Below are 69543 nucleotides of genomic sequence, written 5' to 3'. Positions count from 1 at the left end.
TCTTCTCCGAAGTCAAGACAATCTTCAACTTCCGGAACCATTCCGTATAGTTTGCGCCAGTCAACTTGTTTTGTTCGAGGATCGAGAATAATGGATTACGCGAATTCATTGTATGAAATACTGAAAAGAAAAACAGACATATATCAATGATTGTTTAAGCAATTTACTAAGACATAAAATAGGCGAATTTAATTTTATGAATCTCACTCCCCTATTTTTAACGATTTCACTACCCTCTAGTGAAAACGGAAACTTTTTCCTTAGTGAGAACATGGAGTCCAATTGACAAACTTATGGTCCCGAATAATATCACCAACCATAATTCTCAAAAGGTAGAGCCCAATTGCTTCCAAAGCAACCCCCAAGTATTTACCTCATGTCCAATAAGGGCCCAATAATATGACGCCGTTTATAGTGACATGTCAAGATGACCCATCAATATTAATTGTGATGGCCGGTCCGCCATGTGGATCCCCCAATAATATGAGCCGATCCCATGGGAGTTCCACCCAACTTACAACATGTGTCGATCCAATGTACAGCTTTCCGACGGACGGGCCCCCCAATATAAGCCGGACCGTATCCGCGGGTAGCATCACATACATTGACCGTTGATGGAAGGTAGGAACATTTAAACAAATTTAAATTTCCTTTATTTATCTTGATATCAATTTTAAATCATATTTAAAATGAGAGATTTTTAATTATGAAAATTTATCTCATCATTTTTCAATTTATTGTATGCTTGCCGGATTCATACAATTATGTCTAAAACATGCATACAATCATAATATCATATATTATATATAGGATGATCGATTCCATTTTTAATTGACTCGTGGTTGCCAATCACGAGTCTTAGTCCAATCCTAGGTAATATGCAGTATGCAATGCAATCCTATTACATTAGCTTCCAATTTACATTTCTTTGTCTTTATTGTCTGCTGGGCCCACCATCTTCAAATCTTGATCTCCCACTAAATCTAATGTATTTACAATAAATAGCAATGACAAGTAGGGGATACATTTTAGGGGTGGGAACGGGCCATAAACCAAGCCCACTTTTATTACATATGACATTCTTATTGGGCCATAACCAGGCCCATTAATAAAACCAACAACAATAAAACAAATGTAAATTCCTAACATACACCTACAAAATTGGTCATGGCAATCGATCATCCTTATCCAATAACATTTAATTCAAAATTAATTTATTGGATATCATGCATATTGCAATTTAAATTTAAACAGGATAAAATCATATTTTATATATAAAATCATATTTTACATATAAAATCATATTTTACCTTTTATTAAATAAAATCATATTTTATCTACAGAATCTAATTTTATAGATAAAATCATATTTTACTTTATATCATACATAAGATCAAATCTTATCATCAATTGTACCAAAAATAATTGATTTCAAAATTCAATTTAAGGATAAAATATTAAAATTTTCCAAAAATTCAAATTTATCCAAAAATCAATTTTAAAATTTTCGGACTCGAACAATTCGATCCGATGCCTCGTGAACCAATCAAAAACAATTTTTGACCGGACCAAAAATAAATTTTTAACACATTAAAATTAATTTAAATAAAAAAATAATTTTTCCCGCGGGCCGCCCGGGACACTCCCGGGCCGGCCCGCACCCGTGGACGCGGGCCGGGGCAGCCCGGCTGCCCCTTTAGGGCAGCGACAATCGCTCGGCGCTGCCCAGGGCGGCGCTGTGCGCCCCCTTTGGGCGGCGCCATGCGCCGCCCGGGGCAGCGACCGTCGCTGCCCCACCGGGCAGCGATCCAATCGCTGCCCGGGTTTTGCCCGAAAAAAAAAAATTTTTTTATTTAAAATATTTATTTTGTTTTAAAAAACCAAGACTCAAAATTTTTTGTACAATCGATTAATTTAATCGTTTGATCTGAGCAACCTGGCTCTGATACCACTGTTGGGTAACTGGCGTTCAGATCAATCACGATTGATACCCGGTGCAGCGGAAGTTTAAAATTTTTAGTATGGAACAATTCCATAGTGTGGGTATCAACCATACGATTAAATTATTTGTGTGTGTAAAATTAAATAACTATTATTAAATTTTACCTTCAATCTCGAAGCGAGATTATTGGACACCACACAGATTTCTCTGCGCTTCTTGTATCTCCCTGGAACTGATGAACAAGCTTTCCTTCAATCAGGTCCACGAATGGAGGTTTAATCCCTCTGATAGATTGCACTAGAAAATCTATCAGAAGTTTTCTGCGAAGAGAATAACGAATTTGATTCGCTAATCCTGTCTGCAATTCAAAATCACAGACCGGAAAATCTCTGACAGAGAGAGGGAGGGGCGGCCGAATTTCTAGAGAGAGCTAGGGTTTTTTTTTTCGAAAACTGTCTCTCAAAATTATGACCAACTGTGTGTAATTTTCTGTACTGCAATAACTTATTTATAATGCAGGCCACTAACACCTTAGGGCCCATTAGTCATAAGTTGAGGCCTCGACCAAGCAAAGTCCGCATGTTCAGAAATTAATATAAAATTCATCGTTGACTCCGATTGATAAACCGATTTAACCAATGTGCACAGAAACCATTTCTGCACATTTTAAAGTCAAGATAAATTTTCCTGAATCCGAATTCAAGTGGTTTCCAAAAATGTACATCCCTATGTCATTTTAGAAAATCCTACTCCTTTACTCTTATTTAAGAAGTCCAAACTTCTTTATTCATTAAATTTAACTCTTTAAATTTAACTATCTCAACGGGGATTAAAACTCCATTACACTGTGTGACCCTCAATGGTTCAGGGATACAGCTAGCCGTGGGCTCACAACTCCTTGTGACTCGGAACAACGATTTCCGACTTGCCCAACGAATCATGGTAAAACGCCTAGCAACATCGCCCCATGATTCCCTAGGTATCACTGATAGTGCCTACAAGAAACCAGTAGATTTTGGTTAGCGTACAGTACGTCCCTTCATCCATATATCCCGATCGAATCAACAACCATTGGTATATCGAGAGTCGCTCAAGATTCGATAACTATGCAATACATCTTGAAGATCAAATTAGTGACATCGCATGTGCTACTAAGAAACCATTTCTTAAATCACATCAAGTACTCTGGCCAGAGATTCGTCACACTAATATCTCCTCAGATCGCATAGGATATCCACACTCGCAAGTATGTGGTGAATCCTTGACAACAATGCATCGACTCCTATATGTGTTGTAACTGTAACCCAATCCGACAACCTGATGACCCCCATAGAGTCGGTAAACGAGTCAAAGCACAGTACTAGCATATAGAGTCTCCATGATGTTTCAAGTAGTAAGGACTAATGGTGTACAACCAAAACCGCGGACTTTATCCACTCGATAAGTGATAACCACTTGGAAAGTCCGGATAGGGTAGTTCGATTATTCATCCTATGAATATCCATTTGCATGCTTCGAACATCTCCATGTTCCCTACCAATGAAACGTGGTACTCCGCATCGCAAAGCTAGTCTCAAACTCGAGCGATCCTTATCCTTATTATCGGACGGCTCAATCGACTAGGAACAGTTTAGAATATACAGTGACTATAAGATGTATTTCATGATAGACATCCCCATGTTCTACCACATCTTACATACACTATAGTATATTCAAGGTCTTTATCAAAACAACAATAGTATATCATAATATAACAATATGAAGAAAGATAAAGTCATTGCCATTAATAAAAGTGTAAATTACATTAAACAAAAGATCGTTTGTACAAAGAGTCATCAAAGCCTATGGCTCACTGGGCACCCACTCTTTCAGATTGTACATCCAGGATATTGTTCGATTGCACGGAGTGCCTGTGAGCATCGTCAGCGATCGAGATCCCAGGTTTACTTCCAGGTTCTGGGGGAGTCTTCAGCGCGCTATGGGTACTACTCTTAGTTTGAGTACAGCATATCACCTAGAGACTGACGGGCAGTCAGAGCGCACGATTCGTACTCTTGAAGACATGTTGCGAGCATGTTCTATGGATTTTGGTCCAGCATGGCAAGATCAGTTGCCATTGATTGAGTTCGCGTACAACAACAGTTACCATCGCAGTATTGGGATGGCTCCGTTTGAGGCGTTGTACGTGCGACGATGTCGTACTCCACTGTTCTGGGAGGAAGTGGGGGAGCGACAGGTTGAGGGACCAGAGTTAGTCCAGCAGACTGTTGATATTGTTGGACAGATCAAGAAGAGAATTAAGGTTGCGCAGGATCGACAAGCTAGTTATGCGAATGTCAAGCGCAGACCTTTACAGTTTGAGGTGGGTGAGAAAGTATTCCTGAAAGTGTAACGCCCCGTTTTTATATTAAATGAGTTTATTTGAGTTAATCGGAGATTTCAGAGTTCACAAGCCGATTTGATTTTGATCAGGGTCCTTTTTGCAAATTTTGGAAATTTCAGGGACTAAAAAGCAAATTTAGAGTTTTATATATTATCTACACTTAGAATTCATTTGACTAAGTCTCTTATCCTTCCTCTCCTTCCCTTCCATCGGCTAAACTCCATTGAAGACGCCTCTTGGAGCTTTTGAGCTTCCAGAATTCAGTCCGAGCTCGATCCGGCCGTTGGAAATTATTTTTGAAGGCAGTTTAGTGATCACGGCTACGAGAGCTTCGTTCTATCGTAAGTTTTTCTACGATCAGATACATTCTAGTTTTTGGATGTTGTTAGAATCGTTCTAGATTCGAGTATGTTGTTCTCTACAGAGTTCTGATCGTTTATTATCTGTCGGTTTTGAATTTGAGCGACGTTCGGAATTGTTACGATTTTTGGAAGCCATTTTCGAAAATTGTGATTTGAGATTTGTTGGGATTGCCTTGTTTTGGTTGTCTTAGCATTGTTATGAGGTTATATCAGTATTGAACTGCTGTTTGCATTTTCGGTTTGTTCAGTTTATAGCCGTTATGCCGTCGGTTTGAGTTTTGGAGATTTGAACCGTTTTTGAAGTTGTTGAACTCGAATTGTAAGTTGATCTTGGTTATTGATCTTGTATTTCATCTGGACAGATTCGTTTGGAGTTTGTCAAGCCAGAGTTAGCAGCGTTTTGTTCGTCAAGAGTTGGACGAAGATCGGTAAAGAGTTTTCTTTGAACCGTCGTTGTTTTTAGGTTGTATAGATGTTGATACAATCTTTTGTTGTAGCGTTTCCAGAGTTGGAGCTACTTACCTTGAAAGTTAAAAGCAGTCATCGTCGCGGGATAGCATACTCGGGACAGTTGGTTCTCGAGTTTTTCCTTTCAAATCACATATTGCATCAATACTTGTTCTAGCATGTGGAACTTGTATTTGTTGGTTGATTGAGTTTTGTTATGTGACTTTTGCTTATATTTATGCTATGCATTCATCTTGAGCCTACTTTGTTTACAGCGGGCAGAACCGCCCTTTTTGTTTTAGATGTTTGGGAACTATGATTGAGTGGCCTAGGTCGTAGTCCTTTCGCCTAGTGCTAGCATACTCATTATGGTTGCTCAAAGTCTAGAGGAGTGGGATACGTGGCACTACCTCGATTGGGATAGTCGGTGAGTTGTTACGTGATCTCATCCTCGGGATCCCAAAAGCACAGCAGCAATCCCTCGTTTATCAGATTTGATAACCCGTTTTAAAGAAATGCATTCATTACGTTAACATTGATTACTTGTTACCTTGAAAGCATGTTTATTGAATTTATTACTTGCTATGTTGCTTTTACTGGGATTATCTTTCTCACCGGTTATCCGGCTGTTGCTTTGTTTTGTATGTGTACTTGGCAACAGGTGGGGCAGGACCAAGTCAGCGTAGGCCTGGCTAGCAGAAAGAGGGAGAGCTAGTAGTGAGACTCGGTTTAGAAAGTCGTGTCAGCATGTCTACCTAATTTTATTGGAACATGTTTAGATATTGAACTTTGTTTTGTTGTTGTATTGATTATGCGAGCTGTGTTTAAAGATTGTCGTTACAATCCATTACTTTTGAGTGGTTGTGTAACCCTAGAACTTCATGTATTAGTTGGAGAACTTGTGATTGCAATGCATGATATTATTTTGCGGGTTTTGGACTCAAGTTTCTAGCATGAATTCTGTTATTTTTGCCCTGTTTCTGTCGCCGCTCGATCGGTAGAATATCACCGATCGAGCGAGGGCAAGCGTTGCAGTTCTCTGTTTTAAATTTTGTGGCTCGCTCGATCCGCAAGATCTTGCGGATCGAGCGAGGGCTGGTTTTCTCGGGCAGAACCTTTTAAGTTTTTGGCTCGCTCGATCGATAAGATCTTACCGATCGAGCGGAGCACTGTTTCAAAAAAAAAAAAATTCTTTTTGCTTTGATTATTGGATATTAGTTTGGACTAATTGTTGTTTAATTACCAAGATTAGATGTTTAGAATCGAGGTCTCACCTTAAGTGGTATCAGAGCATTAAGATTCTTGGTCGAACTAGAGTGAGCGGGGTAGATCGAGTCTGCGTGTATTGGCTCCTCGCATGTGTTTGAATTATTTAAACTGCGTACTTAATTCCATGCGAGCATGCTTTATTGTTGAGAATTATTGAATTACATGGTTTTGTGATTTAAATTTATAAAGCATGATCTACTTGAGATATATCTGTTTCTGTTATCGACTGGTATCCGGTATTCCATGCGGTTGTAAGGGCACTGATTGTAGCGATTGAGATATATCGTGTCCTAACCTTTGATTATCAGATGGGTCCTCGTCGAGTGATAAACAGAAACACACCGCCAGTTATTCCTACGACTGAGTAAGCTAGCACTGAAGTTGATCAGTTGGATGCTTCAGCGACTCCTATGGAAACCTTGCTGAAGAGGTTTCAGTCTTTCAAACCGCCTTTGTTGTTGGGTTCAGAAAATTCAGTTGACTGTGAGAGTTGGTTGGATGATATGGATCAGTTGTTTGATTCCATTGACTACACCGATGACCGCCGAATCAGGTTAGTAATTCATCAGCTGCGTGGTGGTGCTAAGAGCTGGTGGATCATGACAAAGAAAGCAATAGAGAGTAGAGGTACGGAGGTTACTTGGACTCTTTTTAAATCTGAGTTTTATAAGCGGTTTTTCCCTATCTCGTATCGTAAGGATAAGGGAGCAGAGTTTGCAAATCTGAAGCAAGGGAATCTGAACATCGAAGAGTACATTGCCAAGTTTTATAGTCTGTTGCGTTTTGCACCGCTAATTGCCGGAGATAAAGAAGCTAAGGCAGATCAGTTCATAAATGGGTTGAACCCCGACGTCTTCACGTTGGTTAACACCAACAGGCCTAACAACTTTGCGGATGCCATGAATCACGCAAAGGGAGCAGAAGCAGGCTTGTGGAGGCAAAGAGGTAATCAGGTGGCACCTCAGCAACAGAGGCAGTATCAGTACCAACCGTCTCAGTATCAGAATCAACCATCTCAGCATCAGAACCAGTAGCAGAGGTATGAAGGTGGTAGTAGTGGGGGAAACAGAAAGGATCTGTACAAGGCAAGAGGTAAACAGTTCAAAAGGCAGGGGAACAGTTCGTCTAGTTTCAGTGGTTCCCGACAGTTTGGTTCAGGACAGAGCTCTGGATCATCATCCTTGTACTGCAGCAAGTGTGGAGGAAGACACTCACCGGATCAGTGTGTGGGAGTCTTTGGCAATTATAACACCTGTCAGCAACCGGAACACTTCTCTAAGGTATGCCCACAGTGTAACAGAGATAGAGCTCAGAGTGGGAGTTCGTCTAGACCTGCAGCTCAGCCTGAGAGGCAGTCTTCTGCAGTTCACTCTTTCCAACCTCAGCAGCAGCAGAACAAACATGGAGGTAGTACCAGTGCAAATCAGCCTCCGAGACAGCAAGCACGAGTCTTTGCTCTGACAGAGGATCAGGCTCAAGCAGCACCTGACGATGTTATAGCAGGTAACTGTTCGATTTTCGGTTATTCTGATCATGTATTGATAGATACAGGTGCTTTCCATTCCTTTATCTCTGAGAAATTTGTGTTATTGCATGCTTTGCCTACTGAGTTGTTGCCTACAGTAGTAGTTGTTACTTTACCTTTAGGTGGAGGAATTGTTTCTGTCCGATTAGTCAGGAACTGTGAACTGTGTTTTGAAGGAAATTTGTTAGAATTCGACTGTATTGTACTTGGACTGTCAGATTTTGATTGTATTGTCGGTATTGATGCTTTAACCAAGTACAGGGCAACAGTCGATTGTTTTCTGAAAGTTGTCAGGTTCAGACCTGAAATGGCAGACGAGTGGAAATTTTTTGGTAAGGGTTCTCGATCTAGAATTCCTTTGATTTCAGTATTATCTATGACTCGTTTGCTATAGAAAGGTGCAGAAGGATTTTTGGTGTATGCAGTTGATGTACTGAAATCTAGCCCAGCTTTGGTAGACTTACCGGTGGTTTGAGAATTTGCTAATGTGTTTCCGGAAGATGTTCTAGGTTTGCCACCTATTCGAGAGATCGAATTCAGTATTGATTTGGTGCCAGGTACTCGACCTATTTCCAAGGCTCCATATCGTATGACACCTATTGAACTAAGAGAGTTGAAGGAACAGCTCGAGGATTTGATTACCAAGGGATACATCAGACCCAATGTGTCGCCTTGGGGAGCTCCTGTGCTGTTTGTGCGGAAGAATGATGGTTTGATGCGGCTCTGTATCGACTACCGCCAATTGAATCAGGCTACAGTTAAGAACAGGTATCCTTTACCCCGAATAGATGACCTTTTTGATCAGCTGCAGGGTTCTTCTGTCTATTCAAAAATTGATCTGAGGTCAGGTTATCACCAGTTGAGAGTGCGAGAGGAAGACGTTCCTAAGACCGCATTCAGAACGAGGTATGGTCATTTTGAGTTTATAGTCATGCCATTCGGTTTGACTAACGCTCCAGCTGTTTTTATGGGTTTGATGAACCGTATCTTTCAGCGTTATTTAGATGAGTTTGTCATTATCTTTATCGATGATATTCTTATCTACTCGAAGAACCGTACTGACCATGCAGAGCACTTGAGGATCGTATTGCAGATTTTGCGAGTTGAGCAGTTGTTTGCCAAGCTGTCGAAATGTGAATTCTGGTTAGATCGAGTTGTTTTCCTCGGTCATATTATTTCTGAAGATGGGATTTCTGTCGATCCCAGCAATGAATTGGCCTAGACCAACGTCAGTACCTGAGATCCGAAGCTTCATGGGTTTAGCGGGTTATTATCGCAGATTCATCAAGGGTTTCTTATCTATTGCCAAGCCAATTACCCAGCTGACTCAGAAGAATGCGCCTTTTGCCTGGACTTTAGATTGTGAGGCTAGCTTTGTTGATCTGAAGAGGAGACTGACCAGTGCTCCAATTCTTTCTATTTCGAAGGGTACTGGAGGTTTCACAGTCTATTGTGATGCTTCTAACCGAGGCTTAGGTTGCGTTCTTATGCAGCATAAGCATGTGATAGCTTATGCATCGAGGCAGCTGAAACCACACGAGACTCGTTATCCGGTTCATGATCTTGAACTAGCTGCGATTGTATTTGCTCTGAAGATCTGGCGTCACTATCTTTATGGTGAGTCTTTCGAGATCTTTTCTGATCATAAGAGTCTTAAGTACTTGTTTTCACAGGCAGAGCTGAATATGAGACAGAGAAGATGGTTAGATCTGTTGAAGGATTTTGACTGCGAAATCAAGTATTATACGGGAAAGTCAAATGCAGTTGCAGATGCCTTGAGCTGAAAGCTTTGTTCTCTATCTCTTTCGACTATCGGTGTTTCTCAGTTGATCGATGATTGTTGCACTTCTGGTTTAGAGTTTGAAACAGATAGGGAGACTATCAGAGTGTTTGCTATTCAAGCCGAGCCGGAGTTGTTTGTTGCAATCAGAGAAGCACAGAAGTCTGAGCCGAGCATTCAAGTTTCAGTAGAGAAAGTCAGATCGGGACATCAGTCTGAATTCCAGGTTAGAGATGATGTTTTGTTGGTGAATAACCGTATTGTTGTGCCTGATATTCCGGAGTTGAGACAGCGTATTCTCCGAGAGGCTCATTGCAGTCGGTTCAGCGTTCATCCTGGAGGTCGTAAGATGTACAACGATTTGAAGATTCAGTTCTGGTGGAAGAGAATGAAGAGCGACATCGCGAGGTTTGTATCTCGGTGTTTGAACTGTCAGCAAGTGAAAGCAGAGCGGAAACGACCGGGTGGTCTGTTGCACAGCCTATCTGTTCCTGAATGGAAATGAGATCACATTTCTATTAGCTTCGTCACGAAGCTACCTCGATTCGTTCGAGGATGCGATGCCATTTGGGTAGTAATCGACCGATTGACGAAGTTTGCATGTTTTATTCCTTATAGGATGACGTATCGTCACGATCAGATGGCTGAATTGTATGTTAGCAACGTTGTGAGATTGCATGGGATGCCGAAGTCGACCGTTTCAGACAGAGATCCTAGATTCACTTCGCACTTCTGGCATAGTCTTCAGGAGGCACTTGGTACTCGATTGCATCTGAGTATAGCTTATCATCCTCAGACGGATGGATAGTCAGAGCGGACTATTCAGACATTAGAGGATATGCTGCGAGCGGTAGTGCTAGACTTTGGCAATAGTTGGCAAGATTCTTTGCCTCTTGTCGAGTTTTCTTACAACAACAGCTTCCAAGCGAGTATCGGTATGGCGCCTTTTGAGGCTTTGTATGGCAAGAAGTGCCGATCTCCTTTGTTTTGGGATGACTTGTCCGAGTCACCAGATTTGGGACCAGATATGCTTCGAGATATGGCAGAACAGGTTAAGGTCATTCAGTCGAGAATGAGGTCCGCTCAGGATAAACAGGCTAAGTATGTGAACGTCAGGCATAAACCTCTGAGCTTCGAGCAAGGAGACCGTGTTTTCCTTAAGATTTCTCCGTTCAGGGGCACTCTTAGATTTGGGAAGAGAGGTATGTTATCTCCGAGATTCATCGGGCCGTACGAGATTCTCGAGAAGATAGGCGATCTTGCCTACAGACTTGCACTTCCTCTGTCTTTAACTGGTATTCACGACGTTTTTCACATCTCTATGCTGCGGAAGTATCATCCAGATCCTTCTCATATCCTTCAGCCTGACGAAGTCGAGTTAGACGAGACTCTGAGCTATTTTGAACGACCGATTCAGATCCTTGATCGGAAAGAAAAGCAACTCAGAACCAAGTTGATTCCGTTAGTGAAAGTGCAATGGAGCCGTCACGGTGTTGAGGAAGGGACTTGGGAGACAGAATCTGACATGAGACAGCGATTTCCGGAGTTGTTCGGATGACATGACTTCTTCTTACTATCTTTAGTTCTTTATTCTATCTTATGAGTTGTGGTTCTCGTTGATTTCGAGGACGAAATCTCTTCTTAGTTGGGGAAAATTGTAACACCCCGTTTTTATCTTAAATGAGTTTATTTGAGTTAATCGGAGATTTCAGAGTTCACAAGCCGATTTGATTTTGATCAGGGTCTTTTTTGCAAATTTTGGAAATTTCAGGGACTAAAACGCAAATTTAGAGTTTTATATATCATATACACTTAGAATTCATTTGAATAAGTATCTTATCCTTCCTCTCCTTCCCTTCCATCGGCTAAACTCCATTGAAGATGCCTCTTGGAGCTTTTGAGCTTCCAGAATTCAGTCCGAGCTCGATCCGACCGTTGGAAATTATTTCTGAAGGCAGTTTAGCGATCACGGCTGCGAGAGCTTCGTTCTATCGTAAGTTTTTCTACGATCAGATACATTCTAGTTTTTGGATATTGTTAGAATCATTCTAGATTCGAGTATGTTGTTCTCTACAGAGTTCTGATCGTTTATTATCTGTCGGTTTTGAATTTGAGCGACGTTCGGAATTGTTATGATTTTTGGAAGCCATTTTCAAAAATTGTGATTTGAGATTTGTTGGGATTGACTTGTTTTGGTTGTCTTAGCATTGTTATGAGGTTATATCAGTATTGAACTGCTGTCTGCGTTTCCGGTTTGTTCAGTTTATAGCCGTTATGCCGTCGGTTTGAGTTTTGGAGATTTGAACCATTTTTGAAGTTGTTGAACTCGAATTGTAAGTTAATCTTGGTTATTGATCTTGTATTTCATCTGGACAGGTTCGTTTGGAGTTTGTCAAGCCAGAGTTAACAGAGTTTTGTTCGTCAAGAGTTGGACGAAGATCGGTAAAGAGTTTTCTTTGAACCGTCGTTGTTTTTAGGTTGTATATATGTTGATACAATCTTTTGTTGTAGCGTTTCCAGAGTTGGAGCTACTTACCTTGAAAGGTAAAAGCAGTCATCGTCGCGGGATAGCATACTCGAGACAGTTGGTTCTCGAGTTTTCCCTTTCAAATCACATATTGCATCAATACTTGTTCTAGCATGTGGAACTTGTATTTGTTGGTTGATTGAGTTTCGTTATGTGACTTTTGCTTATATTTATGCTATGCATTCATCTTGAGCCTACTTTGTTTACAGCGGGCAGAACCGCCCTTTTCGTTTTAGACGTTTGGGAACTATGATTGAGTGGCCTAGGTCGTAGTCCTTTTGCCTAGTGCTAGTATACTCATTATGGTTGCTCAAAGTCTAGAGGAGTGGGATACGTCGCACCACCTCGATTGGGAGAGTCGGTGAGTTGTTACGTGATCTCATCCTCGGGATCCCAAAAGCACAGCAGCAATCCCTCATTTATCAAATTTGATAACCCGTTTTAAAGACATGCATTCATTACGTTAACATTGATTACTTGTTACCTTGAAAGCATGTTTATTGAATTTATTACTTGCTATGTTGCTTTTACTGGGATTATCTTTCTCACCGGTTATCCGGCTGTTGCTTTGTTTTGTATGTGTACTTGGAAACAGGTGGGGCAGGACCAAGTCAGCGTAGGCCTGGCTAGCAGCAAGAGGGAGAGCTAGTAGTGAGACTCGGTTTAGAAAGTCGTGTCAGCATGTCTACCTAGTTGTATTGGAACATGTTTAGATATTGAACTTCGTTTTGTTGTTGTATTGATTATGCGAGCTGTGTTTAAAGATTGTCGTTACAATCCATTACTTTTGAGTGGTTGTGTAACCCTAGAACTTCATGTATTAGTTGGAGAACTTGTGATTGCAATGCATGATATTATTTTGTGGGTTTTGGACTCAAGTTTCTAGCATGAATTCTGTTTTTTTTTCCCTGTTTCTGTCGCCGCTCGATCGGTAGAATATCACCGATCGAGCGAGGGCAAGCGTTGCAGTTCTCTGTTTTAAATTTTGTGGCTCGCTTGATCCGCAAGATCTTGCGGATCGAGCGAGGGCTGGTTTTCTCGAGCAGAACCTTTTAAGTTTTTGGCTCGCTCGATCGGTAAGATCTTATCGATCGAGCGGAGCACTGTTTCAAAAAAAAAAAATTCTTTTTGCTTTGATTATTGGATATTAGTTTGGACTAATTGTTGTTTAATTACCGAGATTAGATGTTTAGAATCGAGGTCTCACCTTAAGCCATTTCGCAGGATTTTTAGATTCGGTCACAAAGGTAAGCTATCTCCTAAGTTTATTGGTCCATTTGAAATTCTGGAAAGTGTTGGAGATATGGCTTACAGGTTGGCGTTACCACCGTATTTGTCAAAAATCCATGACGTGTTCCATGTTTCACTGTTACGATGGTATGTGGCGGACGAGTCTCATATCTTACAACCGTCTGAGGTACAGTTGAACTCGGATTTGACATACGTGGAGAGACCTTTGCGTATCATAGGTCATAAGGATAAGGTGTTACGCAACAAGACCTTTCCTCTTGTTCTAGTTCAGTGGCAACGTCGAGGCACTGAGGAGGCCACTTGAGAACTTGAGAGTCGTATGCGTAAAGATTATCCAGAGTTATTTTGAATTGTTGTATTTTCAGATTGTAACTTGTAAAATGAATCAGTTTGAATAAAAGATGTTTATTCAGTGTTTTACTGCATTCAGTACTTCAAATTGTTCGAGGATGAAATATCTTAAGTAGGGGGAGAATGTAGTAGTCCGGTTCCGTTTTACAAGATTAAGTGATTTTAAACATGTTAGAACATGACATATAATTTTAAAAGTGTCAAAACATGTTTAAGGAGTCTTTATTTGGTAAAAATAAGTGGAAAATCAGATCCGGAACGTCCGAAAATGGTGGGGTAGGTCCCGGGGGTCTTGGGGGCCCAAAACCAGTTCGGAAACATGAGAAACAGTTCGGAGCTTCCGGGCAGATCGGAGCTTCCAATCCGAGATCGGAGCTTCCGATCTCAACCAGAAACAGGTGTCAAGGAGATTTAAACACGTGGCCAGATGCAGGAGATCGGAGCTTCCGATCTCGGCCGTCCAAAACGTGGCAAACATGAACCGATCGGAGCTTCCGATCAGGTGATCGGAGCTTCCGATCATGGCCTATAAATAAGGGTTCCGAGGGCCACAATTTCACACCAATCTCACATCTTCTCTCTCGGTTTTAGAGTATTCTAGGTGTTTTAGGGGTGATTCTAGCCTTCCTAGGATTGGTCCGGACGTTGGCGAGGCGCTCCAGGGTTACGGTGGAGTGGTGCCCAAGTTCTGGGGCAATCGTCATCAGTGGGCTGACGACGGACGCAGGTATAGCTCTGGCTCCTTATAGTAAATAGGGAGTATGCTATAGCGTAGTTAAGGCTTTTAGAATAAAGTGGTAATGCATGAGTACTTTGCATTGTAGTGCGAACTGTAGGCTTGGACATAGTGCTGGTCTAGCTTGCCTAGTGTATGAGGCACGGAAGTATTATTCGAGATATCCAGATTGAGTATGAATGTATTATGTGTTTGCATGGATTATGTGATTGCATGTTTTATATGCCTTTATATATACAGCATGTCATGACTGTATGTTGCATACATGAGCATATTGAGCTTTTACCTTAGAGGTAGCCTGTAGTAGGACGCTCACCCTACGAGTTTGTGGATGGTTGGATACGTAAGTCTTGTGTCAGTTCACCTTATGGTTGGACACATGTACTAGTATCAGGTCACCATTATCCACTGGGTATATGAGCCACCTCCTGATGCGACGGCGCAGCGTGCTATATACCCTGGGCCCGGTCTATGAGCTTTTTTCTTGACCTGAGAGTCTTGGTACCCAGTTCACTTGCATACATGCACACATAACATCGTATACTCATACTCTCGTACTGAGCTTATCATGCTCAAGTCTCATATTTTGTTGTATCTGGACACCCTATTCCATGGGGCAGGTCTGCGGCTGGACGATGCGGGTGGTTCCAGGAGAGCTTAGGCGATGGAGGACCAGCAGGGTTATTGTCTAAGCTTTTGTTTCAGTTGTATTTGGGTTAATACACTTGTTTTATTCGATATGGTTGTAAACAATATTTTTATTATTGTTTAAGTTTCCGCTGTTATTTCTGATATTTTATTTGATTAAGTTAAATGCATGCTTAAGCTTCTGATTAGTAGGTGATCACGGTGCGGGTCACTACAATAATTATCTTTGTGTTATTTACTTTTACTTCTAGTTAATTATTCTGCTGCATAGTGTTATTGTGAAGTGTTGACAACACTGAAAGATAACACACACTCAAAAAATTTTCTGGTATTTCTGTGATTTCATACTGTCCAAACCTTACATTTGGCGTCAGAGACATTCACTTGAAGATACTAAGTGTGATTCTGTTTTTGTGTTTGACAGGACATCACAATGGAGATACCTTACTCAGGAACTGCTCAACATCCTCCAATCTTGGATGGATCCAACTATTCTAACTGGAAAGTTAGGATGCGTGTCTACATCAAATCGATTGATGAAAAGGCATGGCAGCGTGTGCTACAAGGATGGAATCCACCAAGGAGAACTGATGGAGAATGAGATTTTCTCCTCAAACCAAAAACGGAATGGAATGCCGATGAGACTGCTGCTTCGAATATGAACAACAAAGCTCTTAATGCTATATTTACTTCTCTTGATTCTAATATGTTTTCATTGGTCACTAACTGTGTATGTGCTAAACAGGCTTGGGAAAAACTTCAAATGCACTGTGAAGGATCAGATAGTGTGCGTCGAACCAAAAAAAAGATTCTCACTACTTAGTTTGAAAATCTGAGAATGGAAGAAAGTGAGACAATTGATGATTATGAACGCCGCTTGAGGAAGATCGAGAATGAGACAATTGATCTTGGTGATGCTATTTCAAACGAACGATTAGTAATCAAAGTTTTGAGATCACTGCCTAAAAAATTTCAAATGAAGATTTGTGCAATTGATGAATCTAAAGACACATCAATTCTGGGATTGGATGAATTGATGAGTTCACTTCGAACATATGAGTTAGAGATGAATTTTGGAAAAAAGGACAAATGTAAGTCTATTGCACTTCAAGTTTCTAATGACTCATACAATGATTTTGTTGATCTGACACATGGAGTCAACGAGTCTGACTTAGAAGATGATTCTATTGCCCTACTTACCAAACAATTTGGTAATTATTTGAAGAGAATGAGAGATTATAAGAAACCTGGTCAGAAACCCAAAGTTTTGAATGCTCCTGCTGTCGGAAAACCATTAAGGATTTGCGGACCAGAACAGAATATCATCCATTCAAAGAGTCAAAATCACTTTCAGAAAGAAGGAAAAACAATGTCTATCTCAAAGAAGTTTGAGTCTGTGAAGTGTCATGAGTGCACAGGATTTGGTCACTTTGCTAATGAGTGTCCAACCAGACTTCGCAAAGGGATGTGTGCTTCCCTAAGTGATGATGAAGGTGAGGAAGGAACAGAACAAGGAGAAGAAGAGACTCACAATGCACTTTCAGTTTTGGTGCTGCAGAAGAAACATAGTGTTGTCACAGGTGTCACAATACTTGGTCACAACACTGACCAAAAAGTACTTTGTTTGAATGTATCTATTTCTGGAGACTCAAATCAGGAAGCTGGTGAAGTAGAACTTTCTTGGGATAATGCTCAGAAGATGTATGAAGAATTGTATAATGACTGGATATTAAGGAATAAGACAAATTCTGCTTTAACAAAGAAGAACAGTGATCTGAAAGCTTCAGTGGCTAGACTTGAAGTTGTTCTGAGCAAGAAGGATTTAGAACTAGGCAAGGTCAAAGAAGGGCTTGGAAGAGCCAATGCAACTCTCGCAAAGTATAATTCAAGCAAGACCAAGTTGGATTCAATTCTGATGATGGGAAAAGATGATAGAGCTGGTCTAGGATTTTATAATAGCAAGTTTGAAGTTGGGGAGTCATCAAAAACTATTTTTGTCAAAGAGAACAGTAAATCTGCTAGCGTTCCTATTGCAATTCCAAAGGAAAAACCAATTCCATTGAAGGCACAAGCTCATGTTCAGAAAAAAAAAAATCAAAGGAAGCGTAGGTTTGTTTGTCATTACTGTCACAAGCAAGGTCACATCAAGCCTTACTGTAGTGACCCTGCATGGAATCACCTACTAACTGGCAACTAATAGCATGCATTAAACTTAATACCACAATATATGGAACAGAGTAAAACGTGCGGAAACATAATCCATAATTTACATATCAGTTTAGTAAATAATCCAGGCTTAATACTGTAGTGATACAACCAAATTGAAAACTTAAACATTATACAGCTATATCGAATCCTGTATAATAAAATCCTCAAGGCTCCTGCTCCCTAGTCCTGCTTTGAAATACCAGCTCCGTCCATCTTGCGACCTGCCCCATGAAATAGGGTGTCCAAGATAACAACTAGGACGTGAGCGCTAACGCCCAGTACATAGACATGAGTAAACATATGTATATAATGCATGCAACATGATGACTGGTACAGGGTCATCTGAAAATTCATGCTCAGAACCGGAGCCATATGAGTGCTGCCACCGCACGGATCAACCTCTGGGTGCAACCACACTCGTCTAGTACACCAGAGTAGACAGACATAAATGCCCCCGCCGTCGCGGTACTCTCAGTGACAGACTATCGAGTATAGAGCTGAGCGGCTCTATAATCAGGTATAACAAGGTATAGGCTCAACATGTATATGCACATGACATATGAGTATAGAAAACGGTAAATCATACATCATGCCATATAATAATGCCAAATAAATGCAACATATAAACATGTATACTCGCTGGCAATCTCAGTCAATGTGTACGTACCTCAAGGCTAGTTCAAGTAAAGTAGGATCCTAGGTTCCAAGCCTATATTCAAAAGTTCACCGTATCACTACATAAATTCTATAAGCCTAAGCTAATAAGTACTCCCAAAACTTAAATACATTCCCGAACCATACCTTCGTCCGTAGTTAGCCCTTTGGAGTCGCTAGTCCCGGATGACTATAACCACACCTTGGTTATTCCAGAACCTCTATTATAACCGATAGGGCCCTCAAGTGTATATCTCACACTATATAACTGTAGAAGGAAACTCGGGAATTCGTATTTGAAAATGAACTCTGAAAGGCCCTATTTATAGCCAAATTTCTTGGCCAGGATCGGAATTTCCGATTTCGGAATCGGAGCTTCCGATCCAGCTCATTGCGTGCATGTCTGCCACGCCAGGATCGGAACTTCTGATCTACGATCGGAGCTTCCGATCTGCTCTATGATCGACACTTGTCAAAACTCGCGACTGAGTCATCGATCATTTCTGGCAGCTGGGGATCGGAACTTCCGTTCCAGGATCGGAGCTTCCGTTCCGATCGGAGCTTACTATCCAGGATCAGAGCTTACTATCTGGGATCTGGGATCGGAGCTTACTATCTGGGATCGGAGCTTACTATCCGGCCCAAAATTAAAAAGCCCAAATTTTACTTCTGAAGTCCAATAACACTCCAAAATTGGTTAAATATCAACCCTTAATCATTTTTAACATATTATTATCTTAAAATGGTATCTGGGTTACTACATTCTCCCCACCTTTAGATATTTCGTCCCTGAAATAACATCTAAAGACAATAAAGATAACAATATGAAACATCAAACCATGAATTATTACAACAACTGTAAGTACATCTTACATGGTAATCAAAAATACAAAGCAAACAACTCAGGATATTCTGCTCGCATACGACTCTCAATTTCCCAAGTTGCTTCTTCAACGCCTCGGCGCTGCCACTGTACCATCACAAGTGGTATAGTCTTGTTCCGAAGAACTTTCTCCTTCCTGTCTAGGATACGGATTGGTCGTTCAACAAAAGACAGATCTGGCTCTAGCTGAATATCAGTAGACTGAATCACATGAGATTCATCAGCTATGTACTGTCGAAGTAACGACACATGAAAAACATTGTGTATACTGGAAAGATTTGGCGGTAAAGCCAAACGATATGCAACATCTCCGATCTTCTCCAGTATCTGGAAAGGCCCAATGAAACGAGGAGACAACTTGCCTTTCACGCCGAATCTCATCACCTTTCTGAAAGGTGATACTCGGAGAAATACATATTCACCAGGCTCAAACTGAAGTGGCCTGCGGCGAATATTAGCATAACTGGCTTGTCTATCTTGAGAAACTTTGATCCTATGCTTGTTCAAATCTACCTTGTCTACAATCTGCTGCACCAATTCAGGACCCTCGACTTGTCGTTCCCCGACTTCATCCCAGAATAACGGAGTACGACACCGTCGACCGTACAATGCCTCGAAAGGTGCCATATCAATACTACGATGATAACTGTTATTGTAGGAAAATTCGATCAAGGGTAACTGATCTGCCAAGATAAGCCAAAATCCATGACAGAAGAATGTAGCATATCCTCCAGCGTACGAATCGTCCGCTCTGACTGCCCATCAGTCTCCGGATGATATGCAGTGCTCAAACTCAAAGTGGTACCCAACGCTTCCTGAAAACTACCCCAAAATCGTGAGGTAAATCGCGGGTCTCTATCACTGACTATGCTCACTGGAATCCCATGTAATCGCACTATCTCCTGGATATATAAACGTGCCATGCGATCATAAGAATATTCCCGGTTATAAGGAATAAAGTGTGCTGATTTTGTCAAACGGTCAACGACAACCCAGATAGCATCACACTGATGTGACGTCATAGGCAAGTGGGTAAGTGGGTAACAAAGTCCATAGTCACATGCTCCCACTTCCATTCGGGAATCTCAAGATTCTGCAGTAACCCACCTGGTCGTCGATGTTCAGCCTTGACCTGTTGACAAACCAAACATCTCGAAACAAATTGATACACACTCCTCTTCATCCCTTTCCACCAGAATCTAGTTCGCAAGTCCTTATACATTTTCATACTTCCAGGATGAACTGATAATCGACTCCTGTGAGCTTGAGATAGAATATCATTCCTGAGCTCCGCAACATTAGGTACAACCACTCTATTGGATAGGCAGAATAAACCATCTGCCTGAAAATGGAATCCAGATGTATTAACTCCATTGGCTAGACGTGCCAATCGCTGAGTCTTAACATCAGATATCTGAGCATCTCTGATCCGAGAATACAATGCTGGCTCAGATAGAATAGTATACAAACGAATCCCATTCCTCCCTTTCTTGTGCTTGAGCGTAAAACTCAATGAACAGTACTCTTGAATCATATGAGATATTTCATTAGTCTGAAGTGCAGATAGTCTCACCTGCCGACTCAAGGCATCAGCAGTAAGATTAGCAGAACCTGGATGATATTTTATTTCACAATCATAATCCTTTAGGAGATCCATCCAGCGTCTCTGTCGCATATTCAACTCTTCCTGAGTGAATAAATACTTCAAACTCTTGTGATCCGTAAATATCTCAAATTTCTCGCCATAAAGATAATGTCTCCAAATTTTGAGCGCAAATACAATGGCGGCTAACTCGAGATCATGCACTAGATAGTTATTCTCATGCGTCTTCAACTGTCGAGAAGCATAGGCAATAACATGTCCATGTTGTGTCAACACACATCCCAACCCCTGACCAGAGGCATCAGTATAAACAACATAACCTCCTGATCCAGAAGGTAGAGCTAGCACAGGTGCAGTAGTAAGACGTCTACGCAGCTCGTGAAACGACTCCTCACAATCCGAGGACCAAATGAAGGTAACATCTTTCCGAGTAAGCTGAGTCAAAGGCCTGGCCAACTGTGAAAAATTCTCGATGAACCGACGGTAATATCCCGCTAGACCCAAGAAACTACGAATCTCAGCAACCGTCGTCGGTCGAGACCAGTTCAGCACTGCCTCTATCTTACTAGGATCAACAGATATCCATTCATTAGAAATCACATGACCGAGAAACACTACTCGATCAAGCCAGAATTCACACTTGCTCAATTTCGCATACAGCTGCTTATCTCGTAACGTCTGTAAAACAATCCTTAGATGCTGTGCATGCTCATCCTTGTCATGAGAATAGACAAGAATATCATCAATGAAGACGATGACAAATCTATCCAGATATTCTCGAAATATCCGATTCATCAGATTCATAAAGACTGCCGGTGCATTCATGAAACCGAATGGCATCACCAGAAATTCATAATGCCCGTATCTGGTTCTGAAAGCAGTCGTAGATATATCTGAGTCTCGTACCCGCATCTGGTGGTATCTAGATCTCAGATCTATCTTTGAATAAACAGAAGTACCTTGTAGTTAATCGAACAGATCATCAATCCGCGGCAAAGGATACTTATTCTTGATGGTGACACGATTCAACTGCCTGTAATCAATACATAATCGCATCGATCCATCCTTTTTCTTGACAAACAAAACAGGTGCTCCCCACGGAGAAACACTCGGACGAATATATCCCTTATCAAGCAGATCTTGCAACTGCTGTTTCAATTCCATCATCTCTGACGGTGCCAGACGATAAGGTGCTCGGGATATAGGCGTAGTTCCTGGTACTAGATCAATACCAAATTCAACCTCTCGAACCGGAGGAAAACCAGGAATCTCATCAGGGAATACGTCAGGAAACTCGCTGACAATCGGTAGCTGATCAATACCCGGACTACTCGCAGACATATCAACCGCATAGATGAAGTAGCCCTCCCCACCTGACTCCAAGACATGACATGCCTTCAGAGCCGAAACAAGTGGCATTGGAGGTCGCGCACCCTCACCATAAAAGTACCAGCTATCACCCTCAACGGGATGAAACTGTACCAGACATTGATAACAATCCACAGTAGCGTGATACAAAGTCAGCATATCTATTCCCAAAATACAGTCAAAATCTGCCATCGCTAATATCATCAAATTAGCTATTAACACATTACCCTCAAACTCCAGAAGGCAACCCATCACTAGACGCTTAGTTACTATCTCTTACTCCAACGGAGTAGATACAACTAAATCCATATCTAATGATACATAAGGTAATCTATGTCTCTTAACAAAGCGACTAGAAATAAAGGAATGCGATGCTCCAGTATCAATTAATACAAGTGCAGGAATACCACATAACAAGAAGTTACCTGCCAACATGCGATCGCTTCCCTCAGTAGCCTGCTCCTGAGACAGAGCAAACACCTGCCCTTGAGTCTGGGGACGAAAACCAGAAGAACTCTGTGGTGCTGGCTGCTGACGTGGAAAAGTAGAAGCCTGAGATCCAACCTGGGATCCCGATCCACTAGCAGAACCCATACGCTGAGGACAATCTCTGCTCCTGAGACAGAGCAAACACCTGCCCTTGAGTCTGGGGACGAAAACCAGAAGAACTCTGTGGTGCTGGCTGCTGACGTGGAAAAGTAGAAGCCTGAGATCCAACCTGGGATCCCGATCCACTAGCAGAACCCATACGCTGAGGACAATCTCTCCGCAGATGTCCCTGCTGACCAAAAATATAACACGCCCCAGTAGCTCTCCGACATGAAGCTACAGGATGCTTCCCACCACAGTGGCTACAAAACTCCTCCTTCTTCTTCTTCTTCCCAAAGAGGAATGTACCTCGTGAACCAAGAGAACCAGACGAAGTAGTAGGAGTAGAAGAAGACGTAGGTACAGATGGCACAACAGATTGAGCTCGAGGCTCAACAAATCCACTAGGCTGTGCTGGCATCATCAACTGTCCACGCCTGTTGCTGGTCTCCACAAGACGGCAACGGTTCACCAAAGTCTCATAAGACACCGGGTCATAGAGTAGATATCTTGGTTCAAACCTTGTAGAAAGATATCATACTTCGATGCATCACTCTCATTAATATGAGGACTGAAAGGTAGCAGATCAAGAAATCGTTGCTGATATTGATCAATAGTCATTGATCCTTGCCTCAAAGTAAGCAACTCCATAGATCGTGCTTGGCGAACAGCCGGAGGAAAATATAATTTCTGAAACTCCCGACCCCCAAGTCACCTGTCCTCTCTCAGTACGTGCCTGAGCAGCTTTGGCATCCCACCAAAAACGTGCTCGATCCTCTAGAACGAATTCCAGAACTTCCAATTTATGCTCCTCAATACACTCGAAAGCTCGGAACGTGCTCTCAAGTTTAGACATCCAGCTTCTAGCTTGTTCAGGATTCTCGCCTCCCACTAAGGGTTTCGGTCCTACCTGCATAAACTTATTAATAGTATAGCGACGTCGATCCTCATGAGGACGATGTTGATCATCCTGATGATGATGGCGACGATGGTGATGACCACCTCCCTGGCCAACACTACCGTGACTCTCGTCAGCCATATCCTGAAAAGAATTGCACATTAAAATCCCAAATGCGCAAGAATTACTCAAGACTAAACTAATCCCAAGTACTAATCCCAAAATCTATGCATGCTCTGATACCAAAAATGTAGTGACCCTGCATGGAATCACCTACTAACTGGCAACTAATAACATGCATTAAACTTAATACCACAATATATGGAACAGAGTAAAACGTGCGGAAACATAATCCATAATTTACATATCAGTTTAGTAAATAATCCAGGCTTAATACTGTAGTGATACAACCAAATCGAAAACTTAAACATTATACAGCTATATCGAATCCTGTATAATAAAATCCTCAAGGCTCCTGCTCCCTAGTCCTGCTTTGAACTACCAGCTCCGTCCATCCTGCGACCTGCCCCATGAAATAGTGTGTCCAAGATAACAACTAGGACGTGAGCGCTAACGCCCAGTACATAGACATGAGTAAACATATGTATATAATGCATGCAACATGATGACTGGTACAGGGTCATCTGAAAAGTCATGCTCAGAACCGGCGCCATATGAGTGCTGCCACCGCACGGATCAACCTCTGGGTGCAACCACACTCGTCTAGTACACCATAGTAGACAGACATAAATGCCCCCGCCGTCGCGATACTCTCAGTGATAGACTATCGAGTATAGAGCTGAGCGGCTCTATAATCAGGTATAACAAGGTATAGGCTCAACATGTATATGCACATAACATATGAGTATAGAAAATGGTAAATCATACATCATGCCATATAATAATGCCAAATAAATGCAACATATAAACATGTATACTCGCTGGCAATCTCAGTCAATGTGTACGTACCTCTAGGCTAGTTCAAGTAAAGTAGGAACCTAGGTTCCAAGCCTATATTCAAAAGTTCACCGTATCACTACATAAATTCTATAAGACTTAACTAAGCTAATAAGTACTCCCAAAACTTAAAAACATTCCCGAACCATACCTTCGTCCGTAGTTAGCCCTTTGGAGTCGCTAGTCCCGGATGACTATAACCACACCTTGGTTATTCCAGAACCTCTATTATAACCGATAGGGCCCTCAAGTGTATATCTCACACTATATAACTGTAGAAGGAAACTCGGGAATTCGTATTTGAAAATGAACTCTGAACGGACCTATTTATAGCCAAATTTCTCGGCCAGGATCGAAACTTCCGATTTCGGAATCGGAGCTTCCGATCCAGCTCATTGCGTGCATGTCTGCCACGCCAGGATTGGAACTTCCAATCTACGATCGGAGCTTCCGATCTGCTCTATGATCGACACTTGCCAAAACTCGCGACTGAGTCATCGATCATTTCTGGCAGCTGGGGATCGGAACTTCCGTTCCGATCGGAGCTTACTATCCAGGATCGGAGCTTACTATCTGGGATCGGAGCTTACTATCCGGCCCAAAATTAAAAAGCCCAAATTTTACTTCTGAAGTCCAATAACACTTCGAAATTGGTTAAATATCAACCCTTAATCATGTTTAACATATTATTATCTTAAAATGGTATCTGGGTTACTACACTTACTATTTCAAACTCAGGTATGACTATATGTACTGGAATTCCAGGCAAGAACTGTCATCAGTGTTGCCAACACTGAACCAGAACACTTCTAGGAGGAAAAATACTGAGAAAAAGGTTTGGGTACCAAAAGCTAAATTCAGTTGTAATGTTGTTTATACTTCCTTAAAAACTAATGTTGCAGGTCATTGGTACTTCGACAGTGGCAGTTCACGCCACATGACAGGATTGAAGAAGTATATTTCTGAATATTGTTGAACAGGATAAAGAAAAAGTGACTTATGGAGGAGGAGCCAATGGAAAGATTGTTGGAAAAGGCACTTTGAATGTAGAAGGACTGCCTAAGATTCACAATGTTCTACATGTTGAAGGATTAAATGATAATATTATTAGCATTAGCCAACTCTGTGATGATGATCTTTATGTTAAATTTGATAAGAATGTATGTCAAGTTTTTGATAAAAGTAATTCGTGTGTTTTGACAGGGTCTAGATCATCGGACAACTGTTATCAACTTGGAGAGGAAATTGCTTGCAAATTCACCAAGGTTGATGATTTGAATTTATGGCATCAAAAGTTGGGACATGCCAACTTCAAAGCATTGAAGAAATTGAGCCAGTATGATGTTGTACATGGGATGCCAAATCTAACTTCTGGAGTTCCATATGTGTGTGGAGACTGTCAAAAAGGTAAGCAAACTCGTGTGTCACATCCAGTGCTACAACACTGTGGGACAACACGATGTCTTGAACTCCTACACATGGACTTAATGGGACCTATAGAGGTTGAAAGCTGTGGAGGTAAGAGATATTCATTTGTGTGTGTTGATGACTTTTCAAGGTACTCATGGGTAAGTTTTCTAAGAGAAAAGTCTGAGACATTCGAAGCCTTCAAAAAGTTGATAAAACAGATTACTAACTTGTATTCTTTGAAGGTTATTAGGATTCGAACTGACCATGGGAAGGAATTTGAAAACTCATTGTTTGATCAATTCTGTGAAAAGGAAGGTATATCACATGAATATTCAGCACCTAAGACACCTCAGCAGAATGGCATTGCCGAAAGAAAAAAACAGAACTGTTGCGTGTTTTTCGCTCGCAAGCGCACGATGTCAAGTTATAATATAGGAATTAAGTCCAAGTCGATCCCACGGAGAATGAATAAATGATATTATATCAAATATTTGTAACTAATAAAATCTTAATCCTATGTAGAGCTACGAAATTGATTTGATTTTTATAAAACTAAAATTTTCAAGAACAAAACTAAATAACCACGAGTTCACGAGAGTAAAATTAAATAAGCGATGAATGCTAGAGGTTCGACTTCACTTGACTGTCCACACAATTTATTTCTAATGATTGTTCAATTATTAATTCTTCTAGTTTATTAGCCAAGAATCCCTATTATTTTTTTTTTAATACCTCTCTCGAGTGTCAAGCAGAAATTCGTATTCAATAACAAACTCAATATCTCAATAGCCGTCTTATCCTCTGAAAACTCCCTAAAAACCCTCGTATCCTCAAAATAAGCCTTAAAATCCTTTCTTAAACTCGATCAGAAACTTTCCAAATTTTAGGATTGCGTAGCGCTGGAGCGCTAATCATCGGCGCTAGAGCGCCCGTCATTTTCTTCCAACAGCGCTGGAGCACTGTATATGTAGCGCTGGAGTGCTATTTCCTCGACTTTTCACCCTTCGAAAGAATCCGTGTAGCGCTGGAGCGCTTGTCTTGTAGCGCTGGAGCGCTAATCTGAGAACTTTTATTTCTTTGTTCTTCAACTCTTTTTCACTTCTTTTTCACTTCTTTTGACCAACTAAAATGAATAACACTCAAATTCCTGCAAACAACACAAACAAGAAGAGAAATGCATAATATCGCTCAAAACACAACAAAAGCCAAGCTAATTCATATAAAATATAAGTGTAAAAATTGCACTTATCAAATCCCCCAAACTTGAACTTTTGCTAGTCCCGAGCAAAACAAAACAAAACAAAACAAACAAAATACTAAGACACACAAGGAATTAAAAACACACAAAAAAGCAGTAAAACTAAAATAACCCAACTGACCTCAGATGTTCAGCAATTAATCCATGTGTAGCTAATTTTCTCAAGAGTTCTCTTGTGTGTGTGATTAGCCAATATTGTCTACCCACCTAACTTTCAATCAAATCATGCAATCAGTAAGCCTCAAAGAATCATTAACCCCGCTCTCTAGTTTCAACACACTTTCTACCAAGTTCAACCGTTACTCACAAAGATCAACAGGACTTATCAGGTAGTTCTATTAGGCAATCACTTTTTATAGCAGAGAAGTATCCAGTATAGATATTCAATGTAAGCATATAGGATTCAAGTAAAGGGAATTGGATATTTATAATTTTCTGCGGTATTGAGTAGGCTAGGTTTATCATTTGCAGGGCATTGTCAGACATTTGTCTGACTCCTCTACTCCATACATTCTACACCTTTTTGCATTTTCTTTGGACTCGAATTTCAATCCATTTTCAATGCCTCCCCTCACCTTACATTCTCCATATTTTTCTATCTTTTCTTGCTTTTTTTTTTCTTTCTTTTTCATCCAATTGGATTTTTGGCTTTTCTTTCAGTTTTGGATTTTTATTTTTTTTTTTCCGCAAGGCTACAAATGAAAGACAAACAAATCAAAGGCTTGCAGGCTCAAAAAACAAAGTTGCCTAAATCATTTATCTGTTTGTAAAAATCTACCTCAGTTTCGAGTATGTATCACCAAAGTTAAGAATCAAATCAGCTAATCTTCTCACAAAATTCACACAATTTTCTCTACTTATCAGGAGTATCGACAGTCAAGGCTATAGTGCAGAAAAAGTGAGAACTCAAGATCCAATGTCGCCAATACTAGATTATATTTTCATTTTCTTTTCTTTTTTTTATCAACTTCATCATCATAGGCCATTTTTCTTTTTCTTTTCTCATTTTACACATTTTTGTTTTTGTTTTCTCAAATAAACAACCACACAAACGAACACAGACAACATAAAAAAAATGACAAACTGAACAATAAAACTGACACAAAACAAAACAAGCAAAAACATAATATAAACGAGAAAACTAAAAACACAGATGCAGGAACTAGTGACTAATTTAGCATGCAACAACCCATCAAACTCGCAACTCAACTTCGCTTCAGCTTCAACAACAATCCATTCAACAAACAGCTCATCAAAACTCATCTAAAATAACAAACAACATCCCCCCAAACTCAGATATGTGCATTGTCCTCAATGTGCAATATCAATAAAAACAAGGAACAAACACATACCTACGACAATGACCATCAGTGGTCATCGTCCATGTCGTCATCCCGAGGGGGCCAAGTAGGAGGTGGGTTAAACTGCGGATCCTCACTGGAGCCAGGAAAGCGTTGGGCTAGAGTCGTCGTGAAATCCACCATATAATCCATGAAAATATCAGTCCGACGACAATGAAGGTCTAGCCGCTGCTCCACTTGCGTCAATCGCTCATCAAAATGCTCATACGCTCCAGTAAGTGGTAGTGGTGGTGGCTGGCTGTTACTCGCAGGGCGATCCCGAGGCGCTGCTGCTCGCAGAGGGGGTGGTATATTCTCTCGTGTAGTTCCAGTAATAGGTTTCTGGATCTTAAAAATCTCTTCATCTGCACCCCATGTAACCCCAGCACGTGCACAAAGGGCAGTGATCAATGATGGGTGCGGCAATCCTACAGTGGTAGCGCCCCTAACTGCTGCAAGAATGGATTCCTGAATGATATTTCCCAAGTTATCGTCTTCCTAGTGACGATACAGTAAGTCAGGACAGCCCGTTTCTTCATCACCTCAGAAGTGTGACCATTGGGAAAAACACGAGCAGCCACCAAGAAAAACCAAGACCTCGCCTCTTGCTTCATTTTCCCAGACGGAAAATGCACCACCTTGTCATCTTTCATCTTCCACTGCGCCCCTTCCTCACACAGGGTGGCTAGAATCTCATCATAGTCTACCTCACCGGACTGGAACTCCGAATAGTCATCCATATCAAGAGATGGCATATGGAAGATGGTGTTAATAGAATGTCCATCAAAAGCCACCCTCTTTCCCCGCACTAGAACATGATACTGCTCATGCTTGCGTTTGAGATTGGCATAAAATTCCCAGACTAAAGTAATCACAGCATCACCAGAATGTTGGACAAAACTCGTCCATCTTCGCTCATCAGCTGCATGTCGCACATACCACAATGGTAGATGAGAATTAGGATCAAAACCTCGTTCTCTAACCATGCTCTTGCTCACCATGAGAGGATAATTATTGGCGGCCTCTTCATCCCAAAACCGATGGGCATTGAAAGTACTGGACGAAGATGCACCCTGCTTTTGTTTCTTTCTCGGTGCCATCCAATAGTGCAATTACAACTCCACAAAACAACAGTAAACAACAATGCACCACTTCCAACAATATCATTCAAACCTCAACCAATCGACACAATTCTCGGTTTTATAGAACGAATCCGGAAATTTTAAAACACCAACACGTCACTTTGCCTTGAAATCGAATTTTACCTCTGTGATAGAAAGAAAGTGGGACAACGCACTATCCTCCCGGAGAACCCTAGCTGCCTAATTTCTGGAAATTTCTGTAAATTGCAGGGACGGATCGCGTGGAGGCGGAGAGACGAGGCTGGGGAAAGAAACAAGGGTTCGAATGAATGAATTCTGAGATCCCCTTTTATTTTTCAGATTTTCCGCGATAGCGCTGGAGAGCTATATTAGTGGCACTGGAGCGCCCGATTATTTTCTGAGAGAGCGCTGGAGAGCTATAATTGAAGCACTGGAGCGCTAAACCTTCGACTTTGGAACTCACATACTAGCGCTGGAGCGCTGTATTTCTAGCGCTGGAGCGCTGAACCTTCGACTTTGAACAACAAAAAATAAAATTCCAACTTAAGAACAGCGCTGGAGCGCCTGGAATGTAGCGCTGGAGTGCCTAATCCTCGAATTGCAGACTACAAAATGCGATTTTTGTGAAGAAAAATACCTGCAATAAAACTCTTAATTAGGACTAAAATTAGTAAAATAATTAAAAATACTGAAATTCAATAAAATTAACTAAAATAAAATAAAATAAAAATAAAACAAAATAAAAATTTGGGTTGCCTCCCAAAGAGCTCTTGGTTTAACGTCGTCAGCCCGACATTCCTGGTGTTGTTACGCAGGTTTGATCAAAGCAACTTTCTCCATGTTCCGCACTTCATTACTAAAGTAATGTTTCAACCTCTGCCCATTGACTTGGAATGTCTGACCATCTTGACAGCTCAGTTCAATGGCTCCATATGGATGCACTTTAACCACGGTGAACGGACCAGACCAACGAGATTTCAACTTACCTGGAAATAATCTAAGACGAGAAGTAAACAATAATACACGCTGTCCAGACTCAAATTCTCTTTTTAACAATAGTTTGTCATGCCACTTTTTGGTCTGTTCTTTGTAGATCTTGGCATTTTCGTATGAATGATTACGAAACTCCTCGATCTCATGCAATTGTAACAATCGCTCTTCGCCAGCAGCTTTCATATCAAAATTAATCTTTTTCACCGCCCAATATGCTCGATGCTCTAACTCCACTGGCAGATGGCATGCTTTACCAAAGACCAACCTATATGGAGACATGCCAATAGGAGTTTTGAACGCGGTCCGATATGCCCATAGTGCATCGTCCAACTTGATTGCCCAATCCTTCCGGTTCGTGTTGACCGTCTTTTCCAGAATTTTCTTGATTTTTCGGTTGGATATTTCAGCTTGACCATTTGTTTGCGGATGGTATGCACACGCCACTTTATGCCTAACACCATATTTTGTCAGTAATGAATTAAAGATTTTATTGCAAAAATGTGTACCTTCATCACTGATAATGGCCCTTGGAGTTCCAAACCTCGTGAAAATATTTTTCTGTACAAACTGCACCACTACACGAGCATCATTAGTGGAGGTGGCGATTGCTTCCACCCATTTCGAGACATAATCAACAGCCAATAAAATATAAGATTGCCCAAAAGATATAGGAAATGGTCCCATAAAATCAATACCCCACACATCGAATAATTCAACCTCTAAAATATTTGTGAGAGGTAATTCATGACGCCTAGATATATTTCTCATCCTTTTGAAAGAGTGGGTGCCCGGTGAGCCAACTTGTGGCTAAGGGCTTTTATGACTCTATGTATAAACAATCTTTTGTTTAATATAATTTACACTTTTATAATGGCATTTACTTTATCTTTTATCATATTATTATGTTGTGACATACTATAAGATGTTTAGATGAAGACCTTGAATATACTATAGTATATGTAAGATGTGGTAGCACATGGGAATGGCTATCATGAAACACATCTTATAGTCACTGTATATTCTAAATAGTTCCTAGTCGATTGAGCCGTCCGTTAATAAGGATAAGGATCGCTCGAGATTGAGACTAGCATTTGCGATGCCGAGTACCACGTTTCATTGGTATGAAACATAGAGATGTTCAAAGCATGCAAATGGATATTCATATGATGAATGATCGAACTACCCTATCCGGACTTTCCAAGTGGTTATCACTTATCGAGTGGATAAAGTCCGCGGTTTTGCTTGTACACCATTAGTCCTTACTACTTGAAACATCATTGAGACTCTATATGCTAGTACTGTACTTTGGCTAGTTTACCGACTCTATTGGGGTCATCAGGTGTCGGGATTGGGTACAGTTACAACACGTATAGGAGTCGATGCTTTGTTGTCAAGGATTCACCACATACTTGCGAGTGTGGATATCTTATGCAATCTGAGGAGATATTAGTGTGACGAATCTCTGGCCAGAGTACATGATGTGTTTTAGGTTACTTGGTTTCCTAGTAGCACATGCGATGTCACTATTTGATCTTCAAGATGCATTGCATAGTTATCGAATCTCGAACGACTCTCGAATTACCAATGGTTGTTGATTCGATCGAGATATATGGATGAAGGGACCGTACTGTACGCTAACCAAAATCTATTGGTTCTTGCAGGCACTATCAGTGATACCTAGGGAATCATGGGGCGATGTTGCTAGGCGCTCTTACCATGATTCGATGGGCAAGTCGGAAATTGTTGTTCCGAGTCACAAGGAGTTGTGAGCCCATGGCTAGCTGTATCTCTGAACCATTGAGGGTCACACAAGTAATGGATTTTTAATCCCCGTTGAGATAATTAAATTTAAAGAGTTAAATTTAATGAATAAAGAAGTGGGACTTCTTATTTAAAAGTAAAGGGAGTAAGATTTCCTAAAATGACATAATGATGGATATTTTTGGAAACCACTGAATTCGGATTCAGAAAATTTATCTTGACTTTAAAAGATACAGAAATGGTTTCTGTGCACATTGGTGAAATTGGTTTATCAATCTGAGTCACGATAAATTTTATATTAATTTCTGAACATGCGGGCTTTGCTTGTCAGGCTTGAACTTATGACTAATGGGCCCTAAGCTGTTAGCAGCCCACATTATAAATAAGTTATTGCAGTATAGAAATTACACACAACAAGGTCACAAAATTTTCGAAAACCCTAGTTTTTCTCTCTAGGTGTGGCCGCCCCCTCTCCTCTCTCTGTTCGAAAAATCCAGCCTATGAATTTCGAATTTGCAGTCTGGTTTAACAGATCAAATCTGTTAATTTTCTCTTCGTAGAAACTTCTGATAGACTTTCTAGTGCAGTCTATCAGAGGGATTAAATTTTTGTTCGTGGACCTGATTGAAAAATTGTTCGTTCATCAGTTCCTGGGATATACAACAAGAGCAGATTAATCTGTTGGTGTCCATAATCTCGCTTCGATATTTTAAGGTAAAATTTATATTGTTTAAATTTTATGTTATTAATTCTAATCGTAGGAATTTGATACCCTCGATATGGAATCGTTCCATATAAAAATTTAAAACTTCCGCTGCAAAGGGTATCACTTTCTTTTTCGATCTGAAGAACGACCATGTTTCAACAGTGGTATCAGAGCCAGGTTGTTCTCGGATTTTACGATTAAAATTTTATCGATTGTACAAAGCCTTGATTTTTCAGAAAAATAAAACGGAAAAGAAAAAAAAATTATTTTCGGGGCTGCCCGCTGCCCGAAGGCAGCGAGCAGCGCCGCGCGCAGCCCTGCGCGAGCTAGGGCAAGCGTTGCCCTAGCCCGCGAAGCTGGGCCGCATGGAGCGGCCCAGCGGCTGGGCTTGACGAGTCCAGCCCAGCGACGGGCGGGCAGCCCGAGATTGTCCCGGGCTGCCCAGAAATTTTTTTATTAAAAAATAAATTTTTCCTTGAATTATGAATTCTAGCCCAAAATGGTTTTGGGCCCAGTTCTTGGCCCGATTGAAAATTGTTTCAGTTGGTCCACGAGGCAATGGGTCAAAATTGTTTGAGCCCAAAAATTTTTAAGAAAATTAATTTTTGGATAAATTTTGAATTTTGGAAATTTATAAATTTAATCCAATAAATTAAATCTTTAAATTAATAATTTTGGTACAATTGATAATAAAATATGATTTTATGTATAAAATTGGATTTTATATGTAAAATATGATTTTATGGATAAACTAGATAAAATATGATTTTATATATAAAATAAGATTTTATATATGAAATATGATTTTATCTATTTAAATTTATTGCCATTGCATGATATCCAATGAATTAATTTTGAATTAAATATTATTGGATAAGGATGATCGATTGCCATGACCAATATTATAGGTGTATGTTAGGTTGTTCACATTTGGTTTTAATTATTGTTGTTGGGTTTATTAATGGGCCTGGTTTATGGCCCAATATGAATTGTCATATGTAATAAAAGTGGGCCTGGTTTATGGCCCGTTCCCACCCCTTAAATATGTATCCCCTGCTTGTCATCAAAATTTATTGTAAATTTATTAAACTTAGTGGGAGATAAAGATTTGAAGACAAAGGTGGGCCCAGCAGACAATAAAGACCAAAGAAATGTAAATTGGAAGCTCAATGTAATAGGATTGCATAGCATACTTGCATATTACCTAGGATTGGATTTAGACTCGTGATTGGAAACCACGGGTCGATTAGTAATGGAATCGATCATCCTAAAATAATATATGATATTATTGTAGTATGCATGCTTAGACTAAATTGTATGAATCCCGCAAGCATACAAAATTTTGAATGATGAGACAAACCTTTTCAAAATTAAAATCCCTCATTTTAAATTTTTTAAAAATTGATATCAAGAACAAAAGGGCATTTAAATATTGTTTAAATGTTCCTACCTTCCATCAACGATCAATGTATGAGATGCTACCCGCAGATACGGTCCGGTTCATATTATTGGGGGGGGCCCTTCGTCGAAAAGCTGTACATTGGATCAACACATGTTGTAAGTTGGATGGAACTCCCATGGGATTGGCTCATATTATTGGGGATCCACATGGCGACCGTCCATCACAACTTAATATTAATGGGTCATCTTGACGTATCACAATAAACGGCGTCATATTATTGGGCCCTTATTGGACATTAGGTAAAAACATGGAGGTTGCTTTGGAAGCAATTGGGCTCTACCATTTGAAAATTATGGTTGGCTGATATTATTCGGGACTATAGTTTGTCAATTGGACTCCATGTTCCCACTAAAGAAAATGTTTCTCGTTTTCACTAGAGGGTAGTGAAATCGTTAAAATAGTGGGAGTGAGATTCATAAAATAAATTTCTCCTTATTTTATGTCTTAGTAAATTAATTAAACAATCACTGATTATTGTCTGTTTTTTTTCAGTATTTCATTAAGATGAATTCGCGCAATCCACTATTCTCTATTCTCGAACAAAACAAACTGACTGGCGCAAACTATACGGAATGGTTCCGTAAGTTGAAGATTGTCTTGACCTCGGAGAAGATGTTCTACGTGTTAGAAAAATCTCCTCCGAAGGAAGCACCAGCTGATATAAATCCGGAAGAGTTGGCCAAACTTGATAAATGGTGGGACCATGATATCAAGGCCAAATGCTATATGCAAGCTTCGATGTTTGATGAACTCCAGAGGCGATTTGAGGATACCGTGAATGCTGCTGACATTCACGCACAACTCAAGGAACTTTTTGGGGCTCAATCGAGAGCTGAGAGGTTCGCTACTGTAAAAGAGTTAATGACGTGTCGCATGCGTGAAGGGACTTCGGTCCGTGATCATGGGGTACGCGTGATTTGGCTCATTCAGAAGTTGATAACGCTTGAATTGGTATTGGAGCATGAAGTCAATGTGGACTTATTACTTCTCTCTCTTCCTTCATCGTTTGACGGTTTTGTGGTGAATTTCAATAGGAAAAAGATAGAGGCCTCCCTTGAAGAGATGGTCAATATGCTTGTAACTTATGAAGCCACTTTAAAGAAGGATAAACCGGTTCTCTTGGTGGGCTCCTCTTCTTCTGCTAAGAAGGGGCCAAGTACAAAGGGTAAGAAACGTTCTGCCCCATCCAAGAAAACCGGACCCGAGAAGAAGAACAAGACAAAGGCTTCAAACATGGAAAAATCCAAGGATGTTTGCCATCACTGCAAGAAACCCGGTCATTGGAAACGTAACTGCAAGGAATATCTCGAGCAGTTGCGAACTGCGAAGGGTATGTTTTATATTGAAATAAATGTTTCACTTAATACTACTTCTTGGGTATTGGATACCGGATGTGGATCTCACATTTGCAATGATTTGCAGGTGATGACAAGAAGTCGCAAGCTTTGGATGGGTGAGACCCAGCTGAGGCTCGGAAATGGTTCTCGAGTTGAAGCCAAAGCTGTGGGAGACATTTGTTTAATTTTGCAGAATGATTTTAAGTTATTTTTGAGAGATGTTTTATATGTGCCAGATTTGGTTAAAAACATTATTTCTATTTCTATGCTTGATAGAGATGGTTTTTATTGCAATTTTGTGAATGAGATTTGTAATATTTACAAGAATGAATGTTTAATTGGATGTGGACAACTTGAAAATGATCTATATAACTTAAAATTAAAAGACGTTCCAATTAATTATGTTGATAAACCGGTAACAACAAATAAAAGGAAAATTGATAATAAAAACCCGGCAAACCTTTGGCATGCTAGGCTAGGTCATATTTCTTCAAGGAGGATGAACAAGCTAGTGGGAGAGGGCATGTTTGATATGTCTGATATTAACTCTCTACCTACTTGTGAGTCCTGCCTCAAAGGAAAAATGACTAAATATCCTTTCAAAGGAAAGCCAGAGCGTAGTCAAAATCTATTGGATTTAATCCATACAGATGTTTGCGGACCATTTAGTATTGGTACAAAATTTGGTCACACCTACTTCATTACCTTTACTGATGATTATTCTAGGTATGGGTACTTATATTTGATGAAATATAAGTCTGAATCATTTGAAAAGTTCAAAGAATTCAAGGCTGAAATAGAAAACAAACTAGGTAATAGTATTAAATCACTTCGATCAGATCGAGGTGGAGAATACTTAAGTACCGAGTTCTTGGATTATCTAAAAGAGAATGAGATTCTCTCTCAGTGGACTCCTCCTATGACACCTCAGCTGAATGGTGTTTCGGAGCGTCACAATCGAACCTTGTTGGACATGGTTCGATCTATGATGAGCTTCACTGAGCTCCCACCTTCGTTTTGGGGCTATTCTCTTGAAACGGCGGTATTGTTGTTGAACAACGTCCACACTAAAGCAGTGGACAAAACACCATACGAGTTATGGAATGGCAAAGCTCCTAAGTATTCGTACTTGAGGATTTGGGGATGTCCTGCTTACGTGAAGCAGACAGTGGGAGATAAGTTGGATAGTCGATCCACCTTATGTTATTTTGTAGGGTATCCGAAGAATTCAATCGGATATTATTTCTATCATCCTACTGAAACAAAAGTGTTTGTTTCAAGGAATGCCACCTTCTTGGAGAAGGAGTTCTTATTGGATAAGAAAGGCAAGATGATGGAACTAGAAGAAATTCGAGAAGAACCCGAGATACAAAATAACGATCCTATACCTCAAGAATCATCACAAGACACGCCTATTACTAGAAGATCCGAAAGGACTTCTAGGCCTCCTATTAGATATGGTCTTCTTCTTAAAGGGGATCAAAGTGAACCCGACATTGGATGTGATCCAAGAAACTTCAAGGAAGCAATTTCTGATGCGGATTCGAATTTATGGCTTGAAGCTATGCAGTCGGAAATAGATTCGATGCATACAAACCAAGTTTGGTCTTTAGTAGATCCTCCCGATGGAATTGTTCCAATAGGGTGTAAATGGATCTACAAGAGAAAACTTGGGACTGATGGAAAGGTACTGACCTACAAGGCACGATTGGTGGAAAAAGGTTATACTCAAAGACAAGGAGTTGACTATGATGAAACTTTTTCACCAGTCGCAATGTTCAAGTCCATAAAAATCCTTATTGCCATTGCTGCATGGTATGACTATGAGATATGGCAAATGGATGTGAAGACTGCATTCCTTAATGGAAACATTAAGGAAGAGATCTATATGATGCAGCCTAAGGGATTCACATCCATGGGAAGCGAGCATAAGGTATGTAAGCTTCAGAGATCAATTTATGGTCTCAAACAAGCATCAAGAAGTTGGAACCAGAAATTTGATGAAACAATAAAGGATTTTGGTTTCATCAAGAACCCGGAGGAACCATGCGTGTACAAAAAAGTAGTTAAGGATGCTGTGACATTCTTAGTACTTTATGTTGATGACATCTTACTCATTGGGAATGATGTAGGGATGTTGCAGTCAACAAAGATATGGTTGTCAGGTAGATTCTCGATGAAGGATTTGGGTGAGGCGTCCTATATTCTAGGGATATAGATCTATAGAGATAGATCTAAGAGAATGATAGGACTTACTCAAGCTACCTACATCGACACTATATTGAAAAGGTTTTCAATGGATGAGTCCAAGAGAAGACATCTACCTATGTGTCATGGAGTCTCTCTATCCAAGTCTATGTGTCCCAAGACTGACGAAGAGATAGAAAAAATGACACACATACCATATGCATCAGCCATAGGGAGTATCATGTATGGGATGATATCTACCAGACTGGATGTGGCATTTGCTCTGAGTGTCACGAGCAGATATCAAGCCAATCCTGATCAAATGCATTGGAAAGCCGTGAAGGATATTCTTAAGTACTTGAGAAGAACTAAGAATGTATTCATGGTTTATGGAGGAAGAGAACTGAAATTGGAAGGCTATACCGACTCTAGCTTCCAAAGTGACGTGGATGACTCGAATTCAACCTCTGGATTTGTGTTCATGCTCAATGGCGGTGCTGTCTCTTGGAAGAGTTCCAAGCAGGACACCACAGCGGATTTCACCACTGAGGCAGAATACATTGCGGCATCAGCTGCTGCTAAAGAGGCCGTTTGGATGAGGAATTTCGTCCAAGAGTTGGGCGTTATTCCTGAAGCTGTTGGTCCAGTCCCGGTGTACTGTGACAACACGGGTGCCGTTGTTCAGGCAAAGGAACCAAGGTCTCATCAAAGATCCAAACACGTACTGAGGAAATACCACATCATCCGGGAGATCGTGGAAAGAAGAGACATCACTGTCGAGAGAGTGGCCTCTGCAGACAATACCGCTGATCCACTTACTAAGCCCTTGCCAGGACCATTATTTGACAAACATCGCGAAGCAATGGGACTACGTAGTATGACTAGTTGGCTTTAGGGCAAGTGGGAGATTGAAAGAGTGGGTGCCCGGTGAGCCAACTTGTGGCTAAGGGCTTTTATGACTCTATGTATAAACAATCTTTTGTTTAATATAATTTACACTTTTATAATGGCATTTACTTTATCTTTTATCATATTATTATGTTGTGACATACTATAAGATGTTTAGATGAAGACCTTGAATATACTATAGTGTATGTAAGATGTGGTAGCACATGGGAATGGCTATCATGAAACACATCTTATAGTCACTGTATATTCTAAACAGTTCCTAGTCGATTGAGCCATCCGTTAATAAGGATAAGGATCGCTCGAGATTGAGACTAGCATTTGCGATGCCGAGTACCACGTTTCATTGGTATGGAACATAGAGATGTTCAAAGCATGCAAATGGATATTCATATGATGAATGATCGAACTACCTTATCCGGACTTTCCAAGTGGTTATCACTTATCGAGTGGATAAAGTCCGCGGTTTTGGTTGTACACCATTAGTCCTTACTACTTGAAACATCATTGAGACTCTATATGCTAGTATTGTACTTTGACTTGTTTACCGACTCTATTGGGGTCATCAGGTGTCGGGATTGGGTACAGTTACGACACGTATAGGAGTCGATGCTTTGTTGTAAAGGATTCACCACATACTTGCGAGTGTGGATATCCTATGCAATCTGAGTAGATATTAGTGTGACGAATCTCTGGCCAGAGTACATGATGTGTTTAAGTTTACTTGGTTTCCTAGTAGCACATGCAATGTCACTATTTGATCTTCAAGATGCATTGCATAGTTATCGAATCTCGAACGACTCTCGATTTACCAATGGTTGTTGATTCGATCGGGATATATGGATGAAGGGACCGTACCGTACGCTAACCAAAATCTATTGGTTCTTGCAGGCACTATCAGTGATACCTAGGGAATCATGGGGCGATGTTGCTAGGCGCTCTTACCATGATTCGATGGGCAAGTTGGAAATTGTTGTTCCGAGTCACAAGGAGTTTTGAGCCCACGGCTAGCTGTATCCCTGAACCATTGAGAGTCACACAAGTAATGGATTTTTAATCCCTGTTGAGATAATTAAATTTAAAGAGTTAAATTTAGTGAATAAAGAAGTGGGACTTATTATTTAAAAGTAGAGGGAGTAAGATTTCCTAAAATGACATAGTGATGGACATTTTTGGAAACCACTGAATTCGGATTCAGAAAATTTATCTTGACTTTAAAAGATGCAGAAATGGTTTCTGTGCACATTGGTGAAATTGGTTTATCAATCTGAGTCACGATGAATTTTATATTAATTTCTGTTTATGCGGGCTTTGCTTGTCAGACTTGAACTTATGACTAATGGGCCCTAAGTTGTTAGCAGCCCACATTATAAATAAGTTATTGCAGTACAGAAATTACACACAACAAGGTCACAAAATTTTTGAAAACCCTAGTTTTTCTCTCTAGGTGTGGCCGCCCCCTCTCCTCTCTCTGTTCGAAAAATTCAGCCTGTGAATTTTGAATTTGCAGTCTGGTTTAACAGATCAAATCTGTTAATTTTCTCTTCGTAGAAACTTCTGATAGACTTTCTAGTGCAGTCTATCAGAGGGATTAAATTTCTGTTCGTGGACCTGATTGAAGAATTGTTCGTTCATCAGTTCCTGGGATATACAACAAGAGCAGATTAATCTGTTGGTTTCCATAATCTCGCTTCGAGATTTTAAGGTAAAATTTATATTGTTTAAATTTTATGTTATTAATTTTAATCGTAGGAATTTGATACCCTCGATATGGAATCGTTCCATATAAAAATTTAAAACTTTCGCTGCAAAGGTTATCGCTTTCTTTTTCGATCCGGAGAACGACCGTGTTCACACACCTTTGACATCTATCACATGATTTTACCAAGGTATAACTGTCTTTGAATAAAGTTGGCCAATAAAAACCAGACTGAAGTACCTTGGCGGCTGTCCGTGAGGCTCCAAAGTGACCACCATACGGCGCAGAGTGACATTGTTCTAAAATTTCTGTTGCTTCAGTGTCATCTACACATCTCCTTATCACTTGGTCCTAACACTTCTTGTACACCAACGGATCATCCCATAGATAGAACTTGACATCATGGAAAAATTTCTTCCTTTGGTGATGATTAAGATCTGGAGGCAAAACACCACAAGAAAGAAAATTAGCGAAGTCAGCAAACCAAGGAAGTTTAAAAGTTACCTCAAAAAGATGTTCATCAGGAAATTGTTCTTTGATGAGTTCATATTCAACTTTTCCTTCCAACCCCAAGCGAGACAGATGATCCGCCACTAAATTCTAACTCTATTTCTTGTCTCTAATTTCAAAATCAAATTCTTGTAGTAAGAGTATCCACCGAATCAATCTTGGCTTGGCATCCGTCTTGGCGAATAGATAGCGAATTGCTGCATGGTCAGTATAAACAATTACTCTAGAGCCAATGAGATAGGACCTAAATTTGTCGAAGGAGAAAACCACAGCCAACATATCTTTTTCCGTAGTAGTGTAATTCTGTTGTGCTCCATCAAGAGTGCGGCTGGCGTAGTAAATCGCCCGAAACATCTTATCTTTTCTTTGTCCCAAAATTGCTCCCACAGCATAATCGCTGGCATTACACATTACTTCAAATGGCTCCTTCCAATCAGGCACAATCATAATAGGCGCAGAAATTAGTGCCTCCTTGATTTTCGTGAACGCCTGCAAACACGCATCATCAAAAATAAATGATGTATCTTTTTCTAATAAATTAATAAAGGCTTTGTAATTTTAGAAAAATCTCTAATAAAGCGACGATAGAACCCGGCGTGTCCCAAGAAGCTTCTAATGGCTTTCACATTATTTGGCGGTGGAAGCTTTTCAATCGCAACCACTTTTGCTCGATCCACCTAAAGCCCATTAGCTGACACTTTATGCCCAAGTATGATACCTTCTTGCACCATGAAGTGGCATTTTTCCCAGTTAAGCACTAGATTTTTCTCTTGACAACGCTGCAAAACAAGGGTCAGATTGTGCAAACAATGATCAAACGAAGACCCAAACACAGAAAAATCATCCATAAAAATTTCCATGACTTCTTCCACCATGTCAGAAAAAATTGTCATCATGCACCGCTGAAAAGTAGCCTGTACATTACACAAACCAAATGGCATTCTCCTAAAAGCATAAGTACCATTGGGACATGTGAAAGTTGTTTTCTCTTGATCCTCTGGCGCTATAGCAATTTGATTGTAGCCATAATAGCCATCTAAAAAGCAGTAATGTTTATAACCTGCCAACCTGTCAAGCATCTGATCAATAAAAGGAAGGGGAAAATGATCTTTTCTAGTAGATTTATTCAACCTTCTATAATCAATGCAAACTCTCCAACCAGTAACAGTACGAGTTGAAATCAACTCGTTTTTCTCATTTTTAACTATAGTCATACCTCCATTTTTCGGCACTACCTGTACTGGCGACACCCAAGAATTGTCAAATATAGCATAAATAATACCAGCATTCAATAATTTCAAAACCTCAGCTTTTACCACTTCCTTCATCGCAGGATTTAACCTCCTTTGATGATCAACATAAGGACTATATGACTCCTCCATTAAAATCTTATGCATGCAAATATTTGGACTAATTCCCTTGATATCAGAAATTGACCAACCCAACGCAGATTTAAATTTTCTCAAAACTCTTAATAATTTATCTTTTTCATCATGAGTAAGAGAGGATGAAATAATTACCGGGTTAGTCGAATTTTCTTCCAAAAATGCATAACATAAATGACCAGGCAGTTCTTTCAATTCAGGAGTAGAAGAAACTGGTACCTCTTTTTCGAATTCCTCAGACAATGCTTTAATTTTGTCTTGGCCATCTTTTTCCTTTGGCAAACTTTCAAGAGCAAGAATTTGCTCTCTAAGTTCCCAATCATCCCCCTCAAATTGGGTTATAGAATTAATTAAGCACCTAGCCAATGCGTCCTCCAATTCCATTCCTGCACAAAAATTATTCTCATAAGAATTAGATAAATCAATGCGATTACAAGAATGTACCTCATCTTGGTATTTCATAGTTTTATAGATATTGAAGGTGACAGCATCACCACCAACTCGTAGAGTTAATTCACCCTCCTGCACATCAATTAACGCTCTGCCAGTCGTCAAGAATGGTCTCCCCAAAATTAGAGGGACATCTTGATCTTCTTCCATGTCAAGCACTAAAAAGTCAGCAGGAAAAATAAACTTATCTACTTTTACCAGAACTTCTTCCACAACTCCTCGAGGATATGTCAGAGAACGGTCAGCCAACTGCAAAGTAATCGTGGTTGGTTTCACCTCACCAAGCTCCAAAGACCTGAAAATAGACAAAGGCATTAAATTAATACTTGCACCTAAATCACATAATGCCCTATTAACAGTCGCACCACCAATAATACAAGAAATAGTGAAACTCCCTGGATCTTTCAATTTATGTGGCAGTTTCTTTTGTAGGATGGCGCTGCACTCCTATGTCAACTTCACTATTTCAAACTCTTCAAGCTTTCTCTTCCTCGCCATCACATCCTTCATGAATTTAGCATAGTGTGGCATCTGCTCCAATGCATCAGCGAATGGAATATTAATATGAATTTTCTTGAAGATGTCAAGAAACTTAGAAAACTTCTCATCCAACGCTTTCTTCTTGAACCGCTGAGGATATGGCAAAACAGCTTTTGGCACAGGCGGGTTCTCAGGCACAACTGCAGACTTGCTGGAATTTTGGCTATCAGATTTTTCAGACTCTACCACAATCTCTTCAACTTCTTCATCATCCACAGCCTTTGGGTTATCAGTCCCAAGTTCTTTACCACTTCTAAGAGTAACAGCCTTGCATTGCTCCCTATGATTAACCTCAGTATTGCTAGGAAATACACCTCTCTGCTGATTATTCAATGCATTCGCCAGCTGACCAATTTGTGTTTCAAGATTTTTTATAGAAGCGCTCACATTGGTCAAGTGTGTCTCCATACTATCCAGCTTATTCTCATTCCTCTTAAATCTTGTGGAAGATTCTGAAATAAAATTACTCACTACATCTTCCAACGATGCCTTACCCTCACCATTCTGAGTATTGAACCTTGGTGGAGGATTCAACACATTCTTATTATTTGCATATGAAAAATTCTCATGATTACGCAAACTAGGATGATACTGATTGGTTACAGAATTACCTCGATAATTGTTGTAATTCCTGTTTTTCACATATTGGGCTTGCTCCATACTCTCAAATCCATCAGCAGAATTTACGGCAGTCGCCAGTGATGCTGTCTCAGTAGAACTTTGATTCCCTTTTGTCAGTGCAGCCAACTGTGTAGAAATAGTAGCCATCTGAGCAGTCAAAGCAGTGAATGCGTCAACCTCATGAATTCCAGCAGGCTTCCTTATTGCAGATCTCTCACTCGACCACTGATAACTGTTAACAGTCATTTGCTCAAGCATCTCATAAGCCTGTTCAGGAAATTTAGAAAACTGGAACAATCGTAGTTTGATGGTGTCTTCAGTAACACCATGAATCTTCACTGTGTCATCAATCTCCAAAAAATTACGCAGATGTAGATTTGGATCTTCAGTAGCTGCACCCCTGAACTGATTCTGCTGCACCATATTAATCAGAGCTGGCTTCAACTCAAAATTATTCGCCGTGATGTTCTGCCGAGCTATCCCAGAATAATGAGTATTGATCACCGATCGAAAGTGATCTCTGATCGGCACCAGAGCATTATTGACAGCTCTTTCCCTTTCTTTAGCCATTTGTTGCAACTCTTTTCTTCTAGCTTTTCGCAAAGCTTTAGCAGTTTTTTTGATTTCCGGATCAAAGAGCAGTGAGTCGTAACTTTGGCTTTTTCGCATAAACTGCATAGACAGGAAAAAATTAAAATTAGAACCAACAAAAGAAATAAAATGCTCTAAATCAAAATTAAGACTAATTATCACAATTTAATATAAATCAAATAAAATTCACTCCCCGGCAACGGCGCCAAAAACTTGTTGCATGTTTTTCGCTCTCAAGCGCACGATGTCAAGTTATAATATAGGAATTAAGTTCAAGTCGATCCCACAGAGAATGAATAAATGATATTATATCAAATATTTGTAACTAATAAAATCTTAATCCTATGTAGAGCTACGAAATTGATTTGATTTTTATAAAACTAAAATTTGCAAGAACAAAACTAAATAACCACGAGTTCATGAGAGTAAAATTCAATAAGCGATGAATGCTAGAGGTTCGACTTCACTTGACTGTCCACCACAATTTATTTCTAATGATTGTTCAATTATTAATTCTTCTAGTTTATTAGCCAAGAATCCCTATTATTTTCTACTACCTCTCTCGAGTGTCAAGTAGAAATTCGTATTCAGTAACAAACTCAATATCTCTATCAAAGTTCAATTATTAAATCCGATAAATAGCACAAGAATTCTTTTAATGACTTCTATGGAGTTATATGCCTCTCGAACAATATAAACACCAAAGATGTATTTTCCTATGTCGTATTCAAAATCTCCTCTCTTAAGTGATAGATTCTAAATAAAATATCATTCAATCTATGGCTAGTAAATTGAAAGCATTAAAATCAGGAAAACACAAAAAAACTGTGCAAAGAATTCAAATATATAAATCAAAATATCTCAATCATGGTTTTCAGTCAAGATCCGTCTACCTCTAGACTAAGAAATTAGTTCATAACGCAATTCAAAATCAAATAACTCATGTTTTTCCAACAATCCATAAACTAAGAAAAATAGAGTTCAAAGAGAAACTAGAACGAATTAGAATGAAGCTTCTCCGTCGCCGGATGCCGCCGTCTTCAGTCTTCGTACCGGAATCTCAAGTTCTTGTGCACTTCAAAAATTCTCAATTGCCATCTTCTCCTCTGAAAACTCCCTAAAAACCCTCGTATCCTCAGAATAAGCCTTAAAATCCTTTCTTAAACTCGATCAGAAACTTTCCAAATTTTAGGATTGCGTAGCGCTGGAGCGCTAATCATCGGCGCTGGAGCGCCCGTCATTTTCTTCCAACAGCGCTGGAGCGCTATTTCCTCGACTTTTCACCCTTCGGAAGAATCTGTGTAGCGCTGGAGCGCTAATCTGAGCACTTTTATTTCTTTGTTCTTCAACTCTTTTTCACTTCTTTTTCACTTCTTTTGACCAACTAAAATGAATAACACTCAAATTCCTGCAAATAACACAAACAACAAGAGAAATGCATAATATCGCTCAAAACACAACAAAAGCCAAGCTAATTCATATGAAAAATAGTTTTTCATAAGACAATCACTAGTTGGTTTTTGTAAACTGATTTGATTTTCTAGTGATTATTTAAGCCATGAGGCATCGCACAAGTATTTGATACTTGTGCATAATTATCTTTGTGTTATTTACTTTTACTGCTAGTTAATTATTCTGCTGCATAGTGTTATCGTGAAGTGTTGACAACACTGAAAGATAACACACACTCGAAAAGTTTTCTGGTATTTCTGTGATTTTATTCTTTCCAAACCTTACATTTGGCGTCAAAGACATTCACTTGACGATACTAAGTGTGATTCTGTTTTTGTGTTTGACAGGACATCACAATGGAGATACCTTACTCAGGAACTGCTCAACGTCCTCCAATCTTGGATGGATCCAACTATTCTATCTGGAAAGTTAGGATGCGTGTCTACATCAAATCGATTGATGAAAAGGCATGGCAGCGTGTGCTACAATTGAATCCACCAAGGAGAACTGATGGAGAATGAGATTTTCTCCTCAAACCAGAAACAGAATGGAATGCCGATGAGACTGCTGCTTTGAATATGAACAACAAAGATCTTAATGCTATATTTACTTCTCTTGATTTTAATATGTTTTCATTGGTCACTAACTTTGTATATGCTAAACAGGCTTGGGAAAAACTTCAAATGCACTTTGAAGGATCAGATAGTGTGTGTCGAACCAAAAGAAGGATTCTCACTACTCAGTTTGAAAATCTGAGAATGGAAGAAAGTGAGACAATTGATGATTATGAACGCCGCTTGAGGAAGATCGAGAATGAGACAATTGATATTGGTGATGCTATTTCAAATGAACGATTAGTAAGCAAAGTTTTGAGATCACTGCCTAAAAGATTTCAAATGAATATTTGTGCAATTGATGAATCTAAAGACACATCAATTCTGGGATTGGATGAATTGATGAGTTCACTTCGAACATATGAGTTAGAGATGAATTTTGGAAAAAAATACAAAGGTAAGTCTATTGCACTTCAAGTTTCTAATGACTCATACAATGATTTTGTTGATCTGACACATGGAGTCAAAGAGTCTGACTTAGGAGATGATTCTATTGCCCTACTTACCAAACAATTTGGTAATTATTTGAAGAGAATGAGAGATTATAAGAAACCTGGTCAGAAACCCAAAGTTTTGAATGCTCCTGCTGTCGGAAAACCATTAAGAATTTGCGGACCAGAACAGAATATCATCCATTCAAAGAGTCAAAATCACTTTCAGAAAGAAGGAAAAACAATGTCTATCTCAAAGAAGTTTGAGTCTGTGAAGTGTCATGAGTGCACAGGATTTGGTCACTTTGCTAATGAGTGTCCAACCAGACTTCGCAAAGGGATGTGTGCTTCCCTAAGTGATGATGAAGGTGAGGAAGGAACAGAACAAGGAGAAGAAGAGACTCACAATGCACTTTCAGTTTTGGTGCTGCAGAAGAAACATAGTATTGTCACAGGTGTCACAACACTTGGTCACAACACTGACCAAAAAGTACTTTGTCTGAATGCATCTATTTCTGGAGACTCAAATCAGGAAGCTGGTGAAGTAGAACTTTCTTGGGATAATGCTCAGAAGATGTATGAAGAATTGTATAATGACTGGATATTAAGGAACAAGACAAATTCTGCTTTAACAAAGGAGAACAGTGATCTGAAAGCTTCAGTGGCTAGACTTGAAGTTGTTCTGAGCAAGAAGGATTTAGAACTAGGCAAGGTCAAAGAAGAGCTTGGAAGAGCCAATGCAACTCTCGCAAAGTATAATCCAAGCAAGACCAAGTTGGATTCAATTCTGATGATGGGAAAAGATGATAGAGCTGGTCTAGGATTTTATAATAGCAAGTTTGAAGTTGGGGAGTCATCAAAAACTGTTTTTGTCAAAGAGAACAGTAAATCTGCTAGCGTTCCTATTGCAATTCCAAAGGAAAAACCAATTCCATTGAAGGCACAAGCTCCTGTTCAGGAAAAAAAAAAGCAAAGGAAGCGTAGGTTTGTTTGTCATTACTGTCACAAGCAAGGTCACATCAAGCCTTACTGTTTCAAACTTAGGTATGACTATATGTACTGGAATTCCAGGCAAGAACTGTCATCAGTGTTTCCAACACTGAACCAGAACACTGCCAGGAGTAAAAATACTGAGAAAAAGGTTTGGGTACCAAAAGCTAAATCCAGTTGTAATGTTTTTTATACTTCCTTAAAAACTAATGTTGCAGGTCATTGGTACTTCGACAGTGGCAGTTCACGCCACATGACAGGATTGAAGAAGTATCTTTCTGACTATGTTGATCAGGATAAAGGAAAAGTGACTTATGGAGGAGGAGCCAATGGATATATTGTTGGAAAAGGCACTTTGAATGTAGAAGGACTGCCTAAGCTTCACAATGTTCTACATGTTGAAGGATTAAATTCTAATCTTATTAGCATTAGCCAACTCTGTGATGATGATCTTTATGTTAAATTTGATAAGAATGTATGTCAAGTTTTTGATAAAAGTAATTCGTGTGTTTTGACAGGGTCTAGATCATCGGACAACTGTTATCAACTTGGAGAGAAAATTGCTTGCAAATTCACCAAGGTTGATGATTTGAATTTATGGCATCAAAAGTTGGGACATGCCAACTTCAAAGCATTGAAGAAATTGAGCCAGTATGATGTTGTACGTGGGATGCCAAATCTAACTTCTAGAGTTCCATATGTGTGTGGAGACTGTAAAAAAGGTAAGCAAACTCGTGTGTCACATCCAGTGCTACAACACTGTGGGACAACACGATGTCTTGAACTCCTATACATGGACTTAATGGGACCTATAGAGGTTGAAAGCTGTGGAGGTAAGATATATTCATTTGTGTGTGTTGATGACTTTTCATGGTACTCATGGGTAAGTTTTCTAAGAGAAAAGTCTGAGACATTCGAAGCCTTCAAAAAGTTGATAAAACAGATTACTAACTTGTATTCTTTGAAGGTTATTAGGATTCGAACTGACCATGGGAAGGAATTTGAAAACTCATTGTTTGATCAATTCTGTGAAAAGGAAGGTATATCACATGAATATTCAGCACCTAAGACACCTCAGCAGAATGGCATTGCCGAAAGGAAAAACAGAACTGTTGCATGTTTTTCGCTCGCAAGCGCACGATGTCAAGTTATAATATAGGAATTAAGTCCAAGTCTATCCCACGGAGAATGAATAAATGATATTATATCAAATATTTGTAACTAATAAAATCCTAATCTTATGTAGAGCTACAAAATTGATTTGATTTTTATAAAACTAAAATTTGCAAGAACAAAACTAAATAACCACGAGTTCACGAGAGTAAAATTCAATAAGAGATGAATGCTAGAGGTTCGACTTCACTTGACTGTCCACCACAATTTATTTCTAATGATTGTTCAATTATTAATTCTTCTAGTTTATTAGCCAAGAATCCCTATTATTTTCTACTACCTCTCTCGAGTGTCAAGCAGAAATTCGTAATCAATAACAAACTCAATATCTCTATCAAAGTTCAATTATTAAATCCGGTAAAAAGCACAAGAATTCTTCTAATGACTTCTATGGAGTTATATGCCTCTCGAACAATATAAACACCAAAGATGTATTTTCCTATGTCGTATTCAAAATCTCCTCTCTCGAGTGATAGATTCTAAATAAAATATCATTCAATCTATGGCCAGTAAATTGAAAGCATTAAAATCAGAAAAACACAAATAAACTGTGCGAAGAATTCAAATATATAAATCAAAATATCTCAATCATGGTTTCCAGTCAAGATCCGGTTACCTCTAGACTAAGAAATTAGTTCATAACGCAATTCAAAATCAAATAACTCATGTTTTTCCAACAATCCATAAACTAAGTAAAATAGAGTTCAAAGAGAAACTAGAACGAATTAGAATGAAGCTTCTCCGTCGCCGGATGCCGCCGTCTTTAGTCTTCGTACCGGAATCTCGAGCTCTTGTGCACTTCAAAAATTCTCAATAGCCGTCTTCTCCTCTGAAAACTCCCTAAAAGCCCTCGTATCCTCAGAATAAGCCTTAAAATCCTTTCTTAAACTCGATCAGAAACTTTTCCAATTTTAGGATTGCGTAGCGCTGGAGCGCTAATCATCGGCGCTGGAGCGCCTGTCATTTTCTTCCAACAGCACTGGAGCGCTGTATATGTAGCGCTGGAACGCTATTTCCTCGACTTTTCACCCTTCGGAAGAATTCGTGTAGCGCTGGAGCGCTTGGCTTGTAGCGCTAATCTGAGCACTTTTATTTCTTTGTTCTTCAACTCTTTTTCACTTCTTTTTCACTTCTTTTGACCAACTAAAATGAATAACATTAAAATTCCTGCAAACAACACAAACAACAAGAGAAATGCATAATATCGCTTAAAACACAACAAAAGCCAAGCTAATTCATATAAAATATAAGTGTAAAAATTTCACTTATCAAATCCCCCAAACTTGAACTTTTGCTAGTCCCGAGCAAAACAAAACACAACAAACAAAATACTAAGACGCACAAGGAATTAAAAACACACAAGAAAGAAGTAAAACTAAAATAACCCAACTGGCCTCAGATGTTCAGCAATTAATCCATGTGTAGCTAATTTTCTCAAGAGTTCTCGTGTGTGTGTGATTAGCCAATCTTGTCTACCCACCTAACTTTCAATCAAATCATGCAATCAGTAAGCCTCAAAGAATCATTAACCCCGCTCTTTAGTTTCAACACACTCTCTACCAAGTTCAACCATTACTCACAAAGATCAACAGGACTTATCAGGTAGTTCTATTAGGCAATCACTTTTTATAGCAGAGAAGTATCCAGTATAGATATTCAATGTAATCATATAGGATTCAAGTAAAGGGAATTGGATATTTATAATTTTCTGCGGTATTGAGTAGGCTAGGTTTATCATTTTCAGGGCATTGTCAGACATTTGTCTGACTCCTCTACTCCATACATTCTACACCTTTTTGCATTTTCTTTGGACTCGAATTTCAATCCATTTTCAATGCCTCCCCTCACCTTACTTTCTCCATCTTTTTCTATCTTTTCTTGCTTTTTTTTTTCTTTCTTTTTCATCCAATTGGATTTTTGGCTTTTCTTTCAGTTTTGGATTTTTTTTTTTTCGCAAGGCTACAAATGAAAGACAAACAAATCAAAGGCTTGCAGGCTCAAAAAAAAAAGTTGCCTAAATCATTTATCTGTTTGTAAAAATTTACCTCAGTTTCGAGTATGTATCACCAAAGTTAAGAATCAAATCAGCTAATCTTCTCACAAAATTCACACAATTTTCTCTACTTATCAGGAGTATCGACAGTCAAGGCTATAGTGCAGAAAAAGTGAGAACTCAAGATCCAATGTCGCCAATACTAGATTATATTTTCATTTTCTTTTCTTTTTTTTTTCAACTTCATCATCATAGGCCATTTTTATTTTTCTTTTCTCATTTTACACATTTTTGTTTTTGTTTTCTCAAATAAACAACCACACAAACGAACACAGACAACAAAAAAAAACGACAAACTGAACAATAAAACTGACACAAAACAAAACAAGCAAAAACATAATACGAACGAGAAAACTAAAAACACAGATGCAGGAACTAGTGACTAATTTAGCATGCAACAACCCATCAAACTCGCAACTGAACTTCGCTTCAGCTTCAACAACAATCCATTCAACAAACAGCTCAACAAAACTCATCTAAAATAACAAACAACATCCCCCCAAACTCAGATATGTGCATTGTCCTCAATGTGCAATATCAATAAAAACAAGGAACAAACACATACCTACGACAATGACCATCAGTGGTCATCGTCCATGTCGTCATCCCGAGGGGGCCAAGTAGGAGGTGGGTTAAACTGCGGATCCTCACTGGAGCCAGGAAAGCGTTGGGCTATAGTCGTCGTGAAATCCACCATATAATCCATGAAAATATCAGTCCGACGACAATAAAGGTCTAGCCGCTGCTCCACTCGCGTCAATCGCTCATCAAAATGCTCATACGCTCCAGTAAGTGGTAGTGGTGGTGGCTGGCTGCTACTCGCAGGGCGATCCCGAGGCGCTGCTGCTCGCGGAGGGGGTGGTATATTCTCTCGTGTAGTCCCAGTAATAGGTCCTTGGATCTTAAAAAGCTCTTCATCTGCACCCCATGTAACCCCAGCACGTGCACAAAGGGCAGTGATCAATGATGGGTGCGGCAATCCTCCAGTGGTAGCGCCCCTAACTGCTGCAAGAATGGATTTCTGAATGATATTTCCTAAGTTTATCGTCTTCCCAGTGACGATACAGTAAGTCAGGACAACCCGTTTCTTCGTCACCTCAGAAGTGTGACCTGTGGGAAAAACATGAGCAGCCACCAAGAAAAACCAAGACCTCGCGTCTTGCTTCATTTTCCCAGACGGAAAATGCACCACCTTGTCATCTTTCATCTTCCACTGCGCCCCTTCCTCACACAGGGTGGCTAGAATCTCATCATAGTCTACCTCACCGGACTGGAACTCCGAATAGTCATCCATATCAAGAGATGGCATATGGAAGATGGTGTTAATAGAATGTCCATCAAAAGCCACCCTCTTTCCCCGCACTAGAACATGATACTGCTCATGCTTGCGTTTGAGATTGACATAAAATTCCCGGACTAAAGAAATCACAGCATCACCGGGATGTTGGACAAAACTCGTCCATCTTCGCTCATCAGCTGCATGTTGCACATGCCACAATGGTAGATGAGAATTAGGATCAAAACCTCGTTCTCTAACCATGCTCTTGCTCACCATGAGAGGATAATTATTGGCGACCTCTTCATCCCAAAACCGATGGGCATCGAAAGTATCGGACGAAGATGCACCCTGCTTTTGTTTCTTTCTCGGTGCCATTCCAATAGTGCAATTACAACTCCACAAAACAACAGTAAACAGCAATGCACCACTTCCAACAATATCGTTCAAACCTCAACCAATCGACACAATTCTCGGTTTTATAGCACGAATCCGGAAATTTTAAAACACCAACACGTCACTGTGCCTTGAAATCGAATTTCACCTCTGTGATAGAAAGAAAGTGGGACAACGCACTATCCTCCCGGAGAACCCTAGCTGCCTAATTTTTGGAAATTTCTATAAATTGTAGGGGCGGATCGCGTGGAGGCGGAGAGACGAGGCTGGGGAAAGAAACAGGGGTTCGAACGAATGAATTCTGAGATCCCCTTTTATTTTTCAGATTTTCCGCGATAGCGCTGGAGCGCTATATTAGTGGCGCTGGAGCGCCCGATTATTTTCTGAGAGAGCGCTGGAGCGCTATAATTGAAGCGCTGGAGCGCTAAACCTTCGACTTTGAAACTCACATAGTAGCGCTGGAGCGCTGTATTTCTAGCGTTGGAGCGCTGAACCTTCGACTTTGAACAACAAAAAATAAAATTCCAACTTAAGAACAGCGCTGGAGTGCCTGGAATGTAGCGCTGGAGCGCCTAATCCTCGAATTGCAGACTACAAAATGCAATTTTTGTGAAGAAAAATACCTGCAATAAAACTCTTAATTAGGACTAAAATTAGTAAAATAATTAAAAATACTGAAATTCAATAAAATTAACTAAAATAAAATGAAATAAAAATAAAACGAAATAAAAATTTGGGTTGCCTCCCAAAGAGCGCTTGGTTTAACGTCGTCAACCCGACATTCCTGGTGTTGTTACGCAGGTTCGATCAAAGCAACTTTCTCCATGTTCCGCACTTCATTACCAAAGTAATGTTTCAACCTCTGCCCATTGACTTGGAATGTCTGACCATCTTGACAGCTCAGTTCAATGGCTCCATATGGATGCACTTTAACCACGGTGAACGGACCAGACCAACGAGATTTCAACTTACCTGGAAATAATCTAAGACGAGAATTAAACAATAATACATGTTGTCTAGGCTCAAATTCTCTTTTTAACAATAGTTTGTCATGCCACTTTTTGGTCTGTTCTTTTGAGAGCTTGGAATTTTCGTATGAATGATTACGAAACTCCTCGATCTCATGCAATTGCAACAATCGCTCTTCGCCAGCAGCTTTCATATCAAAATTCAACTTTTTCACCGCCCAATATGCTCGATGCTCTAACTCCACTGGCAGATGGCATGCTTTGCCAAAGACCAACCTATAGGGCGACATGCCAATAGGAGTTTTGAACGCGGTCCGGTATGCCCATAGTGCATCGTCTAACTTGATTGCCCAATCCTTCCGGTTCGTGTTGACCGTCTTTTCCAGAATTTGCTTGATTTCCCGGTTGGATATTTAAGCTTGACCATTTGTTTGCGGATGGTATGCACACGCCACTTTATTCCTAACACCATATTTTGTCAGTAATGAATTAAAGATTTTATTGCAAAAATGCGTACCTTCATCACTGATAATGGCCCTTGGAGTTCCAAACCTCGTGAAAATATTTTTCTGTACAAACTGCACCACTACACGAGCATCATTAGTGGAGGTGGCGATTGCTTCCACCCATTTCGAGACATAATCAACAGCTAATAAAATATAAGATTGCCCAAAAGATATAGGAAATGGTCCCATAAAATCAATACCCCACACATCGAATAATTCAACCTCTAAAATATTTGTGAGAGGTAATTCATGACGCCTAGATATATTTCTCATCCTTTGACATCTATCACATGATTTTACCAAGGTATAACTGTCTTTGAATAAAGTTGGCCAATAAAAACCAGACTGAAGTACCTTTGCGGCTGTCCGTGAGGCTCCAAAGTGACCACCATACGGCGCAGAGTGACATTGTTCTAAAATTTCTGTTGCTTCAGCGTCATCTACACATCTCCTTATCACTTGGTCCGAACACTTCTTGTACACCAACGGATCATCCCATAGATAGAACTTGACATCATGGAAAAATTCCTTCCTTTGGTGATGATTAAGATCTGGAGGCAAAACACCACAAGAAAGAAATTTAGCAAAGTCAGCAAACCAAGGAAGTTTAGAAATTACCTCAAAAAGATGTTCATCAGGAAATTGTTCTTTGATGAGTTCATATTCAACTTTTCCTTCCAACTCCAAGCGAGACAGATGATCCGCCACTAAATTCTAACTCCCTTTCTTGTCTCTAATTTCGAAATCAAATTCTTGTAGTAAGAGTATCCACCGAATCAATCTTGGCTTGGAATCCGTCTTGGCGAATAGATAGCGAATTGCTGCATGGTCAGTATAAACAATTACTCTAAGCCAATGAGATAGGACCTGAATTTGTCGAAGGAGAAAACCACAGCCAACATCTCTTTTTCCGTAGTAGTGTAATTCTGTTGTGCTCCGTCAAGAGTACGGCTGGCGTAGTAAATCGCCCAAAACATCTTATCTTTTCTTTGTCCCAAAACTGCTCCCACAGCATAATCGCTGGCATCACACATTACTTCAAACGGCTCCTTCCAGTCAGGCACAATCAGTGAACGCCTGCAAACACGCATCATCAAAAATAAATGATGTATCTTTTTCTAATAAATTACATAAAGGCTTTGTAATTTTAGAAAAATCTCTAATAAAGCGACGATAGAACCCGGCGTGTCCCAAGAATCTTCTAATGGCTTTCACATTATTTGGCGGTGGAAGCTTTTCAATCGCAACCACTTTTGCTCGATCCACCTCAAGCCCATTAGCTGACACTTTATGCCCAAGTACGATACCTTCTTGCACCATGAAGTGACATTTTTCCCAGTTAAGCACTAGATTTTTCTCTTGACAACGCTGCAAAATAAGGGTCAAATTGTGCAAACAATGATCAAACGAAGACCCAAACACAGAAAAATCATCCATAAAAATTTCCATGACTTCTTCCACCATGTCAGAAAAAATTTCCATCATGCACCGCTGAAAAGTAGCCGGTGCATTACACAAACCAAATGGCATTCTCCTAAAAGCATAAGTACCATAGGGACATGTGAAAGTTGTTTTCTCTTGATCCTCTGGCGCTATAGCAATTTGATTGTAGCCAGAATAGCCATCTAAAAAGCAGTAATGTTTATAACCTGCCAACCTGTCAAGCATCTAATCAATAAAGGAAGAGGAAAATGATCTTTTCTAGTAGCCTTATTCAACCTTCTATAATCAATGCAAACTCTCCAACCAGTAACAGTACGAGTTGAAATCAACTCATTTTTCTCATTTTTAACTACAGTCATACCTCCATTTTTCGGCACTACCTGTACTGGCGACACCCAAGAACTGTCAGATATAGCATAAATAATACCAGCATTCAATAATTTCAAAACCTCAGCTTTTACCACTTCCTTCATCGCATGATTTAACCTCCTTTGATGATCAACATAAGGACTATATGACTCCTCCATTAAAATCTTATGCATGCAAATATTTGGACTAATTCCCTTGATATCAGAAATTGACCAACCCAACGCAGATTTAAATTTTCTCAAAACTCTTAATAATTTATCTTTTTCATCATGAGTAAGAAAGGATGAAATAATTACCGGGTTAGTCGAATTTTCTCCCAAAAATGCATAACATAAATGACCAGGCAGTTCTTTCAATTCAGGAGTAGAAGAAACTGGTACCTCTTTTTCGAATTCCTCAGACAATGCTTTAATTTTGTCTTGACCATCTTTTTCCTTTGGCAAACTTTCAAGGGCAAGAATTTGCTCTCTAAGTTCCCAATCATCCCCCTCAAATTGGGTTATAGAATTAATTAAGCACCTAGCCAATGCGTCCTCCAACTCCATTCCAGCACAAAAATTATTCTCATAAGAATTAGATAAATCAATGCGATTACAAGAATATACCTCATCTTGGTATTTCATGGTTTTATAGATATTGAAGGTGACAGCATCACCACCAACTCGTAGAGTTAGTTCACCCTCCTGCACATCAATTAACGCTCTGCCAGTCGCCAAGAATGGTCTCCCCAAAATTAGAGGGACATCTTGATCTTCTTCCATGTCAAGCACTACAAAGTCAGTAGAAAAAATAAACTTATCTACTTTTACCAGAACGTCTTCCACAACTCCTCGAGGATATGTCAGAGAACGGTCAGCCAACTGCAAAGTAATCGTGGTTGGTTTCACCTCACCAAGCTCCAAAGACCTGAAAATAGACAAAGGCATTAAATTAATACTTGCACCTAAATCACATAATGCCCTATTGACAGTCGCACCACCAATAATACAAGGAATAGTGAAACTCCCTGGATCTTTCAATTTCTATGGCAGTTTCTTTTGTAGGATGGCGCTGCACTCCTCTGTCAACTTCACTGTTTCAAACTCTTCAAGCTTTCTCTTCCTTGTCATCACATCCTTCATGAATTTAGCATAGTGTGGCATCTGCTCCAATGCATCAGCGAATGGAATATTAATATGAATTTTCTTGAAGATGTCAAGAAACTTAGAAAACTTCTCATCCAACGCTTTCTTCTTGAACCGCTGAGGATATGGCAAAACAGCTTTTGGCATAGGCGGGTTCTCAGGCACAACTGCAGACTTGCTGGAATTTTGGCTATCAGATTTTTCAGACTCTACCACAATCTCTTCAACTTCTTCATCATCCACAGCCTTTGGGTTATCAGTTCCAAGTTCTTTACCACTTCTAAGAGTAACAGCCTTGCATCGCTCCATAGGATTAACCTCAGTATTGCTAGGAAATACACCTCTCTGCTGATTATTCAATGCATTCGCCAGCTGACCAATTTGTGTTTCAAGATTTTTTATAGAAGCGCTCACATTGGTCAAGTGTGTCTCCATACTATCCAGCTTATTCTCATTCCTCTTAAATCTTGTGGAAGATTCTGAAATAAAATTACTCACTACATCTTCCAATGATGCCTTACCCTTACCATTCTGAGTATTGAACCCCGATGGAGGATTCAACACATTCTTATTATTTGCATATGAAAAATTCTCATGATTACGCAAACTAGGATGATACTGATTGGGTACAGGATTACCTCGATAATTGTTGTAATTCCTGTTGTTCACATATTGGGTTTGCTCCATACTCTCAAATCTATAAGCAAAATTTAAGGCAGTCGCCAGTGATGCTGTCTCAGTAGAACTTTGATTCCCTTTTGTCAGTGCAGCCAACTGTGTAGAAATAGTAGCCATCTGAGCAGTCAAAGCAGTGAATGCGTCAACCTCATGAATTCCAGCAGGCTTCCTTATTGCAGATCTCTCACTCGGCCACTGATAACTATTAACAGTCATTTGCTCAAGCATCTCATAAGCCTGTTCAGGAAATTTAGAAAACTGGAACAATCGTAGTTTGATGGTGTCTTCAGTAACACCATGAATCTTCACTGTGTCAGCAATCTCCAGAAAATTACGCAGATGCAGATTTGGATCTTCAGTAGCTGCACCCCTGAACTGATTCTGCTGCACCATATTAATCAGAGCTGGCTTCAACTCAAAATTATTCGCCGTGATGTTCTGCCGAGCTATCCCAGAATAATGAGTATTGATCACCGATCGAAAGTGATCTCTGATCGGCACCGGAGCATTATTGACAGCTCTTTCCCTTTCTTCAGCCATTTGTTGCAACTCTTCTCTTCTAGCTTTTCGCAAAGCTTTAGCAGTTTTTTCGATTTTCGGATCAAAGAGCAGTGAGTCGTAACTTTGGCTTTTTCGCATAAACTGCATAGACAGGAAAAAATTAAAATTAGAACCAACAAAAGAAATAAAATAATCTAAATCAAAATTAAGACTAATTAGCACAATTAAATATAAATCAAATAAAATTCACTCCCCGGCAACGGCGCCAAAAACTTGTTGCGTGTTTTTCGCTCGCAAGCGCACGATGTCAAGTTATAATATAGGAATTGTAAGGCCCTGAAATTAATCATTTTGAGATTAGTGGAATTTATTAATTATTAGAATTGAATTGATGGGAATTAGTTAAGCCGAGATGGAATTGATTTAATTTGGAGTTTCATGGACCGAGTTGCAATTGATGGGTTTGGACCAAGTCAAAGCCTTGACTTATCTCTTTTATTCTACCCTACCTCCCTCCATCACCCATCACTTCTTCCTCCCCTCTCCCTCACGCACAAACCGAGAGAAAGCCATGAACGATTTCTCAAGCTTTTGCTTCATTCGATTCGCTCGATCCGACCGTCAGATTTCAGATTAGAGTTGAGATTCGCGATCACCGCAACGAGGGCATCGTTTTAACGTAAGTTTTGCTACGATCCACGAACTTTGAATTTTGTTGGGTTGTCAGAATTTGATAATTTTTGGGTATGTTGTGCTTGAGCTAGCATAGATCGTGTATTCGAAGTCGGTTTGGAAAAAGAACGAAGTTTGGATTTTATATGAATTTTTAATCTTAAATTCGAAAATGGGTCTTTGGATTTTGTTGGATTTTTTTGTGTTTTGAGGGATTGGAAGATGGTATGAGTTGGTTTGTGTTTTATTGAGGAGGAATATTGATGTTGATAATTTTTGGTTTGATCGTTTTTAGCCGTTATGCCGTCGGAATCGAGTTTGGACTATCGGTTGTTTTGTTCCGGTTTGATTTCCGGGTTTGATTGATTTGGTAGATTGATATAAAATCCGTATATTCTTCATCTTCAGATTTGGATTGGAGTTTCGGGTTTGGAACGAACTTGGGAGTTTGAACCGATTCGAGAATTGAAGACGGTATATTGATTGAGTTTCTTTGTTTTGATTTGTTTTGATTCGATTGATTATTGATTGAGTTCGTTGTTATTTTCAGACTTGAATCCTCGACGAACTTGAAAAGGTAAAAAGACGACGATTGAATGAATGGGATGATTAACACGAATTTGAATTAATTCGAGTGCCCGAAAGAAATCACATACTCGTACGCTTTTCGAATTATTTGATTTTTAATGGAATGAGTTTAGTTTCATTTGCATACATCTTGAGCCGAAGATTCGATTCGTTTTGAATTTAGACGATTTAGGGAGCTATATTGAAGTGGCTTTGGATTTCGAGTTTTTCCAATTGCTAGAATGCTTCTTATAGTTGCTCTGAAGTCTAGGGGTCTGAGTTGAGCGACATCCACCCCGAATGGGTGTGTCGTTGAGTTTTTCGTGAAAACTTGACCCTGGGATCCCAACCGAGTACCGATTAATATTCGATTATCCGATTAGATAATCCCGAGTTTTGAAGTCATGCATTGCATTTTAATGCATTTCGAGTTGATAGCTGATATGCCTTTTTGAATTAATTGGCTCGTTGTTTTATAAAGCATGAATTGTTATATTATTTGAAATTGCTTTATTTGTCTCTTTTACTGGGAATTATATTCTCACCAGATTATCCGGCTGTCGTTTTGTTTGTATGTGTACTTGACGGCAGGTAGGGCAGGATCGAGTCACAAGCTGCATGACTAGATCGAGTTGGAAGTGATAGAAGTGAGACACCGTGCGTCGTAGGGTTATGTCTTTGAACTTGTATTATTTTGATTAGTCGAACGAACCCTATTGTCGAACTTCTTATTGTATTTTTTGGGCAGAACTTAGTATATTGTATGTTCTAAATGTTGATATATATGTGTTCTTGAGTTTAGAATTGATCGGAAATGCTCTTGGTTGTTTTTTTTTTTAGTGTTTCCAGGTTTTTGTCCGTTTGGCCTGCGCGCGGGCGAGGCTGGACCTCGCGCGCGCGCGGCTAGCTTGGAGAGGCTCTGGAAGTTTTGCCCGCGTGCGCGTGAGCACTCCCCTCGTGCGGGCGCGAGCACTTCCGTGAGCCTCTGGACCTTTTGCCTACGCGGGTGCGAGGCAATCCTTTTTTAAAAAAAAAAATTTGAATTGACTCGATTTTTTTCCGTGGCTCTTCGTGATTGATTGTGTTTAATTATTCAAGATTAGATGATTAGAAACGGGGTCTCACATTAAGTGGTATCAGAGCGATAAGATTCTTGGAACTGAATTAGAGTGAGCGGGGTAGATCGAGTCCGCATGAATTGGATTCTCGCATATGATTGAATTATTTAAATACGTGCGAGCATGATTTATTGATTCTTGAATTAATTGAATTACATGAGTTGTGATTTAATTTTCGAATCACGATTACTTGACTTCATTGGAAGCATGCTTTATTAATTGTAAATTATTTGAATTACATGGCTATGTGATTTAAATTTTAAAGCATGGATTACTTGAAATATGAATCGTCTTTTAATTTTCGGTTCCGCGTTCCACCATCTGCTTGAGCTAGCAGATCGGAGATTGTTTGCGATGTGAATTAGAATCCGATTGAGATCCAAAATTCAGTAACCTATAGTTGATTGAACTTATCGAACAGAGATGTGGAACGCCGAAGGTTGAGATGTATATTTGGTATCCTTTTCATACTGAATATCAGAATTGTCTCCTGAAGAATTTTAGCAGACGACAACCAGTAGTAACTCCTTCGACTGATCTAGATCGTACCACTACTGCACTGTTAATGTCACTCTGACATTGATGGGAGTTCTACCGAGGAGGTTTTAGTCGTTTAGACTACCGATTTTGAAGAGTACCGAGAATGCTGTTGGATGCGGGAGTTGAATAGAAGAGATCGAGCAGTTGGGTGATTCTCTGAACTACACAGATGACCGGAGAATGCGGTTAGTGTGGTACCAACTTAGAGGATTGGTAAAAGTTGGTAGAATTTGAAGAAGAGAGCATTAGGGAATCAAGGTTCGATCACTTTTTGGAATCCGCTTTCATCCGAATTTCTTCGTCATATTCCTTTTCACCGTTTGATCAGAGTTAGAGGGACTTAGAGATAAACTGTAATTGAAGAGGAAGCAGTTTATGAATCAGTGAGCAGTGCTTGAAATCAGAAGACGCTGCCAGATCGGTCATCAGCCCGAACACTATGCCAGAGTTCGTCATCTTGATATTATCGAAAGATCTCCGAAGGGGATTTCCTTGTGTCTTTAACCCCGACAGAGATTCTAGCCGTTTCGATTGCTCCTTTTGGCCGCAATAACAGAATCTATGAGAACTAAATCTTTTGGCGAATCAATCTTTGAGACAATAGATTCTAGTTGTACTCTTATCGAGGATCAGATTTAGATTTTTTCGATGATGACCGCAGGAAACAGTAGAGTATGGTTCTATTCTTATTCTGATATGATCGATTACGCACCTTCCCTTTCTTCTTATTGATATTTATTGAGGCATCTCGGTTGTTGAATTTTGATTAACAGTAGTCGCAATTCTTTGAATTGATGGGATGAGTTGGAACCGAACAGTATTGTACTTCAGATTCTGATTTGATTAAGATTTTAATTTGATTGCAACTGAGCAGTATCTACTTCAGTTATCAGATTTTGATTTGATTTTCTGTTAGCTGTTTATCCAGTACAAGACTACTGTGAATTGTTTCAGAAAGTTGACAAATTCAGATCCGAGTCAATAGACGAACAAAAATTCTCCCGTAAGGATTCTCGATTCCAGGATTCTTTGTTAGTTGATCTGCCGAATGACCTTCTGATTTCCGAATTTCGCGGAGGAAATTCTTTTGTTCACAGCTGATGTCCTAGAATCTAGACTGAATTGGTTGATAAACCAGTGGTTAGAGGGTTGCTGTTATCATCCAGATGAGATTTCTAAAATTCCTCTGAGTCATGAGGTTAGATTCAGCAATGACTTGAGATCAGACATCATCAGCTGAGAGTTTGACAAGAAGAAGTATTGAAGACTGGACTTGGATCGACGTATGACTGCCTTGGAGTATTGTCGTACCGTTTGAAGTGAAAACTCGTCTGTATAACTATAGGTCTTTTGAACTGAATCTATCATAGGTATTTATATGGAGTTAGAAATTCTTATCGATCTTTTTGGGTTTTGTCCAAAGAATAGTACTGATCATGCAGAGTTTGGAGATTGGTCTTACAGAACTGCGTGTCGAGACGTTGCATGCTATGCTATTGAAGTCCGAATTTTGATTGTATCGAGATGTCCTTTCCTCGATCATGTAATTCTAGAGCTGGAATTTCTGTGATTATTTCAAGATCAAAGCTGTTTTGATTGAAACCAATCCGACATCTGTACCTGAGAATGGAATATTTTGAGTTCTATAGCAGATTTTCGAGATATTCTTATCGTCATGAAGTCGATTTCTCATCTAAATCCAAAGAAGACTCTTATACCTGAACCGAACCTTATGAGATCAGTCTGTTCGACATGAAGAAGAGAGTGACCAAAACTCCAGTATTTCTTATTTCCTCTGTACTGATAATCTTCAGTGCATTGCATCTTCTTATCCAGATTTTGGAGGTATACTTATTCAGAGGAAATCGGTGTTAGCGCAGACATAGTAGCAGTTGGAGCAGTTAGAGACTCAACATCCGATTCGTGTTATTGAATTGGCAGTGATCTTATTGATTGTTAGAATCGGGCATCAATATGTTTTAGTGAATTTTTTTTTTTCGAGGTCTTTTCTGAACTGAGAATTCAGAGTATGAGTTTCGCAACCGAACTGATTTTGAGATTGAGGAAAGAATTGATATAATGAAGAATCTGATGGTGAATTCCAGTATGATCCGAAGTATTACAATGCAGCAACCGAAGTTTGAACAGAATGATCTACTATTATTTTATCTACTATCGTCATTCTCTTGAGCCGATGATTCTGTTTTTATTTTATCTACTATTCTTGACTTCGCCGACCGATGAGTGTTGTACTTCTGATTTAGAGTCTGGAACAGATATGTAGTCTATCAGAAATCTTTTATCCGAACTGAGCCAGAATTTATTTTAGAAAGATGGAGATAGCGCAGAAAACATATTCGAATTGGAGAATTTAATGAAGAAGAGTCAGAACTGGGCACAGTCTGAGTTTCAGGACAGTGACGATACCTTAGTTGTGAGTATTTGTTTTGTTGTGCCAGAGATTTTGATTGAGACAGAGTATATTGAGATTGGCACTTTGCAGTTATTCATTATTCTTTCAGACGACTGAAAGATATTCAGAGGATTAAGGAATCGACCTTTATAGGAACAGAGGAAGAATGAGGTTCGAAGGATGATTTCGTAATTGTTAGTCTGTCCACAATTGATAGCTGATAAAGAGAAGGAACCGACTGTCTGTGGAACAGTTCATTGCCAGAATGAAAAGAAGATTACTTTACGATGGATAACTTTCTGAAGCTATCGATCCGTCTGGAAATTAGTAGTCAGCTGAACTATTAGACCGATTACAGAATCTGCTACTGTTTTCCGTATGGAATGAACTCCAGACTCGACCCAATGTTGACAAGTTGGTCAGAAAGAGTTTCAGATTGTTTTACTCTGTCGCCGTTTTATCCGTGCAGAATGGAATTGGGAGCGTTCGACATGTGGTCACGGAGGTATAGAACTGTTTGATTTGGAGATGCTATCTGACTATAATCGAGATATGACTGTAGTCGGCTTCTGTTTCCGTACAGAATGGATTTCAGACACGACAATATGAATGAGATTTTTGTCAGGAGAATTTTCAGATAGTTGATTTGTCAAAGTCTGTCCTTTCAAAGAGGTCTTGAGTTAACCCTCACCTTGAACTCAGTCTTTGAGAAACTTTTGTTATTGGATTATAATTGAGCTCAGTTTATTGTCCTCAGAATGACGGACATCCAAGAATAAGCGTTATAGACTTTAAGAGGATATGCTGAGCTGTAGTGCTTGATTTTGGCACTAGCTGGATGGATTTCTCATCTTTTGAGAGGTTTCTGTACAACAGCTATCAGATGAGTATCTTGATATCAATTTTTTTTTAAATGAGTTGTATGAGAGGAAATGATAATCCCAATTGAATTGGGATGATTTTCTGAGTTCCTTGACTTGGGATCAGTTTTGATTTGAGGTTTGATAGACGGATGTAGGCTTCCTACCTAGAATGTAGACGACTTGAGAAGAAGGACGAACGAAATAGTCAAATTCCGGCGTAGATCTCTGTACTTATGTGCAGGGAGGCCGAGTAATTCAGAAGATTCCTCCTTTTAGAGGTTGTGGCAATTATGATAAGGGAGAGAACTGTCTCGATGAACTCACGGTTCCTTTGAGATTCTAGAGGAGATAGGCGATCTCGCCTACCGACTTTTACTCCTTCAGTTCTCCTTGTTTCCATCACTTTGTTCCTCTGTATTCTTCGGGTATTCTCGACGTGCTTCACGTCTTTTGTTGCCAAGTTCACAGATTTTCTTGATGTTGGGACGGAAATTGATGTGTCGCCAGTTTTGTCTGAGGAAACCGATTCAGAGTTGATCGTATATAGCTGCAGCTTCTTAGCAGAACTGTTTCAGATGAGTTTGTGTCGTTGAGCCGTTACGAATTTAAAGAAACGGTGCAAGAAGCGGAGTTTGATTAGAACCGTGATTTCAAAGTTGTTTTGAGAGAAGAATTATTATAGCAGTCTTCGAACTGTATCTTGTTTTTGTAAGATGGAACTGCATTGATTTCGGGGACGAAATCGATTCTTAGAGAGGGAGAATTGTAAGGCCCTGAAATTAATCATTTTGGGATTAGTGGAATTTATTAATTATTAGAATTGAATTGATGGGAATTAGTTGAGCCAAGATGGAATTGATTTAATTTGGAGTTTCAGGGACCGAGTTTCAATTGATGGGTTTGGACCAAGTCAAAGCCTTGACTTATCTCTTTTATTCTACCCTACCTCCCTCCATCACCCATCACTTCTTCCTCCCCTCTCCCTCACGCACAAACCAAGAGAAAGCCATGAACGATTTCTCAAGCTTTTGCTTCGTTTGATTCGCTCGATCCGACTGTCAGATTTCTGATTCGAGTTGAGATTTGCGATCACCGCAACGAGGGCATCGTTTTAACGTAAGTTTTGCTATGATCCACGAACTTTGAATTTTTTTGGGTTGTCAGAATTTGATAATTTTTGGGTATGTTGTGCTTGAGCTAGCATAGATCGTGTATTCGAAGTCGGTTTGGAAAAAGAACAAAGTTTGGATTTTATATGAATTTTTAGGCTTAAATTCGAAAATGGGTCTTTGGATTTTGTTGGATTTTGTTGTGTTTTGAGGGATTGGAAGATGGTATGAGTTGGTTTGTGTTTTATTGAGGAGGAATATTGATGTTGATAATTTTTGGTTTGACCGTTTTTAGCCGTTATGCCGTCGGAATCGAGTTTGGACTATCGGTTGTTTTGTTCCGGTTTGATTTTCGGGTTTGATTGATTTGGTAGATTGATATCAAATCTGTATATTCTTCATCTTCAGATTTGGATTGGAGTTTCGGGTTTGGAACGAACTTGGGAGTTTGAACCGATTCGAGAATTGAAGACGGTATATTGATTGAGTTTCTTTGTTTTGATTTGTTTTGATTCGATTGATTATTGATTGAGTTCGTTGTTATTTTCAGACTTGAATCCTCGATGAACTTGAAAAGGTAAAAAGACGACGATTGAATGAACGGGACGATTAACTCGAATTTGAATTAATTCGAGTGCCCGAAAGAAATCACATACTCGTATGCTTTTCGAATTATTTGATTTTTAATGGAATGAGTTTAGTTTCATTTGCATACATCTTGAGCTGAAGATTCGATTCGTTTTGAATTTAGACGATTTAGGGAGCTATATTGAAGTGGCTTTGGATTTCGAGTTTTTCCAATTGCTAGAATGCTTCTTATAGTTGCTCTGAAGTCTAGGGGTCTGAGTTGAGCGACATCCACCTCGAATGGGTGTGTCGGTGAGTTGTTCGTGAAAACTTGACCCTGGGATCCCAACCGAGTACCGATTAATATTCAATTATCCGATTAGATAATCCCGAGTTTTGAAGTCATGCATTGCATTTTAATGCATTTCGAGTTGATAGCTGATATGCCTTTTTGAATTAATTGGCTCGTTGTTTTATAAAGCATGAATTGTTATATTATTTGAAATTGCTTTATTTGTCTCTTTTACTGGGAATTATATTCTCACCGGATTATCCGGCTGTCGTTTTGTTTGTATGTGTACTTGATGGCAGGTGGGGCAGGATCGAGTCACAAGCTGCATGACTAGATCGAGTTGGAAGTGATAGAAGTGAGACACCGTGCGTCGTAGGGTTATGTCTTTGAACTTGTATTATTTTGATTAGTCGAACAAACCCTATTTTCGAACTTCTTATTGTATTTTTTGGGCAGAACTTAGAATATTGTATGTTCTAAATGTTGATATATATGTGTTCTTGAGTTTAGAATTGATCGAAAATGCTCTTGGTTGTTTTTTTTTTAGTGTTTCCAGGTTTCTGTCCGTTTGGCATGCGCGCGGGTGAGGCTGGACCTCGCGCGCGCGCGGCTAGCTTGGAGGGGCTCTGGAATTTTTGCCCGCGCGCGCGCGAGCTTTCCCCTCGCGCGGGCGCGAGCACTTCCGTGAGCCTCTGGACCTTTTGCCTGCGCGCGCGCGAGGAGAAAGCTCGCGCGGGCGCGTCCTTTTTAAAAAAAAAATTTGAATTGACTCGATTTTTTTCCGCGGCTCTTCGTGATTGATTGTGTTTAATTATTCGAGATTAGATGATTAGAAACGGGGTCTCACAGGAATTAAGTCCAAGTCGATCCCACGGAGAATGAATAAATTATATTATATCAAATATTTGTAACTAATAAAATCCTAATCCTATGTAGAGCTATGAAATTGATTTGATTTTTATAAAACTAAAATTTGCAAGAACAAAACTAAATTACCACGAGTTCACGAGAGTAAAATTCAATAAGCGATGAATGCTAGAGGTTCGACTTCACTTGACTGTCCACCACAATTTATTTCTAATGATTGTTCAATTATTAATTCTTCTAGTTTATTAGCCAAGAATCCCTATTATTTTCTACTACCTCTCTCGAGTGTCAAGAAGAAATTCGTATTCAATAACAAACTCAATATCTCTATCAAAGTTCAATTATTAAATCCGATAAATAGCACAAGAATTCTTCTAATGAATTCTATGGAGTTATATGCCTCTCGAACAATATAAACACCAAAGATGTATTTTCCTATGTCGTATTCAAAATCTCCTCTCTCTAGTGATAGATTCTAAATAAAATATCATTCAATCTATGGCCAGTAAATTGAAAGCATTAAAATCAAGAAAACACAAATAAACTGTGCGAAGAATTCAAATATATAAATCAAAATATCTCAATCATGGTTTCCAGTCAAGATCCGTCTACCTCTAGACTAAGAAATTAGTTCATAACGCAATTCAAAATCAAATAACTCATGTTTTTCCAACAATCCATAAACTAAGAAAAATAGAGTTCAAAGAGAAACTAGAACGAATTAGAATGAAGCTTCTCTATCGCCGGATGCCGCCGTCTTCAGTCTTCGTACCGGAATCTCGAGCTCTTGTGCACTTCAAAAATTCTCAATAGCCATCTTCTCCTCTGAAAACTCCCTAAAAACCCTCGTATCCTCAGAATAAGCCTTAAAATCCTTTCTTAAACTCGATCAGAAACTTTCCAAATTTTAGGATTGCGTAGCGCTGGAGCGCTAATCATCGGCACTGGAGCGCCCGTCATTTTCTTCCAACAGCGCTGGAGCGCTGTATATGTAGCGCTGGAGCGCTATTTCCTCGACTTTTCACCCTTCGGAAGAATCCGTGTAGTGCTGGAGAGCTTGGCTTGTAGCGCTGGAGCGCTAATCTGAGCACTTTTATTTCTTTGTTCTTCAACTCTTTTTCACTTCTTTTGACCAACTAAAATGAATAACACTCAAATTCCTGAAAATAACACAAACAACAAGAGAAATGCATAATATCGCTCAAAACACAACAAAAGTCAAGCTAATTCATATAAAATATAAGTGTAAAAATTGCACTTATCAAGAACCCTCCAAGAGATGGCAAGGGTTATGTTAAGCTCCAAAATATTGCAAAAATATTTTGGGCTGAGGCTTTAAATACTGCATGTCACATATCCAATAGGGTATATTTAAGGAAAGGTTCTACTATGACATCCTATGAAATTCTCATGGGAAAGAGGCCTAACTTTAAATATTTTCATATTTTTGGATGTATATGTTATGTTTTGAATGACAAGATGCAGTTGACTAAGTTTGATTCAAAAAGCGATACGTGTTTATTTCTTGGATATGCCTTGAATAGTCGAGCTTATCGTGTGTTTAACTTGAGAACTAGAACTATCATTGAATATATTAACGTGGTATTTGATGATTATACAGATCTGAAAGGGAAAACAATTGAAGAAAATATTGATGATTTGTTGGATACTGTTATACCCCAGACTGATTCCAGTGTTGTCAATAGTGTTGTCCCACTTGAAAAATCACCCAGCACAACCCTGAGTCCAACACTGAATATGAATGAACAGAGTACAGAAGATCAAGATGAATTTGAAGATGAAATACAAGATGCTGGACATGATGTACCTAGCAAAATTCAGAAAAACCATCCTACTTCACAAATCATAGGAGATGCACAAGGAAGGATGCAAACCCGAAGAAAGGAAAAAGTTGATTATCG

The 69543-nt window shown here is 39.6% G+C and overlaps 2 protein-coding genes across 2 annotated transcripts; both read left to right on the top strand.

Annotated features, from left to right (window-relative positions):
• The first annotated feature begins 16059 nt into the window (after positions 1-16059).
• LOC140888919 (uncharacterized) lies at positions 16060-26853 on the top strand. Its single transcript, XM_073296620.1, has 6 exons — positions 16060-17298; positions 25361-25540; positions 25676-25787; positions 25881-25948; positions 26033-26105; positions 26678-26853. The coding sequence occupies exons 1-6, from the start codon at positions 16060-16062 to the stop codon at positions 26851-26853; spliced, it is 1848 nt and encodes a 615-aa protein (XP_073152721.1).
• A 19594-nt stretch (positions 26854-46447) lies between these two features.
• Positions 46448-49386, top strand: LOC140888918 (uncharacterized). Its single transcript, XM_073296618.1, has 5 exons — positions 46448-46558; positions 46757-46948; positions 47237-48601; positions 49094-49166; positions 49373-49386. Exons 1-5 carry the CDS (start codon positions 46448-46450, stop codon positions 49384-49386), a joined length of 1755 nt encoding a protein of 584 aa, XP_073152719.1.
• Positions 49387-69543: the final 20157 nt, after the last annotated feature.

This window comes from Henckelia pumila, chromosome 3 (assembly GCF_033568475.1).
Source record: "Henckelia pumila isolate YLH828 chromosome 3, ASM3356847v2, whole genome shotgun sequence".
NCBI lineage: Eukaryota > Viridiplantae > Streptophyta > Magnoliopsida > Lamiales > Gesneriaceae > Henckelia > Henckelia pumila.
This window is presented reverse-complemented; position numbering and strand designations above follow the sequence as displayed.

Excerpts from the sequence above, each read along its gene's own strand:
- LOC140888919 (XM_073296620.1), top strand. The coding sequence starts at position 16,060 with ATGGAAGAAAGTGAGACAATTGATGATTATGAACGCCGCTTGAGGAAG. Across the intron at positions 17,299-25,360 it reads CATTGAAGGCACAAGCTCAT|GATAAAGAAAAAGTGACTTA; the intron begins GTTCAGAAAAAA and ends ATTGTTGAACAG. Across the intron at positions 26,106-26,677 it reads TCAATTCTGTGAAAAGGAAG|GATTGCGTAGCGCTGGAGCG; the intron begins GTATATCACATG and ends TCCAAATTTTAG.
- LOC140888918 (XM_073296618.1), top strand. The coding sequence starts at position 46,448 with ATGGAGATACCTTACTCAGGAACTGCTCAACGTCCTCCAATCTTGGAT. Across the intron at positions 46,949-47,236 it reads CTATTTCAAATGAACGATTA|AGAATGAGAGATTATAAGAA; the intron begins GTAAGCAAAGTT and ends AATTATTTGAAG. Across the intron at positions 48,602-49,093 it reads ATGTTAAATTTGATAAGAAT|GTTATTAGGATTCGAACTGA; the intron begins GTATGTCAAGTT and ends TATTCTTTGAAG.